This window comes from Sardina pilchardus, chromosome 14 (genome assembly GCF_963854185.1).
Source record: "Sardina pilchardus chromosome 14, fSarPil1.1, whole genome shotgun sequence".
Taxonomy (NCBI): Eukaryota; Metazoa; Chordata; class Actinopteri; order Clupeiformes; family Clupeidae; genus Sardina; species Sardina pilchardus.
Window position 1 is genome coordinate 19,072,409 of NC_085007.1, and position 56,769 is coordinate 19,129,177.

At 40.9% G+C, this 56,769-nt stretch overlaps 5 protein-coding genes across 7 annotated transcripts; 1 reads left to right on the top strand and 4 right to left on the bottom strand.

Annotated features, from left to right (window-relative positions):
• Window positions 1-18,283: 18,283 nt before the first annotated feature.
• Window positions 18,284-26,999, bottom strand: atp6v1b2 (ATPase H+ transporting V1 subunit B2). Its single transcript, XM_062554615.1, has 14 exons — window positions 26,851-26,999; window positions 25,832-25,887; window positions 24,900-24,998; window positions 24,380-24,473; window positions 24,220-24,297; window positions 23,828-23,967; window positions 23,017-23,118; window positions 22,650-22,747; window positions 22,380-22,503; window positions 22,107-22,257; window positions 21,909-21,991; window positions 21,662-21,766; window positions 20,823-20,952; window positions 18,284-19,687 (listed from the first exon to the last, which is right to left on the bottom strand). The coding sequence occupies exons 1-14, from the start codon at window positions 26,981-26,983 to the stop codon at window positions 19,551-19,553; spliced, it is 1,530 nt and encodes a 509-aa protein (XP_062410599.1). The 5' UTR covers window positions 26,984-26,999; the 3' UTR covers window positions 18,284-19,550.
• Window positions 27,000-27,195: 196 nt separating this feature from the next.
• stambpa (STAM binding protein a) lies at window positions 27,196-33,101 on the bottom strand. Its single transcript, XM_062554725.1, has 10 exons — window positions 32,967-33,101; window positions 31,580-31,788; window positions 31,285-31,360; window positions 31,087-31,182; window positions 30,460-30,826; window positions 29,828-29,952; window positions 29,411-29,548; window positions 29,007-29,119; window positions 28,818-28,917; window positions 27,196-28,510 (listed from the first exon to the last, which is right to left on the bottom strand). The coding sequence occupies exons 2-10, from the start codon at window positions 31,780-31,782 to the stop codon at window positions 28,454-28,456; spliced, it is 1,275 nt and encodes a 424-aa protein (XP_062410709.1). The 5' UTR covers window positions 31,783-31,788; window positions 32,967-33,101; the 3' UTR covers window positions 27,196-28,453.
• Window positions 33,102-33,686: 585 nt separating this feature from the next.
• On the top strand, window positions 33,687-38,325 carry dusp11 (dual specificity phosphatase 11 (RNA/RNP complex 1-interacting)). Of its 3 annotated transcripts, none has more exons than XM_062554763.1 (10): window positions 33,687-33,873; window positions 34,219-34,326; window positions 34,437-34,512; window positions 34,601-34,732; window positions 34,997-35,120; window positions 35,213-35,273; window positions 35,365-35,411; window positions 35,821-35,896; window positions 35,987-36,160; window positions 37,290-38,325. In XM_062554763.1, exons 2-10 carry the CDS (start codon window positions 34,283-34,285, stop codon window positions 37,630-37,632), a joined length of 1,077 nt encoding a protein of 358 aa, XP_062410747.1. In that variant the 5' UTR covers window positions 33,687-33,873; window positions 34,219-34,282; the 3' UTR covers window positions 37,633-38,325. The 3 variants fall into 3 exon arrangements, with proteins under 3 accessions (XP_062410747.1, XP_062410748.1, XP_062410746.1); XM_062554764.1 differs by having other exon boundaries at window positions 34,224-34,326; XM_062554762.1 differs by having other exon boundaries at window positions 34,272-34,326.
• A 2,014-nt stretch (window positions 38,326-40,339) lies between these two features.
• Window positions 40,340-42,884, bottom strand: LOC134101284 (caspase-7-like). Its single transcript, XM_062554885.1, has 4 exons — window positions 42,668-42,884; window positions 41,282-41,445; window positions 40,936-41,065; window positions 40,340-40,808 (listed from the first exon to the last, which is right to left on the bottom strand). Exons 1-4 carry the CDS (start codon window positions 42,882-42,884, stop codon window positions 40,492-40,494), a joined length of 828 nt encoding a protein of 275 aa, XP_062410869.1. The 3' UTR covers window positions 40,340-40,491.
• Window positions 42,885-47,583: 4,699 nt separating this feature from the next.
• On the bottom strand, window positions 47,584-49,977 carry LOC134101008 (caspase-7-like). Its single transcript, XM_062554543.1, has 4 exons — window positions 49,609-49,977; window positions 49,302-49,465; window positions 48,978-49,113; window positions 47,584-48,843 (listed from the first exon to the last, which is right to left on the bottom strand). The coding sequence occupies exons 1-4, from the start codon at window positions 49,823-49,825 to the stop codon at window positions 48,524-48,526; spliced, it is 837 nt and encodes a 278-aa protein (XP_062410527.1). The 5' UTR covers window positions 49,826-49,977; the 3' UTR covers window positions 47,584-48,523.
• Window positions 49,978-56,769: the final 6,792 nt, after the last annotated feature.

The following is a 56,769-nucleotide window of genomic DNA, read 5'->3' on the forward strand; positions in this document are numbered from 1 at the left end:
ATGAAGAAGATAAATCAGACAAGTTGCTTTTTTGTCACTAGTATTGTCCCCATAACAGCTGTAATACATACACACTTTGGAACCAGGTCCATTTTAATATCTGTTATTGTTACATGATATTAAAATGGGCTCATATTATGTAGTTATAACATTACTGTTATCAAGACTAAAATGAAATCGCAAGGAAGGCCTAGTCTTCTGTGTGTTGTCCTCCACTGCACCACATTACGCATCTTAAAACACAATATTCTTTAATATGTACATATCTGACATGCACATTAACATTTTCCCATATTAGATGCATTTGTTTATCAAGCATTTTGTCTCTGAATACCACAAATGAAGTGTTAATAAATATATCGTTTTTTTGACCCCACATTGGCCCCTTTTACGCCCTGAGCTACGTGACCTTATTATCAGTCCGCTAATTTACACAAATCAGGAATGCAAGTATGGATAATTTTGTTGAACTATCCCACATATTTCCACGTCCTTTGCTACAAGAACTTGAGGCAACCAGAGAGTCATTTATTTATGTCATATTATCCTGTTATTTGCAGGATTTCCATTGTCCTTTTACAGCCTTATAGCATGTAGCCTACCATGTATAAAATGGAAGTGTCAGTCTCAGCCATGTATATCTTTGCTCCTGGGAATGCCTGAGGTCTGAATAAGTGGTTGTGATAATGAAATGATTTTTTTTTTTTTCCTCATCTCTTCATGGTACTCGCGTTAATCCAGTCTCACAGCCGTGTCACTAGTCATTCCATTAGCATTAACGCTCCTGTCACTGCACAGGGACATTTATATGCATTGACAGAAGTCACTCACCTGTCATGTTACCAGCACTCCTATTGTCATGTCAAGAATTTAAGGGGTGAATGGAAACCTGCCTCGCATCTCTCCTTGGGGAAATAATAGTTTCCGACTGGCCTTATAGTAATTGGGCCTGCATAGTGCCACTGAGAGAGATACAAATAAAATGAGACAGTGTAGGTATTCCTACTCCTTACCATTTTAGACATGCATTATTATGTACTGTATATTCCAGGATGTCGGGGGTCCTAATATAGGAGTTGTCACTGCTGTACCAGAGGTCTAAGTCGTCTGCCTTTGCCTGTTTGTGAGCATGGGGCTGTGTGTGCTTATGGGGCTGCTGGAGAAGCTTACTCAGGACTGCCCTGTCAAAGGCAATCAGGTCCCTTCAGGCCCTCTTGACAGTAAGCTCCAATTCAGTGGTTTGGGCAGGGGAGCTGTAGTTCAGGGCTACCACCAGCTATAAAGCTACATCTTCATAATCAAATAAGTGATTTTGTCCTTATTCGGTGCTTTGGCGAGTTAGGGTAATAAATTTGACGGGGCTTTTTTTTTAAGGCTGCCGTTGAAGGCCTCCAGGTCTGGGGGTTTTATGATGCTTGCGTCATTAGAGGGCATTTGGGGACCTGACAGGGCAGAGGAGAACAAAAGTGGCCACGCTTCACTGCCTTCCCCCCCGCTATCTACCACTCCTGGACTCACCTCTATTCATTATTTATAATCCATAATGAATGTCATGCACTCTGAGGGCTGCGCCAATAGATACAAAATGGCAAAAACACATTTCGGCCGGACCAAACACGTCTAACAATAGGTGCGTCCTGTAAATGTTTAAAGCGGAGCAAACTATTCAAAGGGAATTGAAGTGGTCCGAGTGAGGGCATGTTTTAGACACCTGGTGCTCTCTGGAGGTTGTCTTTCCTCTAGGTAGAATAAAAACAGAAATTCAAGCAAGGATCACAAGCTGTAGCTGCATATCTCGAGATACCTTTTACTCCTCGTGGCATTTGTCTATTGCAGGTCATAGGGGATAACGATTCCTCCACTTCCCCTACAATATTAACCATTGTTGTTATGTTTCTCAGAAACCTTCCTTTTCGCAGATTAAATTGGATCTTTTCTGACTGTTTGAAGCAGCACTATGCCCGTATTAATGTGCATCCACTTGAATGCCATAGTATACAGAGGGCCATGGTCATGTGAAATGCTCTGAAAATATAATGAGTCAAAGGTTAGGGAAGAACTGATGGTTGTTTCACCGATACTCACTCATCACTATTCCACAGTTTAGATTAATATGGACATAATCTGATGTAACAATCAACAGTATGGCAATGAACTAATTGTAATGACAACAGAGCATATCTTGCATAACAAAAAGAGTGAGTAATTTGTAGGGGGAAGCAGTGGTTTCTTTCGGTCTGTTTTATCAAGCAACTACCATTATACAGCTATAGCCTTTGTGATTTTATGCCTACTAACTGAGTTTGTTTATAAATTAGATTTACCATCTCAATTGGTTTCATTCATTATGATTTTGAACATTCATGACACATGCACCAACAAATGTATCCAAGCCTTATCAATTTAATTTGGAGTCATGCAAACCCATCTAATACAGGCTGGCATATTTGGCTTATTACACGTTAGTGGTAATTTCAGCATAAAGCCACTTCTTTGCCTCTAGAGCAGAGGTTGTATTTATCAGGTCAACTCAGAAAAATGTACATACCAGGAGAGCTCTGAGAGACATTAATTTGGATGTGTAGGCCTCATAGTCACTTAAATATTGTGCCTGCATGTGGATATTTTACATTAAACAGAAGGCATCTGGGTGACAATAGTTTGTAGAACTATACACATATGATTCATGTTTCCATAGCAAACAGTGTGGGGTTGAACTTGGACCTGATATGTTTGTTGGAAATCTAAACAGAATGGGTTAGTCATGCCCTGTCACCAGGGAAGTCTAAGTGATTCCCAGAAGGCACCATCTCCACCTCCAATCTCCGCCACCTCCATGTGTCACCCCTCATATAGAATAAGGACGTTCACGTCTTCTAATGACTTAAACCGTTTTTTCTTCCTATTTCTAGCAATAAGTCTCACCAGGCACGTGAAATTCCTAGCAGTAATTTTCAGACAGATGAATATCATACTGTCATGATAACTGAGCCTTTCAAGTTCTACTTGGTGGTTATTTAATGTCCTCCATGACTACTTGGCTGCTTTGTACATGAATTGGACATTCTGCTGTCTGTAATTCCAATGAATAATTGTCCATTATAAATTCTTAGTGATTTTAATATTCACATAAAACAACACTCAATCAGTTGATTTCTTGTCCCTACTGGATTCATTTAATCTAGCACATCCACAACATAACACAGTCCTCCTATTCAGAGTGGTAAAGACCTTGATGTAATTCTGCTAACTACAGGAAACCTTTACATATATCTGATCATAGAACAACAGTACTGTATATTCATTTACTACAGCAATTTCCTGTGTATTAGCTGTGTATTAATCGCATTGTGTATAAGCCACAGGATGGTGTCTTATGCAAGTTAAAAGAAACAAAAACAATATTAATACTAACTGACCCACGTGTAACCTCATCGCTGAAGAAATTTTGTAAAATCAATGTTTAAGCTGCTGCTAATAGTTGGGAACTTAGATTCTCTGTGCATCTCCTGATAAGTCCAACTGTTCTTTTTCCTACAGTTTTGTTTCGGTGTAATCTCAGAAACCAGAGTAGCATTTTCTTTATCTACTTTGAGTTCATTATCATCACTAGAGGTTAATGATGCTACTGCTCTATACAGGCATCTTGTCTGAACACAACATGGCAAAGTTTATGCTGTAAAGTTGCAAAGTTGAAATGAAACTCTTATGCTTTGTTTTTCGGACCAGGCTGGCATTAGCATATTACAGGGGGGGGGGGGGGGGGGGGGGGGACGAGTGCAGTCAGCACGGCCTGTCCCATTGCTGTGTTCCTCATTAATGCAACACAGCCCTTTCACACCAGTGCTAGTGGGGAGGACAAGGTCAACAGCTAAACAGAGAGTGAGCTGACAGCCCATGAGGAGCACGGACGCTGTGTGAAACATTTCTAGAATATACTGTATATGTTTACATAACCTGGGCTGAAATTCACGTGTCCGCACAGTGTTTATTACAGTTTGTCCATGTGCGTTTTATAGTCAATAGATCGGATAAGAATCGAAAAGACTAAATGAAATGTAGCCTTGAAGCAAGGCCGAATTTACCGCCAGCAGAGTTTAATAGGTGCTGATTCAAAATCCCCATGTTATTTAAAAAGGGGGGGGGGACACAATATCAGATCTCCTTATAGGAGCAAAGGTCGCAGCTTTTTTGTAGGTGGATTTCAGAGGTCTATGGCGTGTTACCAGACTCAAATTCTGATAAGAATCCGAGTCTGGCTATGCCAGGCTTAGTAATATGAACCGCCTTAATAGAAGAATCTATTGAGAGTACTACTATGATATGCGTTTCAGATCTGAGTGCCCTTCAGTGTAGATGAATGAGAGAAGATGGGAGTTTTAAGAGAAGTGCCGACTTCTCTTCCACCCTCTTAACCACTCTGTGTGCAGCATCTAAATGCCCTTTCAACTGAAGACTGGCATAACAGAAGAGAAGGCATATTCCTCTTCTGAATGCAAGTATATATTTTTAGAGGCAGAATACATTTATTGCATCAAAATATTTATCATACTTGAAAATATCCATGACTTGCATTTGGTGTTAAGTTGATTCTTTGTTTATTTAATTTCCCTCCATTTTGAATGCCAACTTGCTCCGATTTTCCCATCACCTGTCACCTCAGAACACAGGGCACAGAGCAAAGTGTGGCAAGTCACCACAGAAAATTCAAATGACAGTTATGCCTACAGTAGGAGATACAAAGGAGAGAGCAACTAGAAATGAACTCAAAGTAACAATGAAAGAGAAAGCATAGCCCAGAGAGAAGTAAATAGAGTAAGTTAAATGGCACTACACTTGTTCATGAACCCTTTGCTTGTGCTAAACATTATTATTGACCTGTAAGCCTCTGTATGGCTGTGGCTGACCTTTATTGTCAGGCTTTTTTTTATATTATTGTTACAGGCTCTCTTACATTGTCATACAGCATCATGTCTATTTGCCTAGCTTGATTATTAGCTGGAATTTGTCCTGGCAAGAGAGTCTGTTTTAGATAGGCCATTAAGGAGTCTTTGCTCCAAAATGATATTGTGCTGAATATGACAGTGTCTAGCCATGGAAAAGCGCATTTTGGAATAAGATCTGACATGTTCTCCCAAACCCAAAATTGGACTTGTGCTGAGACAAGACTAGAGAGGGGCTATTCCTCATCTGTGAAACAGTTTTCCTCTATTGTCTCAGCCTAAGTCCAATTTGCATTCATTTTAAGATCTCAAAATACTCTGTATTTCCTCTCAATCTATTCGCTTCCTATATCTCCTAAAGGGGATCAGGAGAAACAGGGCAGATCTTAATAAGAGCTGAATTATTTCTTGTGAGATAAAGAAAAGGCATTTTTGAGACAAGAATTGTTCCTTTGGGTATCAAATCACTCAAGTGCACTAAGTGGAAAACAAATGACCAGAGTGATAAATTATTTCTCATTCCAAGATTGTGTTTTCTTCAAATCAAGTGTGTGAGTGTGTCTTCTGTTGAGATTATGTTCGTTGTGTATGTGACAAAAAATGTTTTAGCTTAGAAACTAACATCGAGCACCTTTAAAAACTAGAAACAATTCATAAGTACTCGGCTGAAACTTCCCTTGTTTTCCCTATCAGGGTCCTCCTTTTCCATCTCCTGTCTGTGTCTCTCTCTTCTGAATTCTCAAACAGGTTTCGCTAAGCCATTAAAGCATCTTGCATCTCAATGTGTTGTTCAGCCACCTTAATCAATCACCACCTTAGTCAGTAATTGTGGTTTAATTGCGAAGCAACTGCCCTGAGAAGGTGTTATGTTATAGTTTGTCAGTAAGCACATTTGTCGGCCTAGTTTTGAATGACTTAATTACCAGAGCATCCTTGCAAATGAATCTAGCATTGTGTCCGTGGGTGGACATTGATTGTCATTAAGGTGGTTCCAATTAACTGGAAATGTTCTAATTGCCTCTGAGATGCCTGTTGAACACAAATTGATGGCATGACACTATCACAGAGAGGGCGTGGGGTGAGGCTCGCACAGCTGTTGCCAGCAGTTGGCACTCAGCGTCCCCACATGCAGACAAAATATGAATGCTTTGCATCAAATAAAAAGGCAAATGGATTTAGCCTTTAATCAACTCAATACTGAACTCCACTGAATATGCTTGAGCTCAGCATGTAATATTTCAACTATTCAGTGTTTTGAATAGTAGAACCCTTTATGCCACATGAACCAGACTGCTGAACCTTGTCTAAGCATGTACTGTATCATTTCAAATAACTATTACAAAAATAACAAGCTTTCACTTTGATGTTTAACCCCCTGATATTGTAGGACTGTTCAAGTCTGTCTGAAATTGAAACACGTGCAAATTATATGAATGGCATTCGTTTTCTTTGATTTGGATTGTGTTCCATACACTAGTTACATTTAAACCATGCAAACAAAAACAGACATATGTCTTCCTTTTCCTTGTTCTGTCAGGACTCCGGAGATAGTCTCTATGACATACTGGACTTGGTGTAGAAAAAGTCCCTATAGTCCCCAAAGTTTTGTGAAATTGTCCTTAACGTTAATGTGAAATTCCCAATTAGGCTTCTGGTCAAGCATGTGCAACTTTAGACCCTTTCTGCTCGTCTCTCTCTCTCTCTCTCTCTCTTTCTCTCTCTCTCTCTCTCTCTCTCTCAGGCTTGGCTGCTCCAGTTATTCTCGCAGACATGCTATTGCGGATGATATACAGTGGATGCTTTTCTTCTGCTTGCAAATGTCATCCGCTCACCCATTGATCTCTCTGACAGCCCTCTAAATGACTGGGATTCCATCCCATTCTCAAGGAAAAGCTGATCATGTTCCTTGCTTTGTCATCCAAAGCTCCTCCTCTCTCCATCCCCCCTCTACTTCAAACGGAGTGCTTGGGGAAGGAGAAAACAGCTTCCACAATGGCTGAGGTTCCATTGAGATGATAATAACCTTGGAGCCATCCCCAGTTGGAATGCTCGGAGGCATTTTTTCGCACCAGCAGCATCCTATTAATCAATATTTGAAAAAAAAAAGAAAAAAAAATTTTTTTTTTTTTTTTTTTGGACGCGCTCTTGGCTTGGTTGGCGACTAGGCCAAGCTCAGCTTTGGCAGCGAGACGGGCGGCTCTCTCCTGCCGGGCTAAAACTCCCTCCATCTGCACTCGGCCTGCCCACGGGGCAGTCCACTCCGCTTCCGTCTGATGCCTCTCTGATTGGCTGCAGCCTCGGTAGCCAGAGTCCGCTTTTCAGAAGGTGGCAATTTGATAATGCACTCGGAACGTTCCCGAATGGAGGCAATGGCTATATTTCAGCACGGCTGACATTAAGGGTCACCGCCATCTCTGTTGAGCATGTCTACAAGTACATGACTACATGCACTGGCAAGCACTTGAGTACAAAGAGGGCCACATTCATAGACACATACAGTACATGGCGTGACACACACATACACATGCGTAAATGTCAATATGTGCAGCCACATAAACACATACTGTACGCATTCTATGGGTGGACGGAAACATATGCTGTCACTCACACTGACACGTTTGCATGACCTTGGCCAGTCTATTCACAACTCTGAATGTCACGATTTCATTCTCTGAAAAGCTTGGAATCTGGATAGTACTTTAGTTGGGGATGTGTGTTGATTGAAGACGTCTGTTAGTTAGATATATAATGGATTTTTGTTGTTGTTGTTGCCAAAGTACTCCTAAATGCCCCATTAGAATTAAAGGGAAGTTGCGGTTAATTTGTGACCATTTTGTAATCAATGATAAGTCCCATGTTTGTAGTTCATAATAAATCAAAAAGAAAAAATAAACAGAGCAACAACAGTGAAAGGCCCATTTTCAGTCTAGATTACTAGATTACTGTAACACAGCCTCAAATAGCCCAAATATAATGGACATGGATCTGACTTGATGATGTAGGCTAAGTACTTATTTGAATAGTTTCATGTCAATCTGTGTCCATGGCTATCCCCTGATTGGCTATACCTATAGATGTTATAGCAGTCCTTCTATATTTCTATATTTCCAGTTTCCCTGCAGTGCTGTTGCAGTTGACTGACTTAATTATTTCCCCTCAGTATTGGTCTGGCTGAAATCCCTTAAACATTGATGTGGTGGTAGATATATAATTAGATCATCTTGGCTTCATCGAGAGATTCAACTCAGTCCTCTGTGGAAACGTTCAATGTCTTGGGTGGGCTTATTTGTTCTGGCTTGTTTGTCTACGCGCTGTGCCTGTCTGTCTCTATATCATTTAGACTGGAGGTCCTGTCTCCGTGGATAATGATAGGGTCGTTGTCCTTTTTTAATACTGACACCCTGCTCATAGTTTACGATTGAGTTCTTTCTAGGGAATCTTTATGGTAGAGCTCCGACCTCAGTATAAATCAACATTTCACATCCTGAGTAGCCAGAGGCATTTCGTAAGATCATTTTACTGCCAAAGCAGACATATATTTTTTTCCTTGGGACAGATAAGTGAGTTTGATCTTTTAGAGGATTTACATAAAATCTCCTTTAGGTCACTATATCTATGTGTGAAGGATGATTAAGTGAAACATGAGTTGTTTTGTGGTTGAATAACAACAGAAGCATCACGCGAGTCTTGCAAATCAATTTGACAAAAAAAAGCATATATTGCATTTGATATGAAACAATAATGTTTTTCATAACTTTTATGGCAGTGCGACTGACAACAACATTTATTTCCCCAGTCACTGACCATAAACATTAAACTCACTAAATAGATATGACAGCGTCCCAATTGGAGTTGTTTTGGGTAGCCTCGTTAACGCACCCTCGTAATGCCAAGGGCAGGGCATTAACACGCACGAACAAGGGGTAGCAGTTTGATTTCAAAACACTTTTACCTCATTAGACGCGCTGAAGGTGTTTGTAGTGTACTGCGAACGGTGCCAAAAGTGCGCAGCATTGTGCGAGGCTCCGCTAGCCTGTGGCACACACACCAGGGAGATGAGGCGACTCAAAGCATTGTGGACATCTGATTAATGTTCCCACAAACTGGGTCAAACAATGTAGCCAGGAGAGTTCATTGTAGTCGCCAAGCTGTTGAGGCAGACCGGAGAGGATAATGAGGGTAACCCTTTATTTAGAGCTGTCTCAGCCACAAGACACAGGCACCGCCGAGGTGACCTTAATAGTGGCATTAGGACCATCCTCTCTTTTAATTAATAGCAGATCAAGCTTAGCAAATGTAGCTCATGGATTGTCATTATTGTTGGCTTCATTTGAATGTGTTTGGAAGAGTTTTAAAACAGATTTGGTAGATCTGTGAATGGAAATGTATGTCCAAGTATGTTGGGGAGCTCTTGGAAAAGCTCTTGGGAGGGAAAGACACATTCCATGAATTGATTAAGAGCAATCCAAGCACTCGATGAAATGTCTAGTCATCAGATAGTCTGGGTTCGCCACCCTGATGGCAATACTTACATTAAGCAAGGCGATTCCTTAAATGCTTTTTTACGGCCAACATAGAAAATCCGATGGCTAGACATTTTAGCAAGTGCCACAATAAAAATGACTCCGTTACGCATACAGGGACTGAACATGTAAAACCAGAGGTAAAACCAAGTCAGGCTTCAGATAGTAAAAGTCCTTCCATATTGGTTCTTACCTGTGCACTTAACACAGGGGATTTCACTAACTAGTTAATCTACCTGTCTGAGGAGCTGTGTCAATTAGAATCAGATGGTTTAGTGAATGGTTGGGGAGCAAATATTTGGTAGGACTTTGACTGAAGCCAGATTTCTTCACCTCTGTGTAACACCTATTGCCAGGGATGGAAATAAAATATAAAAACTGAATCAAAGAGATGCATTTTGGATACATTGTTTGAACATAATGGAACATTTAGGTCTTAATGAGGAAAACAAGTGTGTCCACTTTATATCCTTGATATGTGCTTTTTATTACTTGCATATCCATTGACTTGTGTGAAGGTCATATGACCTAATGTCAATGTATAGGTGAGGCCTATCTAAAGTAGGTTTGAATATGAAGCCCTGAAGAAGACCAGGTTGCTGGTTGAAACATGTTGGCTTTTTAATCAATGTAGCCATTATAATAAAGGCTTTTAAAACTAATCTTCCCTCGTCCTTATCCTCCTTGGAGTGCCTGGATTGCTCTTTATCGGATCATGGAATGAATCTTTGTAAGTGTATTTACGTGTATGTTTCTGTGTGTGTGTGTGTGTGTGTGTGTGTGTGTGTGTGTGTGTGTGTGTGTGTGTGTGTGTGTGTGTGTGTGTGTGTGTGTGTGTGTGTATGTGTGTGTGTGTCTGTGTCTGTCTGTGTGTGTAAGGGAGCGGGAGAGAAAGACAATGAGTAAAAAATTTGATGAAAAGTCGTCATGTCGGTCTATATTTGAACTAGAGTGTTTTCCCTTTGAAATGTTGGGCCTTGTAGTCAAGGCTGAGCAAACAGAATTACGGTACCTTCCCTTCTTTTTCTACATTCTGACAACTGTTTGCAGAAGCATCCCCTGTGCATTAAATGTCACTTTCATTATAACATGAGCACCACGGAACCGAAAAAACCCCGCACTTCATTCCTTTCATCAAATCCCAAAGACCCTGCGCCATTTAGATTTCATGATATGAAATCGTAACGAATCGACGCGCCACCGATGCTACAGCACCAGACTGAGCACAGATTTCACCTTGACCCCTTCAGAGAGCTCTACCCCCTCCCTCCACACCCTTCTCTTTCCCAAAAACCACCACTCATTCAGCACTGACGTGGTGTGACGGACTGAGGTGGACATGTTGTGACAGTGATCCATTACGGGGCTGGTGTGGCGGACTGGATCGCTGTCTCCCCACAGGGCGTGCTGACACATTCGTCCATTGGGTGAACTCTGCCAGAGTGGTGCCAGCGGAGGGGGGACCTCCCTTCTCCCAGAGACACACTCTCACTCTCTGTCTGTCTCTCTCTCCCTCTCTTTCTCTCTCGCTCTCTCTCTCTCTCTCTCTGTCTGTCTCTCTCTCTTTCTCTCTCTCTCCTCTCTCTCCTTCTATCTGTCTCTCTCTCTCTCCGTCCAGCTCTGTCCAGCCCTGTGGATGTGACCCTAGGGGGGAGGGTAATGGAAGGGAGCCGTCAGCAGACCACTGACACACGGCTGCCTGCTCACCGGAGCTCTAAGACTGGGTGTTGTGTAAAAAGAGAAAAGTGTTGAAAAAAAAACAGAGGATGCCATCCAAAAACAAGGGCAGATGCCAAGTCCTGTCCTGTTGCAAAGCATCTCTCCCAGTCTCTCATAGAAACACACAACACCTCCCTCTACCTCCCTCCCTCTCTCTCCCTCCCTCTCTCTCTCTCTCTCTGACTGTCTGTCTGTCTTTCTCTCTCACTCTCTCACACACACATACACGTACACACATGCACACACATACACGTACACCCACACAAATACACACACGCATGCAAATACACACACATACATACACACACACTCACACAGACACACACACACACACACACACACACACACACTCACACACACACACACACTCTTTCCCACACATCCCTGCTTTGCGCTGATAAAGGCCATGCCAAGTGCTGAGAGGTAAACATTTAGTCAGACCAAAGGAAAATGGCCTGGCGTAGATGTACTACCTCAAACAAAAAGAGGTTACATACATTAAAATTGTCATATTGGAGTCAAATATTGGTTCTTCTAAATTGTCATCATTCAGAACTGTCCCCAGGGGAACACACTTTCACCATTCAGCATACATGCAATTTCAAGCAATATTCCGAGTCTCTAGTCCTCAGATGGTTGCAATGGTTTGCTGTGGTTTTGCGTTATCGCAAAATAAATTCTATTCTTAAAAAATGTTTTGTTTGTATATCCAAGTAATTACATGGATATGTTATACTGTGCTATGGGTATGCTGTGTCTGGATGGATGATATGGATATTCTATATGGATGTGCTGTATCTAAAGGGAAAAGATTGGTATTACAATTACTACTGAACACATCATTCCCATTGAACTGCTGTTGAATTCAGAATGACTTTATCCCCCGACATGATCATTGTTTTGTGTCTAACCCATGGAACATCTCAGACAAGGTTATCACATCGTAGCCGACAAACACCTCACGCCCCTGCTGTTTGGATAACACCACAGGAATATCAGCCTTCGCGCATGAACTTGTGTAGCCAGTGCAAACACATCCACGACAGAGGAACCAACCATTCAATTACCCCGGCCTCAACAGCATTCATCAAAGTCAAAGTCAGCACATTCAAGAAACAACGAAAAACTACCAGAATGGATGAAGGTAAAGCTGAACCTGCTGTCATCACTGAGTACATCTCGGCAGCATTTCTGCTCGAATAAACACTACACACTGGCACATCTTATTTATTCATCTCACCAGCACCCCCCGCCCCCCCCCCCCCACACACACACACACACCCGAGCCTCTCTACATCATGTGATTCAGCTCGCCCTGGGATGTTTTTGACCTCCAAGGGCGTGCCCATCTCCATATACTCCACACAAGGAGTCGCAGACAGGATTTGGAGCATTCCCAAGCCCCCAGCTGAGACCAATTTTTTAGGGGGAAAGGAGCTCACAAGTTAGGAAAACAAAGCTCAGTGGGGATGAACGCAGCCTCAGGATTTGGAGGGGAGATGCTTTAGTCAGAGAGATGAACACCTCACCGTTAACAGCCACTCTGGCTGGGAATGTGTGAATGAATAGAATGGAATATTTTCATGGCTTGGTTCACCATGCAAGCGTTTTTTTTCCTCATGTAATTTCAGCCGTAACTTACACAGCTGAGTGGATACAGTGGAAATAATTTTTCCGTGTGTGTGGTAGAAATGAACCAAGAGAGGTGTGTAGTTTTTGGTTTTGCACCAAGACAAGGAGGGGTGAAACCAATCCATCAACAAGCACAATAAAACACAGCCCTTTAGAATGATGGCATAAACGGACATATAGGCAGAAAACCTAAGAGACCTTCATTGGACAACACAAGTTGTCCTTTTATTCATTTCCCCATTCATCTGTAAAAAAAAAAAAAGCAATGCCTTTATTTTTTTTTTCCTTTTGGCAGCTACAAGGGCGCCTTATCCAGTTGAGAGTGAATGCTCTTCATTATCTAACACAGAGGGAGGGAAGTCAAAGCAGACTGCTCTCTGAGCCCGCTCGGGTCTCGTGTTTATTTAACCCGTCAACTGGAACACACAACGGTCGGCAAAGATGCATTTTGTTCACTGCAGAGCCACAGAGAAAGAGGGGAAGCCATCCGAAAATGGCCACAGCGCCACTGTGTGGATACAGGTGGAACTCCTCTGACCATGAAGTAGCATGGAGAGACAACAATGAGGAGACTCAACGTCAACACGTATGAGTCATGCAGGAGGACTCTGGCTAATTAATTTATGCGTAAGTGTGATGACACATTAATGGACAATATCTGTTCTTACTTCTATAGCTTCAAGTACAGAATTTGAGTCACGCTCAGTCCATCTTGATAATACATGATTAAAATAAAGATAAACTTGCTTTATGAGATAGCTTTGAGAATGAACTTGCTTTATGAGCAAGGTTGAGGGGGCTGAGAAATGACAACCGTACAACATACATTATGCAATCTTAAAGCAGACATCCATAATGTAATAATGTAAAAGTATGTAATTGATCATGTAATGTAAAGTGCTTATAATTAACAAAGGCCTCCACAACTTTTGTTGAATATTCATAATGACAGCAATAGATATAATGACAGTAATAGACATATCTCAAGTAGCACAATCCATTCTTTTGCATGTTTTGAAAGTCATTACAGACATCATTGATGATGGCAGTGTCATGATAATAAAAGGCATGTCTACCATCATTCATTATGGTATGCTTTTCACAAACATACTTTAATCATGTCTATGTTTTTATGTACACAACTATAAATGTTAATCTAGATCAAAGAAATGACCACCGAACAGTCCTATGCATTCTTTCTGCGAAAATAAATCACGTTTGTCAATTTGTCTCCATCTCCTTTACTCTATCCCCTCCTCTTCCAACTTTTGTGTATGTATAGAGTGTATGCATGTGTGTTTTTGCTTCTGAGTATATGTGTGCTTGTGTGTGTGTGTGTGTGTGTGTGTGTGTGTATGTGTGTGTGTGTATGTGTATGTGTATGTGTATGTGCCTGAGTGCATGCCTGTGTGTGTGTGTGTGTGTGTGTGTGTGTGTGTGTGTGTGTGTGTGCGTGTGTGTGTGTGTGTGTGTGCGTGTGTGTGGGTGTATTTGTGTGTGTGTGTGTGTGTGTGTGTGTGTGTGTGTGTGTGTGTGTGTGTGTGTGTTTATGTGGGTGTGGGTGTGTGTGTGTTTGTGCATGTGGATGTTTTTATGTGGGTGTGTCTGTGTGCCCTTGCGTGCATGTGAGTGTGTGTGTGTGTGTGTGTGTGTGTGTGTGTGTGTGTGTGTGTACATTTCAATTTATTGTACGGCCCACTATGAACGAAAATCCACGAAACCGCATGCGTTCAGAGGGTGTCATAGTGATCCTACACGTCCAATTTCATACAGTTTTGACCATGTCAGCCAGAGATACCTACGATTACAGCACCACATTTGTGCTTTTTCATTTTTTAACTAGGTGGCGCTATCACAAATGAGTGGTTGTGGGATGGCCCTACAGTTCTCGAGATATTCACAGAAACTGTGTCTGATCCCCTACCCTCCTTTCGGGAGGGGGGGAGGGGGGGTCCAGTTCGGTGTGGGCAGGCGACGGATCAAAAACGATCGTAAATTGAATGAACGAAAATCGATGGTTCCGCTTCATCCTTGTGGGACTACATTCCCAAGTGCATTATCTTTCAGTATATCCGGGACATTTCACTGACATGAAACTACTGAAAAATCTGGAAGAAAAAACTCCTGACTAAACCTACAGTACATGACCACTATGCTAGCTGCGCTAGCAGTGGTCATTATGTTGCCAGATGCTTGTATTAACTGTTTTGATACCTTATAAGCATGTTCTAAATAATTAGAAACACACTTATCATGATTCATGCATTAGCCTACAGACACTTGCTTTAAAGAGTGTTACCCTTGTTCCTCAAGTCTTCCTCACTTCATTTGAATGATGCTCTACAAGGTCTCTCCTCACAGTGACACTACTTTATTACACTGACCATATTTGGAGGCACATCATTCAACTGGCAGTCCCCTCCTCCCATCCTTCTCTCTGTCGTTCTCTCTCTCTTCTACTCTCCCTGTCTCTCTCTCCCTATCGCTACGCCTCAACCTTGGGGCAACTACAAGAATGCTAATGACTTCTTTTCAAGGGGGGTAATCACAGTCCCCTCCATCATCATTAGCATCAAATTAGTCTCCATTCTGATAAGACCACTGGGGAGCCCACTGCTTGAGAGAGTGGGTGGGAACATAAAATGATTATCAGCTTTTCTAATCAATAAAGTTGCTTCTGGCATCATTCTGTTTCCTCTTACAAGAGACCAGATTTTGAAAAAGCATTCCTCATGTCCACGTGTCTGAGAGTACATACGGCATAATGGCACTGTAATGACCCATAGTGGGAGCCATTATGAGCTATTAATAAAGCTATTATTCCAGTTTAGTTGGAATTCTAATGCCCTTGAACTTCAGATTCAGGTGTGCCATACATATATGATCAGTGTGTACATGTATTTAGATAACACTTTTAGTTGCATCTCAGAAATGTTTTATGCATTGTTATTTCAATATTGTGTGTCATTGTTTTAATAAAATGAAAATATAATCAAAAAACAAAAATAACAAAGTTATATAAAGCTAAATATAAGCTTTAGATACTGCCAATAGATCTCTTTTGGATGATAATTAGTGCAGTACCAATATTCAGAAATGTGAACTCGAATAACAGTAACATTTTATGACAATCATGAGCACTGTGTTGTCCCTTGGGCCTTGTTGATTTTGATTGAGAAACATGGTTGCCAGATGTTCTGAATGTGTAACTTAACTTAGCTAATCACACCATACAACCCTGAACAAAGTCACAAATGAGCCTTGGTTGCTGCCTCATTGGTTCAGCTTATAAAAGTACATTAGTGAGATTTAAGTCTGGGAGAGAGCTGAGGAGTTTAGAGAAGCTGATTTAATTTGCATCTGTTTATACTGCATTGACTAGTTGGACCTGTGTGAAGCTGGCACTCCATATGTTGAAAATATGAATAAAAGTGTTTTGATTCGTTTGTGCATGATTGTGCAGGCAAAATGAAAATTGTGCACAAACAGTTTGAAGGATATTAAACTTTGACTTGTTTCATGACCTGGGGTCACTCAGCACCCCATCAACATCCAAATTACTCCAAAATAGTTGGAATCATTTGTACTTCATTTGTGCACGATTGTGCAGAGGAAAAAAACATTTGTGCCCTGTTGTTTTTCACGTTATTGAGCGCTATTTGCGGGCGAGTGCACAAATGATACACAAACAAATCAAAACACGTTTATTCATATTTTCAACATATGGGGTGCCAACTTCACACAGGTACATCTTAGTAGTTTACTGACGCTAATATCTAGTTATTGTTTAAAGGGGAGAATATCTACACTGAAGATTGTATACATCCCACTTAAAAAATGTATTGTTAATATGTTTTTAATAGGTTTATTTTTACAAAGGGCATTTCGGTTCAGGCCCTACCTGAACCTAAACTGCAGTGACCTATCAGGTTGTTGTCCAGCTACCGCGGTTTGTCTGGTGCCATTTGCTTTTTGTTTTCCATTACACAACAGCGATTCCAACATCAGTTATTTTTAAACCATGAGGATGCTCTCGACGTGAGAACACTTGTTGATGTTATGCTCTGTGATGTGAGTGGGCCTGTATGTTTCAGCAACACAAACACAGGCTCAAACATGCTTCGCCACATCAAGGTATCTGGTCTATAAATCTTACAGTGAGCATGCAACATTTATGCCCACTACAGTGAACTTCACGATGGAGTGTTTAAATTCAAGTTTTTCAAGTGCAGAACATAACAGGCGTCCAAGCCTTTAAAGATTCTACAAGATTCCTTTTCATGTCTCTCTTCTCCAGCCCGCTGTCCCAAAGCAGATTGCCCCCCCCCCCCCCACCTCTACCCACACCTCCACCCCCACCCCACCCCACTGTTCTGCTCAAGGTCTCTTCCTGCTGAAAGGGAGTTTTTACTAGCAGCCATCGCCTTAGTGCTTGCTCTGAGGGGCTCAGGCTTTGGGCTCTATGAGGCACCTTGAAACAATTGCAGTTGTTGTTTTGGCAGAATAAAAATACAATTTCCCATGAACCGAATTGAATTGTCTGAAGGCTAAAGTGAAGAGAATGCCATAATTAAAAATGATATAGTTTCAGCCACACACTCAGCTCATAGGCACATGACAGCTGCTTAGAATCAGTGAATGCTGAGTGTTGACAGTAATGCTTATTTGCTCAGGGGTTTTGGTAGGTGGAATATCAGGAGGATATCAGGAGAGAACGTGTGGGAAGCTGATTTTACATAGCCTTGGACAAATATCCTTGAAAGTCTTTCAACTCTGTTAGAAAGATTAACACCTACTCTGTGTCTCAATAAACAGGTTTATTCCTTGATGCTCTGGTTAAAATAGGGGGCATTAGAGGATGTGGTACTGGTGGTTGGTGTTGATAGCTTTGCTCCATTTTCCATTTTGGTAGGAGGTGTGTATGTGTGTGTGTGTGTGTGTGTGTGTGTGTGTGTGTGTGTGTGTGTGTGTGTTTGTGTATTGTTGCTACAGCTCTATCTGCAATTGCAAACCTGTTAACCCAAATGTATAGTCTTTGCATTCTATATGGTGTTTGGCGCCCCCTGGTGCTGGAGATGTTGGCTCAATTTGCTGGTAAGAGCTCATGTCAGGTCAACATTTCTGTCTGTCTTTATTCTAATATTATGAGATTCTGGATTTATTTACTTACATGAGCTATAAACTGTAATTATCAAGATTAGATTAATCAACATTTAAAAAAAGACTTAAAATATATCACTCAACGTGTAATAAATCTAGATTATATTAGTTTTGCTTTTTAAAAATACATTTCATAAAAAATAACTTTTCCACAACATTCTAATTTTTTTTAGATTGAGCTGTATATCAGAGGACATTCCCCTGAACTTGAAATGGTAGCATTTAGTTTCTTATAACGTTTGTGTAGTACATGCACATTGTACACTGATTACAGTCTCACATACAGTATAAATCACAGAACAAATGTTGAGTCATACTCACATTTAATCCACTGTACAGACACACCTTGCATCAATGTGAACAACATAATCTGCATGCAATGACAAAGAAACACAATTTACACACACACATAAAAGACACAGAAAAGAGGATGATCTTCATGTGAAGACATCTGTTTGGAATTCACTTTAAATATATCAGTACATACATTACCACACCACATTTGGAAGAAAGGTTGTTTTACCATCCCATGGCACATACAAGAAAATATGTCGGTTGTTTGGCAAATAATGCTGCATAACACCAGGAGTCCACCTTATTGGCAATCCACTGTAAACTTCAAAATTAAGAACTGCCCACATGAGATGAGAGCCAGGCTTGAAAAAGAAAATATGGCAATAATAAATTTGACAAAATAGCAAAATGACATTCATAGAGCTACAGGAAAATGCAGAGGCATTCAACATTGATGTAACATAAAAAATAAACTTTTACATTTTCAGTGTACATCGACTAGGATATATTTAATTTGATTTCTGACACAGCTTTCTCACATTTTATCTTTAATCTTAAATATCTGTAATAATATGTGCCACATTTTTGACATTGTAGTCTATGAGAGCATATCACAGAACGTAAACAAAACAAATGTGGAAAGATCAATACATTAATAGTACACTTACTGTAACAATCTGTCCCATTCACACATAGGGCGCACACTTGCTCTGGAGGCTCCTATACATACAATGAGCGATGACTCTGATGTCTTATGGCATTTACCTTCTGTTTGCCTTGTGGGTTATTCCATATGCAGTAACAGATAGAGACACAATCAGTAAAGGAATGACAGTCATTCTTAACTGGTACTCTTAACCTTGGACCCCTGAGGATCCTTCAGGAAGCTTTCAGAGCTTCAGTGCCCTATGCTACCAACATGCATACAGTAACTCTGTTAAAGTAGCCTGTTCACAGCTAGCCCCATGTGCAGTGAGCCCTACCACCACTCCTTCAATGTATGGTGAAAGTGTGTGGCACAGTTGGGGGGGGACTGCACATCGAACTCAAAAGGCAGGCGCGGCAGCACTCGTGCACGTTTCCCAGCAGACTACTGATGACGGCAACCACTGACACAAGAACAAAACTGAGCAGAGCAGCAGGTCTCAAGCAATACAGCATCAGGGGGGAGGTGGGGGAGACAGACAAGAGAAAGGACCAGTGTGCTCGTGTGTGTAGGGCACGGTAAGATGAGGCTCAGGAGCGGAAGATAGAGGAACTGGAGGGAGAGGGAGTGGGGTTAATGCTTGGAGTCACGAGGGTAGAACTCGGCCAGAGTGGTCTGAGGGATCCTCTTCAGCATCTCCTTGGGGAAGATCCTCATCAGCTGCCAGCCAATGTCCAGCGTCTCAAATACAGTGCGGTTCTCATAGGCCCCTGGAGTCAAACACACAAACACATGCAGACATAGACAGACAGACAGGCAGACACATACACACAGACACAGACACAGACACAGACACAGACACAGACACAGACACAGACACACACACACACACACACACACACACACACACACACACACACACACACACACACACACACACACACACACACACACACACACACACACACACACACACACACACACACAAAGCAGAAGAAGAGAGGAACATGCCATTATCCATTTAACCAAAACAAACAAGGAACATTCAGACAAACAGCAATTCATCCATCGCCCATCATTTGGCCCCTCAAGAGTTTAAATCAATTTGTGTCTGCATTTGGATTTTTGCTGCTAGCATAATTTGTCAGTTTTGACAGGATATGATTTCCTGAGTTATCTTTCCCTATTTTTTATTTATTTTTTTACCATTTTACCATGTGTCTTATACTTTTCTAGTCAATTCTAATGACTGATCACAAAAATGTAAATTCATTTATCATGGTCAAATGCTGCTTCCTGCCACAGATACATGTAGTTCACCTCTAATCACAACAAGTAATAATTTCATTCACATTCCATGGACTGTCAATGCTACACTGCTACATTATGTTTATCTATTCCTGTCTGAATGAGACATAAAATAATCTCTTCAAGGGATCTTAACTCTGAGTCACAAATTTCTACAATTTTCTACCACTTTTGCCACTGGCACACATCGGCTCTACCGTGGCACTGGTCCCTAGCCACCTTCTACTGGGTTGATAAGAAGTGAAAATGAGAAACAGATTGTGCACATCTGCTGTCTCTGAATGAGTAAATCCGGCTAATCCAGATAATGACTCATTTTATCTGTCTGTAATACTATTGGAAACTCAGAGCACAAGACAAAGATTTGTTAAATATGACTACATTCTATCAGTCTAATTTCCTACATTACATGCTACCACTATGCTTATCTGCTCAACTGATAAATGTGTAAATTGATTTGTCATGTTCTAGTTTCAATGTGTATCACACACTGATTTGTACCTGACCACATTTTCCAAATTAATAACTTGTAGAGAAGCTTGAAATGTGTAACACTGTCCAGTTCTCAGTGTACCACTGCCCGTCTCAGCTCCTTACCCTGGGCAATGAAGTTCTTTTCAAATTTCTGCAGAAACTCCAAGTAAAGCAAGTCATCAGCAGTCAGTGCCTCCTCTCCCACCACAGCCTTCATAGCCTGCACATCTTTGCCGATGGCATAGCAGGCATACTGCCGAAAGAGTAGAGAAGGGGTTGAGTCTGACAGCAATTAGATGTTTTAGAACCAATAATGAATGAGAGTCACTGGGTTTACTGTTTCCATGTGTTAGCAAACGTGAACGCACCACAGCTATTCCACTCCAAGTGCTACAGTAAATAGTAAAACCAAGCAGTTTCCATTACATCTGATTTTGTCATTTCATTAGTATGGACTACATTCCAACCTGCAGTACTGTGTTTTGTTTTGGAACACACATTTGGATCAACACTGTTATAAGCATGAATTAGCATCAGTGACTGGCATGAGAAAGAGTGTCTTTGTAAACACAAAACAAACTCTTCTAATCTAATCCCCATCACCGATCAGCCCCATCAGCCTTTCTGCAATTAAAGCTGTATACATTCATTAAGCCATACGCATACAATGACATGCATGTGTGTTTGCCAGCTGTAAAACTATGCATCATGGATTGTTTTGCATCTATCAAAATGAAGAACCACCAATTCACAGAGGAAATGACAATTCTAACAATTCCAACAATTCTAACCATTTGAAGTTACCAATTCTAGGAGACTATATGTAAGTATGCGTAACTATGCATGATCAGTAACACTAAACACTTCCCTTTTCCCAATTCTGTATAGTTTGCATTAAACCTGCTTTACTTTAGCAACATGTTAAGAGGGTTTAAAAATAATAGAAGAGGGTTAGCACTAACCAGCTGATTTGACACATCAGCATGATCTTTGCGTGTCATTCCTTCGCCAATGGCAGACTTCATCAGTCGAGAAAGAGAGGGAAGCACATTGATAGGAGGATAGATCTGGAATAGAAGAAAAAACACACTTTGAGTTGGATGGAGAGGACTTACTAAAGACCTAAGACTAAACATCTAAAACCTTTGTTACCGGCTACCAACTTAATTCAACTGCAAAGAGCCTTCGGGGTCCAGCTGTCTGACTGACCTGTCTGTTGTGCAGCTGCCTGTCCACATAGATCTGACCCTCTGTGATGTAGCCAGTCAAATCAGGGATGGGATGCGTGATATCTGGGAACCACAGAAATGAGAGAGATTCAGTGAGATAGGTAGAGCCTACTGGCAGAACTCCATTAAACACCTTCAATCCCTCTGCTGAGTGTACTCCAGCCATCCAGGGCCTCACCGTCGTTTGGCATGGTGAGAATAGGGATCTGGGTGATGGAGCCGTTGCGTCCCTCCACGCGTCCGGCTCGCTCGTAGATGGTGGCCAGATCTGTGTACATGTAGCCGGGGAAACCCCTCCTGCCCGGTACCTCCTCTCTGGCCGCAGACACCTGGAGAAGGGGAGAGGAGCATGGAGCACATGGGTCAACCTCTCAAGGAGGAGCTGCTGGTCCCAGGAGCAGAAGGTAGGGTCTAGAGCTTGGGTGTGAAAGGAGAGGGAACCCAAGCTTACCTCACGCAAGGCCTCGGCGTAGGAGCTCATGTCGGTCAGGATGACCAGGACGTGTTTCTCACACTGGTAGGCCAAGAACTCGGCTGAGGTCAGCGCCAAGCGGGGAGTGATGATGCGCTCGATCCTGCAGGAGGGAAACACTTACAGTTATGCACAGATGGTTTCACCAAAAAGCAACTTCCGGTCAATTTCAAGAGCGTGACCAGGTGAATCAAGCCCAAGACATAAAAACAGAACACAAATCCACAGAGATGATCTTCGAGCTCTTACGTGGGGTCATTAGCCAGATTTAAGAAGAGGCAAACATTGTCCATGGAGCCATTCTCCTCAAAGTCAGACTTGAAAAATCTGGCAGTCTCCATGTTGACCTGGGATTAAGACAACATAATGAGTCTGTGTGGTCTGACAGGCCTGCACACACTGGTTTTCTACTATCTCTTCATACACTTTGATGCTTCTGACAAATAAAATTGATACCAACATGCATAATGATCAATTCAAGCCATGAGTCCATTGAAAATAATTGAAATGTGACTTTGGCCAACATAAACGTTCAATGAACAGATGACTATATGATGCTCTTAATTGTGATTAGCTCCTAAACATGTTAAGGACTGAATGCTTTGATATCACTTACCCCCATGGCAGCAAACACAATGGCAAAGTTCTCTTCGCTGTAGTCCATCACATCTTTGGATTTCTTCACGAGCCCAGCTTGACGGCAGATCTGGGCAGCAATCTGATGATATAAACAGCCACAGAATTAATACTTAGACTAAAATAAAGGACACCAGACACACAGCACAACACAGCACAGCACAGGAAGGAAACTCATTAGAAGAGGGAAAGGCAACAAAACACTTGACAAGACAATGGTTCTAGTATAATTTACGATGAGTTGCTGTAAACCATTATCAATATGCTGCTTTGGAGGTTTGGAAACACAGCAAGAGGATTTCTGAGCCACAAGGGACCATCTACAGGGTCAATCAGATTACCATACCTGTCCTTAAACAGGACCTAGTGAAGGCTGAGGGCAGAAAAGGTCACTTCATCAGAATCAAACTTCTTGGATGAGCTTGTTCATACTGCAATGTATGTGTATGCTGACCTCCATGTAGTCAGTTATTACAGTTCATGAGAAATGTTACAGACACTACAGCAGAGTTTCTTCCTTCCTCTGTGTATGTGTACACAGCAATTCAACTAAAATGTCTAGTCATCTGGTATGACTACATTACAACTTTACAGTTTTGTTTGGGGGAAGTCAAGGAGTAGCTGAATAACTGACACCGAAGTGGACCATGTAAACAACTCAAATAACTTAAAGGCAATGTGATTATTTCAAATGTAATAAGTACAGAAATACTCAATATATCCACAAAGTATAATCAGTATATTAACAAATGTTTTTTAAAACTGTGAAATTAATGTGTTGTTGTTCAGACCTCATTGTGGGGCAGGCCAGCGGCTGAGAAGATTGGGATCTTCTGTCCACGGGCGATGCTGTTCATGCCATCAATGGCAGAGATACCTGTCTGGATCATCTCCTCAGGATAGATACGGCATTGGGGGTTGATGGGCTGGCCTTTGGGCAGAAACAAGCACCATCTAAATTGCTACAGTTTCTAATTTAGAAAGCTGTGTATCAAACTAGTGAACTGTGATAAAGGTCTTTCAATGTAGATCAGTGTGCACGACAAAATGGTGGTACAGAAAAGCGAATTTGTGTATGTTAACACCAATCTATGATGATCATAAACAATCAAATTAAACAAATTAGCACCATCAGCAACATCAACATCATGCACTTAAAACCAAGATCCTTTAAGCATCATACCCATAATATCTAAGTAATCTTCTGCCATGACTGCAGGGCCACGGTCGATGGGCTTGCCTGACCCATTAAACACCCGACCTGTAGGAAAGCTAAAAGTCAGTCAGAAGGAACACAGTCAAGAAGTCATTCAAATCACTACTAGTCCAATGCAGAAACTTACCAAGCATATCTTCTGACACTGGGGTGCGCAAGATGTCACCGGTAAACTCACAACTGGTCTTCTTGGCATCGATACCAGAGGTTCCCTCAAATACCTGCACCGGAGGAGAAAGCAAACCATTTCAGGGGAATATTGCAGTTACATTGAGATTCCATACTATGAAAGAAATGTTTGGGATGTTTGAGTAAAGGCCCGTTCACACCAAGAACAATAACTTTAACGATAACTGTAAACAAATATTGTTCTCGTTAATATGAATGATAATGTTCATACATAAACTACTGTATAACGATAACAACATGAAGAATGATATCGTTGGGGATCTCTTTTCGAGCAATTTTGCCAATCGGAACCCAAAATATTTTAGCCATCACATTTATTAACACGAGGAGAAACTTTTCTTATCTTTGGCCAGTGTGGATGCTTTTATAGTTATGGTTATAGCTATGGTTATGGTTACCTTTCTTGGTGTGAATGCTGCTTAAAGAGTTTCAGAAAGTGTGTCAGGCTACGCTCTCACCTGCACGACAGCCTTTGACCCTGTAACCTCCAGCACCTGCCCACTCCTCTTGGTCCCATCAGGGAGGGTGAGATGCACGATCTCTGCATACCTAGGGAACTACAACAGCAATGCTGGAATGAATACATCCGCAGTATGATGACACACAATAAACAATACTAGCCAAGACTGTCATTCTAAACCACTACAAATCAGTAGAGTGCTAATGGCATATTACACAGTAACAGAGCCGTCTATAAAGAGAGTTTGGCCAACTCAAATCATGGGCACCATGTTGGACACCAACGTCAGATGATTCTACAGAGTACCTCTATTGGGCTAATTTCCATCATTAACAGGCATATAATTGTCATCAACAATGCTTGTCAATATAAAAGGCCTTTACAGAAATATTGGTTTCTAACATGGCGCCCATTCGATTCCCTAACCGGCCAAACTCTCTCGATATATGGCTATGCACAGTAAGAACAGTAGGCTTTGACACACTACTGATATCATAAACAGTTAAATCTATGGAATTCCAAAATGATTCACAGTCCATTTGAAAAATGGAAGAACTTCATCACTACAACACCACGCAGCCAAAAATGTGTTTCTTTCTATATTGAACTTCTTTAATGACTCATTCTACTGGAGTCATGTGACATTCCCATGATGAAATGCACTAGGGCTGTCAGACATGTGACTACTGATCCCTTCCTCTAAAAATCTCTTCATCATAGGCTACAACTTCTTTCCACGGATGCTACATAAGTGTTTATTTAAACCAGGGCTAGATATGGTATTCAAATATATGATATATATATTCAAAGTATAGATGGAAATACATAGAAATACAGAGATCATTGCCGTTTCACAAAGCCAACTTACATTAAAGCAGAAAAGGATTAATGCCATGCTAGGATCGACTTAATTTATATTATGGAACCTACCTTAACCTGATCCAAAATCACCAGAGGGCCATTCACTCCAGACACTGTCTTGTATGCTGTAAGCATATAGAGTAAAGCATTTAGTCCAGAATATTGTTGCACAGTAACATATGAAAGGCTACAAATAAGTAACACCTGGATAAATAACGCCAGTAGAACCACACAAACTGATGAAACGCAGATCAGCAAGGAATAATGAATAATAAAAAAAAGAAGAGGAAGAAGAAAAGAAGAAGAGAATTCATCTGTCTAATCATGATCTGAGGCTTTTTTTTACCCAACGGTTAATGAAGATAGAAAACATACCAGCATGTCACATTCCACACTGCTGTGTAAAGAAAAATCCTGGTCTCAAAGGCAAATTAACCAGAACACAAACAGCCTGGGTCAACCCAGACGAACCTGTTTGCAAATCTGAATTTGGACCTGCAGAGCTAACTCAAATTTGCCAAGAGACTCGTCTGCGCTCAGCCAGTCTATAACACAATGGTTAGGCCTATGGGCTATTTTACATCACATCATGAAACGCTTGACATCATCAAAGCCCCAAATCAAACAATTGACGTTAGCCTATTGCAAGGTCAACATCCATGGGGAAGCCAGCCTATTCACGTTACCTCTATGCTAAAATAAAGGCCATTCTGGGATTTTTTTTGTGGTCAAAACTAGATTAAAGTCTAACTGGACTGCTTTACATGTTAGATAATGGCACTTGACTACCGTGAAGTAACAAAATGCTACTATAAATCAACCTGACTGATGTCAATTGGTTTTGATCTTGCAGTTAATGCTATGCTGCCTAACATTTGCTAATGCTATCTTGTTACCAATTAATTTAAGACATAGTTTTGACATCAGCATGCAAGCATGACGACCGATTTATGCCATGCTAGTTAACATATTGTCTTTCGTGGGAATTAACACATCTTTCGCAAGCTAAGGATATAGTTATATCCTGGATAGCGGTAACGGTAAGCTACATCTGACGCTATAAATGAACATGACAGTGGGGTACTTACTTAGTCGTGGCTGAGAAATGTAGTCTCGACTGACGGCAAGCGCATGTTCACGAGAAGCTGCAGTTTTTGAGCCTCCAACTGCAGTAGAAAATTCATTTATGGCACCACCAACCATTCCTTTGAGTGCCTTCATCGTCTTGTTAATGCTGCTGCTGTCAGTGTCAGCATCGACCAAGTCGTGACAACTACACTGCGCATGTCACAACACTGCGTGTTCAAAAGACCCTTGCGCATTCTCGTGGTGGGTGGTGAGCTGACCAAGGTACTGACAGAGAGGATTAAGCGGTCAGTAATTAATGTCTGTTTGGTAGGCTACACATTTTTTAGAAAAATACACTAGTAATGCTTGGACAATATATTTATTTGTCTGCAGATATAACAATTACAGCACGCAATACAAGAAATGAAGCAAAGTAACAGTACAAGAGAAGACTGATCAGGGGTGACGAGGTATAGCCTAGTGACGCCACTAAATAGATCCACAAAATTAAAAAAGCCACTCAAATGAAAGAGAGCTTTGCAGCATAAAGTTGGATTATTTCATTAATCACCTTAGAACACTTTACTTTCCCTACTTTATTAAGTGCTGTGTATTTGGATTAATACAGCATAGCCTACACACCTTCAACATCTCGTCTGCACTGCACTGGAGCTTTACTCCTAAATCATTTGCAAAACGTAATAATAAGCCCATGACTTACTTTCAAACATCATTTTAGGTTGTATATCACTGTCAGACATTCAAAACATATCAAAGGTACATCATTTGAAACAATAAATATGACTAAACAATATAATGATTTTTGTTTTATCCATGTTGACTTAAAATTGTTTTCAATTTCCTTCCTGCATAATCTTGATTTGGCACAAACCTATTCCCAGCAGAGAGCAATGCTATTGCTAAGAGTAAGGCTCTAATGTAGCACTCCATACTGGCTATCAGCACAGCACATAATCTATGTGAATGTCCCTGCAGATTGTATTATCTTTTTAGCAGAGCAGAGTATTTCCCACATATAATAATAATAATAATAATAATAATAATACATGTGAAATGTATGGACAAAAATAATTGCACAGTACAGAATATTAGACATATCATTATAATTTGTATAATTTTAATCAGGTCTGGACCCTATGTTTTACGTGCATGTTGACTAGGTGCTTTGCTTCTTAATGACAACTGATTATGGGAGAAAAGTAATCAAATATTGATCTACTGTTTGGCTTCTACAATCTCTTGGTCCCTTTGAAGTAAGCCTTGCTTCACTGACCTTTCTTCAAGAAATAGTGAACTATTTCACTCTACCATGACTCTCTACTCTACCAAGAGAGTGAAAGAATGCTCAGGTATAAATATGTAACACATATATAATAAGAGATCAAAGGTATTGTGAAAAATCATACTTTACTACTTAAAAGTCTTTCTTCTGATAAAAAAACAAACATAATGGTCAAGCTTTTCGGCCACCAAAAGCTGTGTATTCTTTTTATCATCTGTGTCCATCCATGAGCAAACAGTACATTAGGCCACTTTGTAAGTTGAGGTTCCCATAATGTAGCAGGAAGCAGGAAGGCACGCAGTATGGCTGCAAAGGAAACATCACCTCAGGTCCAGCACCGTCACACCAATATCAGTGATGTTGACGTGTCGGCTGTCCTGTAAAAGATAATGCAAAAACAACCTCGTCTGTGAGCATGACTCAATGTCATATAGGTTAGCTGCTACATAAGAGAAAAAAAAGCTACTCCTTCTCCTCCCATTACTGCTACTAGTACTACTACTATTATTACCACAACCACAACCACAATCATCCACATAAAACTACCATGCTATTATAATCTGCTAATACATTGTCCTGTCAAATTGGTAGTGGGAGTAGTGCTAGACAAAGGCACTATAAATACTATGATCCAAAAGCCTTAGCCCAGTGGACCACTATAAAAAAGGAGAAAACACTGCTCACAGTAAACAATGGAGGCTCCTTAGTGTGTGGATGGAATCCTTTTTGTTTGCATGTAGAGATTTCAGTCATGCCATGATCGGTTAATCTGAAATAGCCGGTCCTGCACACAAATTCACATCATAAGGTCTCTATCCAGACAAACAAAACCTGTGAACAGATTGACCACTGAGACGAGCACCAAGGACTCACTCATTAAACTTAGGAGAGCAGACGATGGCAATGGACTCCGGTAACATCATCTGGTAGGAGCAATGAGTATGCAGGTCCACACTAGAAAGAAACGCTGTTTGTGTGGGATGGGTCTGCAAAATAAACCACATGCATGTTTTAATTGTGAAGACATAGCTGTTATCAAACATGAAGTAGGAGCAATTCTAAGAACCACATCAATTCTAGAACCACAAAACATTTTTGTTTATTTACTGTGGTGAGATTCCAACACTGCTGCTTTCAGAACACAGAGGGTAAAGAAGGAGCCCAAATGCACTGCAGTGTAAAATACAGGGTCTAAGCTGCTGTATTTCAACAGAGGGTGCCAACTTTGGGAGCAGGGTGTTAAAGGAGGGGTGCAGGGTCTGCACATGGATTATTACATGGATCCAGCCAAGGGTGATGAGGTCGTACTGGTCCTGGATGAGGAAAAGCTCTTCCTCGTTCTCTGTGTCACAATAATCTGGTCCCCCACACTGCTTGGGCACGATCACATGGGTCACTGTGAAGGCATTCTTGGTCTGCAAAGGCAATGGATAGATTTAATGGCATGGCATGGGACCATTGTCTCTCCGCCATTATGATTTAGAAAAACATGCACGCGCACGCACACGCACACGCACACGCACACGCACACGCACACGCACACGCACACGCACACACACACACACACACAGCATTAATTGGCACATTCTTAAAATATGCTTCATTGGTGATATAATTCATAATCATTATCAACATGTCTGATCACAGTAGAATATTTTGTCATAATTCACAGAGTGCGTTCAGCTATGACTTACCAATTTGCCACAAAGAATGCCGCAAGTCTCAACTGATCGAGAGGTGTTGGCATCAGCTAACTTTAGGAACTTGTGGCACAGTTCAGAGGGCACTGCCAGTTGCCGTATGCCATCGATGGTCAGATCTGTGAAAACACAAAATTGGCTGACAGTATTAATTTGGTGGAATCAATTCAAATCAATATGTTGAGAAATACAGTCTATTAGCTTTAACACAAACTGGTGTTAAAGATGAACTGTGCAAGTTTTTTTTGCTTAATTTGCCTTAACTGATCAGCTTCGGAGTCATTGGAATGGTTATTTGACTTATTTCGGGTTGAATGATGGCCGTCTCGCTTCCCCTAGCGTCTGTGAGCTGAAAAACTACCCTTGCAAGTTTATGCCACTGGGCCTGTGGCACTGACAAACAGCCGCGCGATCATGCCCATGTAAAGGCAGACTGACCGATTGAGGAGTGTTGTAAAATACACACGCTAAAGCTGTAAGGGAAGCTCTGCAGAGAAATCTGCAAGCGTAAAACAAGCGAAAATGAAAAGCGAAAGCGAAAACAGCAAAGAAATCACCAAACCTGCATAGTTCCTCTTTAAAGGCAAGCACATGATGTTAATAAACCAGGAATAAAGGTGCCTTACTGTTCCCCGAGATGACTGGTACACTGGGTTTCAGAGAGCGGTCAAACATTGGGGCTGGGATGGGAGAGGGGGTGTAGTTGAAAGTGGGACTCTGAGGGGGTGTTGGGTTGACGAAGACGGCTTGGGGCGGTCCCTGGACATCATCCACCAGTGGAAGTGAGGGCGCGGTGGGGGCGACGGCCGGGCTGAAGTCGCGCACGATGCGCTGCCGCTGGCTCTCCAGCTCCTGGCGCCGCAGCATCTCCTCGAAGGCCAGCAGTTGCTCCTGCTCACGCTGACGCTGCTGCACCTCGGCCTGCTGCTGCCGCTCGGCCTCCAGCTGCTTCTGCCGGGCCAGCTCTCGTGCGTAGGCCTCCTCCTCGGCTTTCTGACCACACGCGTACACACGTACACACACACGTACGTACACACACACGTACACACGTACACACACACACACACACACACACACACACACACACAGATTTAGAAATACATTTCCATCAATATTAATATGCCCTCGAATTAGTCCTAATAACACACTTACAATACTGCTACCCTTATCGACTTCCAGGCCATGAATCTCTGGTATAAGGAAATATTCCCGACAGACAATTTTGTAACTACCCTCCCAGATAAATTACTTACTTTTCTCACGAGATACTCTGCATAATCTTTATCATATTGTGTTAGGAGTAGTTTCTTCAGTTCTTCAGCTTTTGGAAAAGCAATCTCTTTCAGTTTCTGCAGGACAAAAACATGTGTTTTGTGTGTGTACATTAAAGTTAAACTAGGTAAAGTTGTCCACAACATTGCAACTTAATGAACATGGTAGTACTACAGTACCCTCATAGTCTCCTTCTTCTCTGGTATATTGGCTGTTTTGTAGTCTCGATGTTTGGGGAGCTTTTCGATGAAAAGTCTAAGGCACAGTAAAAGTGTTACTGAATATTTAGTTCACACCTGTACAAAAGTTCACATCAACTCCTTATGTTGTTAACAATAATAACCATACAGATGACAACAAAAAGGTGTACATAAATATTTCAATATAAAGAGGGCACAAGATCTTAACATATAGTTCCGTCAGCTTTTAGGCTGTTCAGTCCAAGAATATTGGCTTGTACATGAAGTCACTTACGTTATATATTTATTGTAGAGAATGAATGCATGCTCCGTGTTCCCCTCATCGGCATAAACACTTGCCATGCGAATCATCTCCATGCCAGATCTGAAGTATCGTCGAGGCGGAACATCCTCGTTCACCTCGACCGAACTTCCCACTTTTGTGAGGACACGGACGCGCTCCTCAGGTTGGAGACTGATATCGTTGTGGTCAGACATGGTGCACTGATCAAATAAAAAATATTGATTAGCTATCTTTAAAATTAACCACATATCAAAATACTATAAGGCCACCAGACCCAATCCATTAATTTCCCAATTCATCTGTCACAACTACCTCGGCGCACATAACTGACATTTGTCTATCACATCTCCCAAGAATGCATGTATGATCCCTTGGGAGTTTTTTATTGAAACTTTGAACCATCACCCTCCAGTTATTTGCATTGTTTGTAAAAGCATTGGCATCCTGAATGTTACTCCTTAGCATTCTTTCACACATACTGTACGCATCACGCATTTGAATAGATTTGTCGATATTTGGGGGCGGTAACAGTAGACTATGTTGTGGGTGCAAACAAGCTGCATCGCCATTGAGATCCCATCAAGGGTTACAAGGTTACAAGTAGGCTATTCACTTCTGCGATCATTTTGGTACTGGAACGAGCTATTTGACGTCTTTAGAAAACAAAGCATGTTACCCCAGTCTAGATGTGTCTGTATGTCTATCCAAAGTAAGGAAGGTGCCCGTTTCGAAGTTAACTGATGGTCAGATCAACCGAAACTCCTATACTGTTTGCACCTTCAAGTGGTCTAAAGTCAGCTTGTGTGAAAGAATAAAAATGCCAGCTAAATGAGTGTAAATGTTAATCTTTAATGTTACAATCGACTTAGTAAATAGACCGTCGGTAGCCTAATTCCTAAACTGTTATCTGGCATTTAACCGATTGCACAATTTACAAATGTACCACTGATCATCGATTGATAACACCACAGTTTCCTGGCAAATTCAACGTTGGCCAACGTTATGAATATGAATTGCCATTTTTGGCGTTATCAAGCTAGTTAAGGGTTAGCTAATTTAGTTAATTTAGTTGACTTTATCATTCCACCACGTCATGTCATGTCATAAGGGAAGTAATTACGCACTCACGTTATAACGATAACGCTGATCATTTGTTGAATGAAATAGACTTACGTTGTTTAAGCACTATTTACTACATTCTGCCCACTTCTGAACAGCTCTCTGAACTAGCTTTACATTACAGCTAACACAGCACTGGAATACTGTCAAGAGCTAGCTTTCGCTAATAAACAGACACGCTAACTTTATCATCTTCAGATAGACAGTAACGTTACTGTGAAAATAGTAACTTAAATAACTCCAGAGTGTAAAATCTCACCTTGTTATGAGGGATATGACAAAAATGAGCTAAAGATAAGTCATGATTCCACGATATAATGGCATATTTTGATAAGTCATTTTGCACTTTACGCCACTACTTTCCATAACAGGCAGCTTCCTTCCTGGTTTAACGCATGACGTCAAATATATCGAGATCAGCTGGGTATGAGATCACTCGTCTGGTAGATAGTTTGCAAGATGACAGCTGTTAAATTTTGTGATATTATAATCCCTATTATTAAGGAGAACCTTAAACTGCAAATGATTTGAATTACTTGAAATCTTGCAGCTCTAGGCCTACTTGAAATATAGAATTATGGTGGTAGTTGGAAAGTATGTTCTTAGAAATATTGGGCCCTGTGAAAGAATCGTAATAATTCAGGCACTATGAATCCTCCTACACTCATTTGAGAAACCCAAAACACGTTGAGACGTTGCACTCAAACATAGGTTTCTCAAGATGTCTACAGAATCCAGCATAATATACATATTATGTCAAGTCAGACCACACATCAATGATCTAATGTTATATACAAATATGAAGTGTAATGAATGAAACTGGCCAGACTAAGTTAGGTAAATCTTGCACGGTCTGCTCTAGACCAAAATTAACTAAGAAGATCTCGGTCTGTTCTGATCAGACTTCAGAAGAAGATTTTAGAATGCAATAATACCTCCGATCCAGAAGGGGGCAGTAATACTTGATGTGATGAGTTAATCGTGTTGCCAAACGTGTTCCAGAGTAGACATGGTTACAGAAGCACCAGAAGCTAGCTGTGTCTAGAAGGCTATGCATGGGATTCATCCATTAATCGTCTTTAGTCGTACAGTGACTTGTAGGGATTTTGTAAAAGCATTCCAGTTTTGTTATTTTACATCTTTTCAGACGGATATTCATACCACGCGTAAGTCAGCTAATGTTCACAAATGAGTCATGCCACTCTGAAGCTAGCAGCACTAGCCAGAGATAACTAGAAGAACTCCAACGCAGCAGTTAATGTTAACGTTAAGGAAGCTGGAGTCGCACAACCTAACAATGCAATATAAAACAACAAAGTGCAATACAATTATAGCTAGAACCGATATGCAGTCAGTAAATTAAATGTTGTGATTACCAATGAAATTGTTTGCGTATCTGAGATGGGCACAGTCGTGCTGTTGAACGTTCGATCACGTTAAGTGATTCTAGGCTATGTTAACCTGATTCCTATATTATTGTGTAGCTAATATAATCACTTACATTTTTGTAGGACAGTTCTTTAGCTAATGTTGGCTTACTGAGGGCCCTGTGATCAAATTACAGATGCAAAAAGAATGTCTCACTCTCAACACAAGAAGAAGAATGGTATCCCTGATAGGTAAGTTTAAGGCTGCCTTTGTGCTGTAAGATGAATGATGAACAAGTCACATCTTTCAACCTTGACCACCCGTCATGTAATTCCATTGCATTAATTAATATATCTTTCAGATGGACCGATTACAAGTCTATGGGTAAAAGGATACCTGGAACGCGCTTCATTGCTTTTAAGGTCCCTTTGAAACGGGTAAGAAATTACGCTTTTGTCTAGCTTTCTTAGAATAATAATGTATCTTAACACGTTGATCTGGAAGTGACGCCATGTTTTCCCACAGTCCCTTCTAAGTCGCGTGAGCCCCTCTGAGGCATTTGGCCCAAATGATCTTGTACATGTGTTGGAGGAGGAGAAGCAACAGCTGGGTCTCATCATTGATCTCACTTTCACAACACGCTACTACAAGCCAGAGGTAAGAGTAACATTTGGCTTGAAAGCTTGCTGTAACTAAGTAGTAGTAACTACTAGTCTATCCACAGGGTAATGTAGAAGTTGGCACATATGCCAGGGCATTTGAGGGCAGGGGCACGCTTCCCGTTGTGTCAAGCTGATCTAAACTCTGCTTGCACTTTGACATTGATGGTAGATAAGCTTTGAACTTCACTGATTTGATGAGAAAGAGTTGTTGTCAATGCTCTCTTTACTACTGTGTGTAAACCTAATTTGTGATTCGCAGGATTTGCCTGATTCTGTGTACTACGTGAAGATCTTCACTGCTGGACATGAGGTTCCAAGTGATCCGACCATCCTCAGTTTCAAGAGGGCAGTTAGAAGATTTTTACGTGACAATGAAGAAAACGGCAAGTCATCTACCACACCCTTAGTACTAGTAGGCCCATAGATTTCTGTGATATGCCTGTGAACTGTTTTTTTCTGTTCTTTTCAATCACAGATAAGCTGATTGGCGTCCATTGTACCCATGGACTGAATCGTACAGGTTACCTTGTGTGCAGGTTGGTGTCGTCTTGATTAGGTCTTTGCAGATAGTTGACTGACTGAAGTACTGCATCAAACTCAGGCCTACATATATCTCTCCACTTGTAGGTACCTAATTGATGTAGATGGAATCGAACCAGAGAAAGCCATAGAATGTAAGTGATTTAGTTCCATACGGAATAGCATGTTTGTGCTTTCCTGCACGTGTTTTGGAGGGGATTGTCTTTATAACCAAAGTCTTTTTAATATAAGTGTCTCTGTTATAACTCCACCTCTAAGAAGCTCACTCATGTGGCAGTCGGTATTTACCTACTCTTCAGTTATTACATGGATGTTGTCTTGGTGACTGTTTGGCCTCAATCTCACCCTCAAGCCATTATAATACGAGATAGAAGTGGACTCGTGGCATGTACAGAAAGCTTCTCATGTTGCCAGTAGGTGTCACTGTTAGCCAATGTTTCTGAGCCATATATCTCTGCTTGTTTTCAGATGAGTCTTTGGCTGATAGGTAATTCTTGATGAAAATGAAGGGTATGGATGCTGATTAATTTCCTCTTCTTACAGTATTCAACACATCAAGAGGACATTCCATAGAGAGGCAAAACTACATTGATGACCTGCAGCAAGGGCCTAAGAGGAGGTTTGTCATCAGTTGGCTCTATTTTACAACCTTTAGTAATTAGCCCAAGACTCTCAGTAACCGGTGCCTTTTAATGTCTTGTTGTGGCAGTAATGATGGTATGGAGCTGGAGGAACCAGATCAAGAGCCTGTCCAAGGTTATGCCAACCAGAGACATCGCAATGCCCCCTTCGCCCAGACCCAGGTCTCTAAACACCACCCACCTTTCAGGAACCAGAGACCACGGTCAAGGGACTATGATGTGCCATATGAAGATAGTTTTAGGTAAGTTGTTTATGCTAGATATATTATTGTATTCCTTTAGTAGTATTTGTTACACCTAACACCACACATTTGTACATGCAAGCTTGTACTTCAAGCAGTGTGGAAAATGGGCTCTACCCAAATGGACATTTCTTGTCTCAAAAAATATCTTTTCTTTGTCCCACAACAAATAAATTCACTTTTATTGAGATCTGACCTGTTTCTCCTAAATCCTACATAGAAGAAGTAGGGAGTAAAAGGAAAAGGCTAGAAATGACATAGTTGGTGTAGTTGGTTCACATAGTAAATTCAATGCACCTAAACCAGTAAAGGATAAAGAGGAAATCAGCAACTGGATCAGCAAAGAGGACCTTTACGAAGATATTCTTGATTTAGCAAACAGAACTGAAGGAAAAGACCATAACATAGGCACAGTCACAAAATACAAGTACATTAATCGCCTATGCAGATGATAGTTGGTTATGTCACAATACGAGACTCATTCCTTCTTCGGCATCTATCCCGGCCTTTCGTGTTCGGGCACAACACTGAGATTGTGTCAGCTACGGCAAAATGTGGCTAAATCATTCTTAAATCGAGATGAGATTAAAGAAAATTTACAGTGGGAAAGCTTCACAGCATACCACCAGAGGCCTTGAAGATGAGCCCTGAAACAGTAACTGACACCTTTTACGATCTGTTCAAAACAATATGCTTGACAGAAAAAAATCTTGAAGAACTGGGTTTCATAGTAAAACTACGCAAGAAAGGAAATTTGTGCAACTGCAAAATGGGAGAGGAATGCAGTTAGGCTGAGTGAACCCTGCCTGACCTCCCGGTGAATTTGGATTTCGCCCGGCAGCTCAGGCTGGAAATCTGCACATCTATCTTCCCTGCTTCCTGTCCACAACCTTTGGGTCCAATCACAAACTATCGTTGTTCTGATTGGTTGAAGAACTATCCAAGCGTACAAAGTCATTTGAACAATGCCCATTGATCACGCCTCTTGTGCAGTAGAAATAAAGCGCAGACTTCCCATACTAATGTTCAGTCTTAAAAGATTGAGCTTAGTATGGTGATAGCAAGATTCTGTCTTGGAAGCACTTTGTATTTGTATAATTTGTCTTCTGTACCTTCTGCCCTTGCCCAGACATCCTCATGACTGGGGGAGGAACCAGGGGTTTAATGGTGGTCCAGGCCTCCTGCCCCCTCCTCCTGGGTTCTACCCCGGACCTGGTCTCTACCCTGACCCTCCTCCGTTCATGAGGCTGCCCCACAGGCATCATCCCTCTGACTGGGACAGGAGGGGACCCTCCTACACTCCTCCCTACCCAGTGCTACCACGCTACAGGCTTGGCGGAGCACAGGAAGGACCCCCAGGTGCCCAGCACCAGCCACAGGGACACCAACGGAAACCAAGGGATCGAGATCGGGATCGGGATCGGGATCGGAACCGGCCCCACAAGCACGCACAACGGGACCGGTGGACTTGACCGGAGCAAAAATAAACAAAGCTGTGGTGTTTCTTTGTGTACCAAAGCTGCCATTTGAACACAATTTTGTGAGAATGTTTACAAAAACAATTACAAGTAATTTATGCATTCTCTGAAGGCTATGGCTGGCTAACTTATGGAGATTGTGTTGGAATTGGAATATAGGAGAAGGAGTGGCTATTGCTGCTACGGGCTGTAATTTTCTTGTTTGAACAAGAAAGGAGAATCCTCTTTCTCTATGGATTTTGCATACTATTTATTAGCTTCATTAAACTCCAGTCTTTACATTATTTTAAGGCATAACTGGGGTTTGACTATTTGGCCTTGGTTTCTGTTATAAACAAACAGAACTCTTTTTTTTTTTAATCTGGTTTAGGCTGTGAGCCACATTGTAGACTTAACTGAGTTTGCCTTCTTAGACCATGGACAAGCAAGCAGCTTGTAGCTATATGGATACACTTTATCCTAAATACATTTTCCTGAGAGTTTCCTGAGAGCCTTTCCAGGAGCAATGTAAAGTTATCTTCGTCTCAAGTGCCTTTTATTTTTTATGTTATGTAAGTTTTAAAATTCCAGTTGGTCCAAGGATAAAATAATTCAGTTTGCATTCAGTGCTCTACAGTAGGTTCATAATGATTTGTATTGCTTTCAACCGGTGTAAACATGAATAAAAAAATAAATGCTGGCATGCCTGGATAACATTTTCTTAAAAGAGCCAGTGGTACACAACACTTTGCCTCGAGCACAGAATTCAGTCCTTAGGTCACTTTGAAAACTTAAATCCCGATTCAGAAATGATCCCAGTTTAAGTATAATGCAAGGTTCAGTGTAGCCTTTAGCTCAGTCTTTACCCTCCCGATCGCTTTCTTTACCTCCAAACTCCACACTTTTGTATATATCTCATGCCTCTATCTATACTGTGTAAGTTCAAGTGAAATGTATGTATATAGCATGTTATGCACAATGGTCATTCAAAGTGCTTTACATTTATGCATATGAAACCAGATGAATCAGTGACGACTGTATTTTGTCCACTCTATAGAGTGGACAAAATACAGTATTAACATAACATACCAAAAATATATTTAAATGAAGTTGGCATATGAAAACATTTTTTTTTTAAAAACTCCCATACCATAAGTCAACAGATGAATCAAATTATTTTTAAAACAAGCTATGAAGCATAGCTTCAGGAGCTCGTTCCATTAGTGGTCGGCACACTGTTGTATGAGACTTGAAGTTTATATTGTGCAAACGTGTATAGTATTTTTGAGGCCCAGGCTGTTGGGTCTTATAGACTAGGACTTTGAATTCAATTCTAAATGCAGTCAGGAAAAACAATTATTCACACACCTGGCAAATACTGATTACTGATACAGACCTCAATCCATAAAAAAGTGAACACAAGGCCAGAGTAATGACAAGAAATCTTTCCTGCCTCAAAATCCGGATTGCTGCTAAAAAGGTGTCTATATCATTGTGGAGACTTGGTATGAGCCATTTTTAGAACTGTGATGGTAAATAAAAATGTTTCCATTGACTATTTAAAAAGATATGAATAATTTTGTCAATTAAAAAAAAAAATTGGGGAAGCCAGTGAGGAGACCATTGTTACAGTCAATCTTGCAGGATTGCTTGGATGAGTCTCTAAATCCTGTTTACACACTCAATCACTGATCTCAGATATGTTTCTGAGGTGCCAAAATGCTGAATCAGTTATGGTTTTAATGTAATCACCGAAACTAGATCTCCATCAATTATTTCGCCAAGGTGTTCTGAATTTGGTTTGAATGGTGCACAAGGGCTCATTTGCTCAAATCAGTTCTCTGTAATTGAATTGAGGGTTTGAATGGATCCATCATTGGAGTGTTTGTATATGGGTGAATGAGGTATTAACTTCCATGCTTTATAAACACTATTTTCCTATATGGATTTAAATTGCATGCATTTTGTTTTAATCAAAGTATTGAATAGTCTGGTTATCACACTAAGATCTGTTCGCCGGAAGTTCAGCAGGGTTCACCCAGTCTAAGTATTGGAAGCAAATAGCCTACTTGAAATTCTTATTATGCCCCCTTGCACCAATGGTTTCTTTTGTATTTATTTTATTGATTCCTTATATGTCTGGCTGAATGTCTTTACAAACAGTTAAGTACATTTCCTTGATGCATGATGCATGAAAAGTAAACAAGATACTTGCACGGCACTGTCACTGTTAGTCAGTACGCTAGAATTCACTTCTGAGCAGAAATATACAAGAGAAAAAGCACGCCATGTCCTGTTCCCATTCCGACCTCAGGCACGTAACCTATGTAGGTGTGGCTGACTTGTCGCACAGATTGAGTCATGAGACAGTGTCTGAGTCAGAAATAATTATAGCATGTATTTCATTTTCAGTTGTGTTTTCATAAAACCTGTGAGGTTAACCTGTGACCCCTGATATGATGCAGGTTTATTGCAGTGAAAAAAGAACACTAACAATTATACAATGTTATATTTAATGTACATCAGCAAACCACAGACATCAGTAAAAACATCTGCATTTATGTTATACTGTAAGTAAACATAACAATAATTTACATAGAAAAGAAAAATCTGTGTACATTCATATTCATATTCAATTCACATTTAATTCACATTCAGTTCACAGTAGCCAAATCAAACAAATGTCTAGCAACCTGTTGTGAACAGGGAGTTGTACGTGTGTGCATGCAAGGATATAAACCTTCTGCAAGATGTGTCTGTGTGGAGGTCTAAAGAATTTACAATGAGAAGACCCATGGCGAGGAAATACAACTTTACACATGATGACAGAGGTATTTACAGCCACGAATCAGGTGCTCTTGTCAGCTTGTTCTTTTAGCTGATGGAGCGCTTGCGTGCCTTACTAGAGTCCTCCACCAATGTTGTGGTGGCAAGCTTTCCACTCAGCTCCTCGGCACTCCTCTGGGAGTCTCTGAAGGGGTACTCCTCTTTGGTGAGTCGCGTTGCAAAACATGGCATCTCTTTCTTGCCCGCCAGCGTCTTCCCCCTCGCCTGGAAGTGGTAAGCGACCTGGTAATTGAGTCGTGTCATGAGACGAGTTATCTCCAGGTCATGACCTCCGTCCTCTTCCAGAAGGTTGCAGAAGGTCTGGATGAAGACTGAGCCCAATGGGTGCATGAAGGCACTGTATCCTGCAGGCCAAATGAAGACAATATGTAAGGTATGGTTGCCGCCTGTTCAGACATGCTGTGGTGGTTATATACTTTCCCCAGACAGAGCATGTCTCTTTAACAGTCGCTGACCAAAAGACCAAGTTACCTGGAGCTGTTGCGTACATGACAGCTGTGTTGATAGGAATGGAGAGGTAGTCTGAGAGATTATCATCTTCATCTGATATGGAGACTGCGTCCGTTTCAACTCCACTGTCTAACTCATGGCCTCGACAAGCCTACAAAGACAGGACCAATCAGATTCAAACATAGAACATACTCAGAGAAGATTTGCTACCTCTTAGTCTACATTTATTTTATGCCTATCCAAATGTTTTTAAGATGTCATACTGTCTCACTGTCACATATTTATTGAAGCATGCTTTTATTGGAGCATGCTGTCACTGGCACAGGGAATGCTCTTGAACTGTTTGATTAGTGAAGTGACATTTTACCTGCACAAGGAAGAGCTTTGTCTTATCAACCATGATGGGGCTATCAAAAAACCCAAAGATCCGAGAGAGTCTCACGCCATTGCCATCTGCCCCAAAGACCACTCCTTCTTCTCCATGCGTTGAAATAATGCCAATGAAGCAGTTGTCAACAGTCTTTTTGCTCTCTGTAGGGAATTATAAATCATCAAAAGTTATATTGAGCATCTGCTTTTATTTTACATATGTGCTCAACATAATGTATGATTTTTTCCAGGTACCAAATTCCTCTTAAACCAAGAAAAAATATTGTGCTTTCGCCATAACACTATGTAGTGCAATACCAGGCATTCCTGGCGTGGAATGTTAGTCTCAAGTCTCCACATGTAAGTCAATGTAGCATCAAAGTTTGAAGCTGTTCTTTTAAGGTAAAATGACTACATTGTTGGACATTATTTTGTACAACAACAATACATTTGTTGTTATATCTTTAACATTATGATTTCTTTAGTCAAATTGCTGAACGTGCTGACATTTGTCTTTATTTTATCGGACAAGCTTATCAAGGTTGAAGAAGTTGATTCTCTCAGTGTTGATGTGGTGCAGGGACAGATACCAATGTGGCTTGAAGTGACTCTGACAAGCAGTTTGGTGTGGTGCAGCTGCCCTTCAGGTGCCATTAGCTTATCTCCGCAGGTCATATTCACAGTGTTGTTTTGTCTTAGCCCTTCAGGTTAAAGTCCTTTTATAGCTTGCAGCAATTATGTTTCACTTTCACATCGCCACAGTTACAGTTGTGCTCAGAAGTTTGCATACCTTGTACATACACATAAAGTTGACTAAAAAGAGGAATAATAATAGCCCCACATCATCACATACCTTTCACCATACCTATAGTTTGGCATGGATTTATTTCAGTTAATACCTTGCCTAATACCTTGTTTGATTTGCATTGAGAGATGATCTTATGTAAAGTAGACCATCGCAAGGGTAGGTTATGTGATGATGTGGGGCTTTTAATTTCAAAGGTCAAGGGAACTTTATCAGAATGCAAAGTATCCTGGAACCATGAAATAACTGGCCTTCAAAAATAAAATCTGCAACCTCACAGACCATCAAACTAACAACCAATTTTTGCTGAAAGTCCCTCACTGAAATTCAGAGCTGAAATTACAGTTACCGTTATCTCCCAACTATTAGCCGTGGTCTATACATTGATTTTGCTAAATTTCTCCAGCTATGAGGTTAATACTAGGGGAAGTTAATATGTTTTTAACATAGTTTGGTTTCTTTTAACTTGCATAAAACACTGTCTTGCGGCTTATACACAATGTGGCTAATACACAGGAAATTACTATGAGCAAATTCCAATTTGACTTAAACATAGCCCCAATTCAGTATAGAACATACCTGTGTTAAATAAAGTGTAGATCTCCTCTGCTGTCAGGTCACTGTGAATGTCCACTTTAAAGCCAAGTCGGCTGAGCACTCTATGGAGCCGCTGGGCATCACGACCAACCCCTGGCCGCCTGGTCAATTCCACTCCAGGGTCAAAGTCTTTAACAGACACAACCACAGCTCTGTTGCAGATCCCATCACTTTCCCTTGCTTTGTTCCAAAACGTCATGTTGAGCTCAAAACACTGGTTGAAGTTGAGATTTTTCTATGGAAACTGAGCACCCGAGAGCAGAGCAAGCTGTCCTAGCGTCATAGGACAAGAACAAGAACTGACGTGCAAAAGCACACACAAGACATTTAAGTTTGCCTCGGTCTTTGCCTTAAGGTGTACATAGCAGGTGTGGATCCGAAGCAAACAGTAGGCCTACCCTTCGCTGATTATCAGTTAGTCACAGTCACTCCCTTTAAGGTCTTCTTCCTGTCTGAGCATTTTACAGTAATCACCTGCCTGTTAGGTAATTCTGTCACACATCATATAGCATCATAAAACTTGTTAACCATTCAGTCCTTGCTAATATCTCATGCTTTACGGTCAGAGGTAGCCGTGCGAGTAAGCCAATCAGTCAAGCCATGGTGATGCTGTAAAGAGTTTGCATTCTCATAGGGGAGAACAGGGTAAGATGAGACATTTTTTACATACATCATTCTAAGGTGTCAAAGAGATGTTGTTTTGTAGCCTTCGCACCAAACAAAATTCAAAGTGTTCTACCAATTGTAGTGTAATGCATCGGAATGTTGTTCTAGTCATGCTTTCTCTAAATCACCCTACTCCAGACATGAGGGGAGTCCACTTGGAGAGCAAAACATATTTGTATGCCTACTTGTTTTTACCACATTCAGGCTCAGGCTGGAAACCTGTACATCTATCTCTCCTGCTTCCTGTCCACATCTACAGGGTCCAATAGAACACCTTTGGGATGAACTAGAGCAGAGACTGAGAGCCAGTCTCCTCATCCAACATCAGTGGCCGTGTTTACCTCACAAAAATTCTCATAAACACACTCCCAAACCTTGTGGAAAGCCCTCAGAAGAGCTGAAGCTGTTATTCCACAGGTTGAGTTAGTCATTAGCACTGGATTCGGTCATTTCTTCAACAATGTAGGGCTACTGGTCAAGATTTTCACTCATTTACGCAGATTGCACACACAACCAACAGGAGTAGACTCACGTGTCAGTCCCTGTTATTCATGTTTTATTTTGTGTTCAACATCATTGTTCAATATTAAGTGCCCAAGACGCCGACGCTGACTGTAATAGGTGAACCAAATAAAGCTGATACATTTTTGCCTCTACCATTAAGGGAATCTAATCTAATCTAACCACCAACGATAAACTATACTGAGACTGAGACTGAGACCATTGTTCGAGTGAGACCATCAAAGTGAATGAATCAGTACATGACAATATATATTTGATTACATCAAAGTTAACTTCTCTGGCAAAAATGCACCAAGTTAGAGAGACAGACTAATAGTGCTGACAAGAGAGATGATAGCGACATAGGAAAGTACATGCCACCTACTGGTTAATGCATAGAACAATCATAGCTATGGTTTGTGTACCCTGTAGCCTCGTTTTGGTTTACAATGGCCGCCTCGTGAATAAGGCGAATAGGCCCACACCTTCACGAGGCAGAGTAACTGATCAACAACTGGTGATCAGCAGCTGACCACCTACAGCGCCCTCCACAATTATTGGCACCCCTGGTTAAGATGTGTTCTTTAGCTTCTAATAAATTCATTTTTTTTTCAAAATGATATAGGACCACAATGAAAAAAAGCGTAAAATCCAACCTTTAATACAAGTGCATTTATTTAGAAGGAAAAAAATCCCACATTAAGAAATAATTATTCTTCATAAAATCACCTGTTCCACAATTATTGGCACCCCTAACAATTCCTAGGAAATAAATGTAATTAAAGTATTTCTGTCATTTCTGTCATTTCTACAGTAGTTTACAAAGTCAATCAGAGTATGTAGGAACATTTAATTAGTAATTCTTAACATCCTGTTAAGATCAATATGACGTGACACAGAGGCCATTTCTCTTCAACATGGGAAAGACAAAGGAACACACTGTTCAAGTAAGGCAGATGTGTGTCGACCTTCACAAGTAAGGCAATGGTTATAAGAAAATAGCCACTCGCACACCTGCCCATATCTATGGTCAGAGGAATCGTTAAGAAGTTTAAAACAACTGGAACAGTGGTAAACAAGCCTGGAAGAGGACGCAAGTTTATTTTGCCACCACGCACAGTGAGGAGGATGGTAAGAGAAATAAAAAAAATCTCCAAAACTCACTGTTACAGAATTGCATCAAATGGTTGCATCTTGGGGTCACAAAGTCTCCAAAACAACCATCAGGCACTATCTACATGCCAACAAGTTGTTTGGGAGGCATGCAGGGAAAACAACCTTTCTCACTCAAAATCATAAGCACAAACGTCTGGAGCAGTACTGGGCCTTAAACTGGGACCGTGTGCTTTGGTCAGATGAGACAAAGTTAGAGCTTTTTGGCAACAAACACTCTAAGTGGGTCTGGTGTAACAAAAAGATGAGTATGCAGAACAGCACCTCATGCCCACTGTGAAGTATGGGGGAGGATCGGTGATGCTGTGGGCCTGTTTCTCTTCCAAAGGGCCTGGGAACCTTGTAAGGGTGCATGGCATCATGAATGCTTTGAAATACCAGGACATTTTAAATCAAAATATGGTGGCCTCTGCCCGAAAGCTGAAGATGGATCGTCACTGGGTCTTTCAGCAAGATAATGACCCTAAACATATGGCCAAGTCTACACAGAAATGGTTCACCAGACACTGTATCAAGCTCCTACCATGGCCATCTCAGTTCCCAGACCTCAACCCCAATGAAAACCTGTGGGGTGAGTTGAAGAGGAGAGTGCAGAGGAGAGAACCCAGGTCGTTGGATGATTTGGAGATTTTGTGCAAAGAGGAATGGTCGAAGATCCCTCTTTCTGTTTTCTCTAATCTTGTGAAACTTTATAAGACAAGATTAGGTGCTATTTTATTAGCAAAAGGGGGTTGTACAAAGCATTTACATCAGGGGTGCCAATAATTGTGGCACACATGTTTTGATGTAAAATAATAATTTCTTGATGTGGGATTTTTTTCCTTCTAAATAAATGCACTTGTATTAAAGGTTGGATTTTACGCTTTTTTTCATTGTGGTCCTATATTATTTGGAAAAAAAATTAATTTATCAGAAGCTAAAGAACACATCTTAACCAGGGGTGCCAATAATTGTGGAGGGCGCTGTATGTTTGAAAGGATTATCAGCCCAGGAATTGTAGACCCTTACACGTGTGTATCAAGAGAGATTCCTCCACTAGTGGCGTGGTTGCCATTTTTTCAGTGTTCCACTATACCAGTGTGTTTCAGCTTCTGAAGGGGTAAACCTCTTTGGTGAGGCGAGTTGCAAAACATGGCATCTCTTTCTTTCCTTTCAGGTACCCTGTTTTTGCCTGGAAGTGGTAGGCGACTTGGTAATTCAGCCGCGTCATGAGACGAGTTATCTCCAGGTCACGACCCCCGTCGTCCTTCTCCAGAAGGTCGCAAAGAGTCAGGATGAAGACTGAGCCTGATTGTTTCCTAAATGCACTGTAACCTGCAGACCAATATGAGCATACAATGATTGGAAAGTGTCCTCTTTTTTTCCATAATCAACTGCCTGCATGTCAAATTCTCTCGTTATATCAGTAAGGGATAATGGACGACACGCCGTTCGATTATGCAAAGTTAATGTACGTTCTAGATGGTAAAACGGCCCGACGCGAAGCGGAGTGCTGTTCCATCTAGAAAAGTGTACTTTGTACTTTAACGGCACAATACAACAATGCATCAGAATAGGTGGGCTCAGATTTGATGAATTACAAGATATGAATTGCAAGTAGGCCTACTATGTTACATCATACATCATGGGCTATTTGCCTAATGGAATATTCATTCTGAATTTAATGGATACCTCATAACTTAATATTTGATGTCAGATAGACTGTATCTGAAGAAGACTTAGTAGACCTTTGTGATTTTTTTATTTTCTGGGAGCACAAAAATGGAGAGGAAAGCTCTTAGAGAATGATGATCATAATAACAATAGGCTATATACCCTATTTCCTGGGCTGCTTTTTGTTGTCAGTTCACCCCTGTCCAAAGGACCAAAGACCAAGTGACCTTGGCCGCCTGGTCAAATCTACTCCAGGGTCAAAGTCTTTAACAGACACCAGCGGCGCTCTGTTGCAGTCTCCCTCAGTTCTCCTGACTTTGTTCATATTGAGCTAAAGACACTGGTTGAAGTTTAGATTTGACTAATATGGTAAATAACACCATGAGCAAACAAAACTTACATGAAATGTAACTTCACCACCAGGACTGATGTGCAAAACCACACACAAGACACTGTTTACCTCAGTCTCTGCCTTAAGGTGATAGCAGGTAATAATTTGAATAGTTCAATACCCACAACAGGTTATTAGCTAGTCACAGTCACTCCCTTTATGATCTAGCTGTCTGCACATTTTTATATTTTTCATCACCTGCATATTAGGTATGCGGACATTGACGATAAACAAAAACTGACACTGAAACCACACTGACCTAAGAGGATCCACACTGACATTGTTTGCATTGATCTTCACATACTTGGAAACACATTCAAATACTATACATAGGCTACATGACATACATTTTCAGTAGTTATTACAGTTAATATTTTTTGCTGAATATCTGTGTGTTTTTACACACAATTATGCACAAATATAAATATACGCTTACTTTCAATGATTCCCCCCAAGAAACAAAACTTGTGCATGTTGTTTATTATTTATTTGTTTATTGACGGTTTATCAATAGACATGGAACATTTAAAACTTGTTCATGTATATTTAAAACTTAACCTAGGTTTAATCAGGATTCCATGGTATGAACAGACATAGCAGAAACCTATAAGTCACATAATTTCCACTGTTGGTGTACCATCATTAATTGATTGATATGATACCTATTGGTTTGTATGCTCAGGCTACAGATGTGAGTGGTTGCCTCAGAATCATGTCTTTAATTTATGTTGTAATTAATGGTTCATTTCTTAGGCCATGGATTGCCTGATTTGATTTAATTACCCTGGAGTGGAATCCATTGCTTAGCCAGAGATGCCACCAAAGGTGAGTACAAGGTGTCATAAGCTCTACAGACCACACAGGGTGCTTTAGTTATTCACTGGCTCTGAAGGGAAAGTCCAAGACCTCATCTTCTAACTTCCTTCCTGGTCAGAGGATGAGGCTGACAGTGAGCTGGAAACTCCTGACTCCCCACTCTTGAAAACCTTTACTCATCGAAGACGAAGCTGAGGCTACCCCCTCACACTCTGACTTTCAGCTTTTCAGTTTGGTGAGAGCCCCATTTACTCCACTAATGACTAATGGCCAACACAAATATATGTTCCAAAAGTATGTACAACTATATACAAAATTATGTAAAACAAAACATACTGTAAAAATATGATATTGTCAATTGATTTCTCCATAAAATGGAGAATTTGGTGTTGACTCCAAATATACAAAAAAACATACAGATATAAATACATAATGCATACAGAAAATGTTCTGAATATAAATCAAACAAAAGAAGTTGTGAAACATGAAGTTGCATGTGTGTGCAGCTACAGTATGTCTATACGGTACAGAGAACCTTCTCTACTGACATCGAAGCGCATAAAGGTCCCTGGAAAGAGCTGAAAAGAAGACATTGAAAATGCAACCCAAATCAATCAAAGTATTATCAGCGTGTTCCTTTAGCTGATGGAGCGCTTGCGTGGTTTGCGAGATCCCTCCACCCGTGCTGTTGTGGTTGCAAGTTTTCCACTCGGCTCCTCAGTGCTCCTCTCCGAGTCTCTGAAGGGCCACACCTCTTCGGTGAGGCGCGTGGCAAAGCATGGCATCGCCTTCTTGCCTTTCAGGCCCCCTCCACTTGCCTGGAAGTGGTAGGCGACCTGGTAGTTTAGGCGAGTCATGAGGCGAGTTATCTCCAGGTCACGACCTCCGTCCTCTTCCAGAAGGTCACAGAGAGTCTGGATGAAGACTGAGCCTGATGGTTTCTTAAAGGCGCTGTAACCTGCAGACCAATATGAACATTATCGAAAACTGGATGTATGAAATAAAACTTGAGAATATTAAATGAAAATCTGTAGTTGTTGAGCTTTTGTTTGACATACAAATCCAGTGACTGAGACAGAAAGATTTAATTACCTGGAGCTGTTGCATACATGACAGCTGTGTTGATAGGAATGGAGAGGTAGTCTGAGAGATTATCATCTTCATCTGAAACAGAGACTGAGTCTGTCTCTATTTCAACTCCACTGTCTAACATGTCGCCTCGACAAGCCTACAAAAAAATGGATAAATTAGATTCAAACATGTAAGTCTGGGAGGAGACTGGCCCTTCTTAGAGTGCGTTCATCTCATCTCTGGGTTATCCAAGCAGATGTTGATTTTGTCACGTATTTACTGGAGTGTGCTGTCACTGCAGAGGTAATATTTTTTAACTCATTCATTAGTGTAGTGGCATCTTACCTGCACAAGAAAAAGCTTTGTCTTATTAACCATGGTGGGGTTATCAAAAAACCCAAAGATCCGAGAGAGTGTCACGCGATTGCCATCTGCCCCAAAGATCACCCCTTCCTCTCCATGTGTTGAAATGATGCCAATGAAGCAGTTGCCAACAGTCTTTTTGCTCTCTGTGGAGAGAATTCACTTTGATTTTTTGCTTTACAGTGTGTAATTCAAACCTACCTTGACATCCGTTTTTTTACATAGCCAAATACTAAACACAACTAAATGCCATGAATACCCATTTAACATTCAACAGCACACAACACACCTGTTTTAAATAGTTTGTAGATCTCTTGTGCAGTCAGGTCTTCATGCTTCTCCACGGTGAAACCAAACTTGGTCAGGCATCTTTCAAGCCGCAGGTTGTCCATACTGACTCCACACCGCCTTTCCAACTCAACTCCACGATGAAAGTTTTTAACAGACACCACCACAGCCCTGTTGCAGACTTTGATGCTTCCTCTGGCTTTCTCACCAAAACTCATGATGTGCTTCAGATGATGGTAAAAAGATAGAATTTCACTGCGGAAAATCACTGCACAGTCAATCAATCAAAGCAAAAGAGCTGACAAAAGCTTTGCCTGGCTCCCAAGGATCAAGCAAGAACTGATGTGCAAAATTACACACACACAAGTCATATGTTTGAAGCAAACCTTGATGTCTCAACTCTCAAGGTGTGCAGGGTTCAGCCCTTTCCAGGTAGTTTCAGCCCTCCCCTTGTAGTCATGTTTTACTTTCAATTCTGTCATCACGTCTCTTAGGTAATACTGCAAGACATTGCGACATTTACAAGAAATATCTTTGAGCTGTCCAAGCCCAGCTGAGTACTCACAGTGACATTCCTCATTTTATTCTTCATAATCGTAGCTGGGCACCCAATAATGTATTTTCTGATCGTATAGTATTGATATTGAGAAATTGACATCGATGAAACATAAATAAAAAATAAAACATCTAATCAAATTAGGAGGTGCGACCAGGTAGGCGACCACGGATGGCAAAGTATGTGTGTCCTCGATGAACTTTGCTAGACTTTCCCACTGCCACCACTAGTCTGCCTGCTAGTTGACAGTCTGCATAAGACACATCCTGTGACACCCGCTAGTCTGGCTGGATGATGGGAGATTAAGGTGTCACTGTTTCCATCCATCCAGAGGATAAGGCTGATAGTGCACAAATTCCGATCATACCTGCTTGCCACGTGCTCAGTCCAAGCCTTTACACATTCACATGGTGAGAGATGTATGGTGTGTTACTGTTCAGAGTCGGTAAATTGATTTGCAATGTTAATATTGGAGCTTTGTTGTTGTGTGCATTCTTATGTGTTTCATTAGCTAAATTTCACTATTAAAATAGTTTTTTTTTTATTAAAAAATATGGAACCATAAATAGAATAAATAAAAGATAACGAACTTCACACATACATTTAAAAAGAATATGTGGACGTGCACATTACGCAAACAATCTTGACGTGTTTCCCAAGGCGTTCATAGGTGTGCGTCTCTGAGAACATTCTGCTCAATCCTTTTGCAAATATTGTACATTCTCATCATTCCTCTTACACAGAGGAAGTCCAATAACCTAAAATGTTGACTAGTTTTTAACTGCCTGTTAGCAGACACCTCCCTGGAAAAGAAACAATATGATAGATAGATAGATAGATAGATAGATAGATAGATATAGATACTTTATTGATCCCCAAGGGGAAATTCAAGAAATGTATGTGTGAATGTGTAATGAATATGACATACAGTAGAGGAGAATAGGGATGTGGTTGGAGGCTTTGCCACACCTGCCACCAGGTAAGTTGTGTTTATTCTCCCAGAGGTGGAGGTGGGGTCAGTAGCTGTCAGTTATGGCTCCCAATGAACTAGATTTTTCTTTCTTTATTTCTTTAAAGAAAATGTTTGCTCTTCAACTTCAAACTCTTATTTTCAAATGTGATCACAAACTATTATGTCAATGTATAATGTTGCTCCCTATGTGTAGTAGGAAATGCTGTTTTTATGTCAGTGTTAGACTATGGAAATGTGATCTGATTCTTTAGAAATCTTCACTCAAGGCCCTGGACACAATCTATCACTCTGCCCTTTGATTTCTAGCTGGTGATGGCTATAACTGACCATTGTGTCCTTTATGCTAAAATGGGTTGGTCATATATCTAAACTGGTGCAGGGAAGTTACCATGTTATATTGCTTGTTTGGATATTCAGTTCCCTATCAGACAAGATCCAATGACCTTTGATGCTCAGAGTTCCTCATTCTGAGCTGAGAAAGCTCAGGTAGTATCCCTACTTCCTAGAATAATCTTTAATGAATAAGATGAATGAACTCTCTGTTTTCCTGCGGTCAATTCAGATATGTTATCATAAACCTTCCTACATACATTTGTACCATTTTAAATTCATTGTATTTGATTTGATTTTGTTATAATTTTCTTCCTTCCCCCTCTACAAATAAAATATTAGTCTTTTATACATTGTGTTGTTATGTTGTTGTAATCTCAGCATCACTGAAAATGAGGACTGCACTCAACGAACTTCCTAGAAGCATCTGTAGAGTTATTTATTTCATAAGCAGTATATCTCTGTTTATATTACGTTTATGATTACCGTATTTTCCGGACTATAAGTCACACTTTTTTTCATAGTTTGGCTGGCCCTGCGACTTATAGTCAGGTGCGACTTATTTATGAAATTTAACATGTTTTTGAATAATTCCAAAATGAAAGAGGAGTAAACCTTACTGTCTACAGCTGTCTACAGCTACAGATGGGTGGCCATTCACACCTTCTGATCATTAACATTAAAATGTTGGCCTCTGTGTCTAGTTACAGCCTCTGTCTGTTCGTGGTCTTGGATTTTGTGAATACATTTCTGAATAAATGCGACTTATAGTCAGGTGCGACTTATATATGACATTTTCCTCTTCATGAGCCATTTTTTTATTGGTGCGACTTATACTCCGGTGCGACTTATACTCCGGAAAATACGGTATACCAGTTTTAACCATTTTAGTTTAAAACTACATTATTTCCACATTAAATAAAATCCCTTGCCATGAATGCAGATTTCTCAGCTCAATAGAGACCCACATTTTTTTACAAAATGTATGGAAAAATACTGCAAACTTGGCCAACTGGAGGAATGTAGTTCCATAACAGACCATGCGTTAAACTTAATATCCAACCGGCAACTTTCCGGTTCTCCGCCGTGTTCTCCGTACTCACTGCGTCACAAAACACACACAGGTCCCTGGGGTTTAAACAACCTTTTGTATCTGAACTGTTTTCATTTTTTTTTAAAACAGTTCGCCGATGTCCATCGACCATCTTACACAACTTATTTATTCATGGATTTGGCTGATACTTATCCAGGGAAACTTAGAGATATCCAGTCTGCCTGGAGCACCACAGAGTTAAGTGCCTTGATCAAGGACACAGTGGTGGCAGCCAGTAATCAAATCAACCCCTTAACTTTTCTATGCTACTGCTAGTCTTGCTCCTTGGGCACTCCACTGCATCTCCCTGTGCAACACGATAGAATGGTTCTATGCATGTGCATGTCGTGACTCCGACACCGAGGAGATCAAATAGTACTGTATATACTGTAGTCAGAGAGATATGTCAACCTAAGAAGGCAGCTGCCATACCAAATCCTGGTGTGTTGAGTCTGATTGGTCATGATCAATAAAGAGATGTGCTGGGAAACGCAGCCCTGGAAACGAGTTGCATCACTGGCCTGAGGGCTTCTGATGAGACAGACAGGGCGTGTAAAAACTTGATCAGCTAAAGTTGATGGGCCTGTTTCTCAGGAATAAATAAAGCCTAGTCCTAGACTAAATGAAATGACATTCAAAAAGGTTTATTGTTTAAGGCTAGTCTAGGCAAACTATGGGAAACTGGTCAAAAACGATTCTGTGCTTAAATATGAAATACAGACAAGGGCAACTATAAGACACATTTTACAATAAATATGAGTGCATTTATAATAATACTCATATAAATTATATTGCTTCAGGGGGGTTAGGAGATCTTCAATGGAAAAATCAGATCAATATAAATCATTTTAACCAATGAACAATGTGTGCTATTCCTTTTTTGCATGAAAACTACACATGACGTATTCAACTTAACCTTGTTGAATGATCATACAAAAAAGGTTGTGAGGATTTCAAACATTTTCTCGAAACATTTTGTATTGTAATGTTGTTGTTGCTGCTGTTGTAATAGGCCTAATAGACATGGACACTGATTGGGTTTGGAGTGCTCTTCTCTCTGATACCAGTGGAGGGCAACCTAATGCTGCCAGTAGACTAGGCCTATGTGTCTTGCAATGGACAGCAGATGTCAGTCTTGCCCCTGCAGTAGTATTTATGCAAACCATTTATGATTTGCACAGAGGATTTGAGTTCATGAATCACCTCAGAGTCTGGTCAATGCTTTGGTTAAGGCTGTTTAATACACTACGCTCTATTTACTGGACCAAAGTATGAAGGATCGGTTGACATCATCACTCCAAATCTCAAACAGTAGGATGTGTCACATTTGTCTGTCAAAACAATCTCTGAAACAGTGAAGAATGTCACAGCCGGTCTAGATAAAGCACAGGGGCAAAACACTTTTTTCCCTTAGATTTATGTTGTGTTGGAAAAAAGGCTACAGACATTTTCACTGTGGTATGCCAGTAATATCTGTGCGACCATTTTCAGATTTCCATTTCCAAAGTCTCAGACCTCAGAAATGTTATCTCTCTGAGTCAGCAGTTGTCAGATCCCTCCCATCTGAAAAGTAGGTGTTTTAATGTTCACTCCAACTTCATGTATATGTCCCCATTCTAAGTTCATGTGCCTAGTAGCAATACTGTATCATTTTATTCCAAAATTAGCGCTTATTCATGCATGTCCCACTGAATGCAAAAACACCCACAAGGGCTGCATAAAGCTTGGTACCTAGCAACGCATCTCACTCCAAACACAATTTTGAGCCATTCTTAGCACCTTGATTGCCGCCTGCTGAATTGTCATTTGAGCTCAAAACCCAAGGGCGTAACTTTGGGTCTACCATTGGGGGGGTTAAACTTGCGGCATATTTATCAATTTATTTATTTATTTAATAATTTTCTTGTGCAAAAGGTAACATGCTAATTTGCTGTTCCTTTATTAGAAATACATCATGATGATTTAGGCTAGGCTAAGCTGTTCACTTGACTGTTTGTGCCATAATGACACAGTAGTTAAATTCAGTGTGCTCACATGGACCGTCTTGTGTGTATAAAGTGCGCGCCTGCACTAGCCCTATGAGCCCTAAGCTGTTTTAAGGGCATTTTCAGTTAGAAGCATTTATCCTGGTCATTGTAAGTGCCATTCACACATGCTACATATTGGTTTTTTTTTTTCAGCACAGTCTAGGCTACCCAGATCTATACATGTATTAATACTTGCATTGATTTGATTTAGATTTTTAAATAATACAAATTTAAAAAGCATACTATACACATTCTTACATTTTGACATGTATCTCACCACAGCAAGCTGACAGCTCGACATGACTTGCATGGTTGTGTAGGCCTGTCTTGCAATAAGAACCATATTGGGTATAGCCTACTTTGGGGCTGAGCAATTTACAGAAATACGTGGTGTGTGCCTTCCAGAAATAAATGGCAATTTTTATTTAGTGATGAGAAATTACTTTTTGACACTTTTTGTGCTGCATATTTGCTGATCTGAACAAATTTGGATGCAATATGAGTCTTGAATTAGATACCATACAGGAGTTTGTTAGGATCTCAAAACCGTATTATGAACGTGACTTGCCATAGAGAAACTGAAACACATGATAACATTGGATTATGAACATAGGCTATTATGCCACACAAAAACATGGGGTAAGTGGAGCTAAATGAAGTTATGATTTTGCTGTCACTTCGTCTGTTTCATGGCCTAGAAGGTTCTATTTGGTATCTGTGGATAGCTCTAGCTCTCCTCTTTCATCTGACATACGTGCCATATCTTTCCGATGGCGGGTTCACGTGTAATTCAAGCGAGAGTACTGGATGCCTGGGTGAATGCAGAGCAAAGACTGCAAATATGATATACTTTGATTTAACTTCATGATTTTATTTTAGTCTCATACTTGATCGTACAGACAAGTGTCTAGTCTCGTTGGAAAGCCCCGGTTCTGCTCTTTCGTGCAATATAGGTCTCATCTCGCTGTGACTAATTATCCCGGAGCAATGTAACAGAGAAAAATGGGTGTGTTTTTGACGCACTTTGCGTCCGTCGGGCTCATAGGGCTAGCCAGCCAACTCCAGTCAACAAATCATCAGCTAATTTAACAGCTAACTTAGCAATAGAATAGGGGTATACCTCCATTTGGTCAGGATTTTTCCTATTTTTGGTTGGTGTCAACCAACAATGAAAAAATGCTGTCTGGCTGCCTTTCAACGTCTTTTTAATCTTCCCACCTGAGTTGAGGGCTTTCTCCAACCATTCATCCCAGCGACTGCGCAAAATAGTAAACAAACTTTCGTTAGAGAACGCAGGTTGGGTAATACCAAGTAGTCGGTGGGCAGGGGGGTACATTTCAGAATATTTAAAAAAAATGATACTATCTTGCTGGAAAATGAAATGAATAAAGAAAAGAAACTAAAGTTGTTCATTCAGAATATTTTATAATTTGATAATAATTTTTTATTATTATTTTTTGATTTGATATTGGGGGGGTTATATTAGCTGGATCTGATTTTTGCGGGGGTCATAACCCCCCTAACCCCCCCGCAAATTACGCCTATGTCAAAACCTGTCATTTCAGTCCACCACAGTGCCCGGAATTGATTGCCCTGGTGATCTTGAAATTATGGCTGTGTCCATTCTGCAGTTGCCTTGATGGGGCATGGCAAGACCAAAGCTTGTCTAGGTTAAAGTTGAAGAAACGCTGTGCCTGTCTCCCCCACCACAGCATCAGGCACAGAGTACTATTCTGCTGAACCTCAACGGCTAAAAGAACAGACAACAAACAGCTCGACGAAGTCATTCCAAGCCCCGGAATATTTTCACATGGCGCACTTAAATGGACACAAGATGTTCTCACCAACTTGATTGGAGGAAAGAGGGGGGAAGAAAAGACAAGAAAACTGAGGAAAAAAGAAACCTTTGCTGGAAAATGGACTAAATCAGGGGAAAGTTGTACTTGCTCAGGTTTTTTTTAACGGGGCCCAGGAGTCCCGTTGGGCTGCAGCAGCACTCGTGAGGGGGGCCTCATCGCTCAGTCCGTTTGTTGTCCTCACTTCAAATGTCTCGGCCATTAAAATTTCAGTGCCGTCACTCAGCGGGAATCAGCCAGGACAGACCGGAGAGATGGAGATGACGGGAGAACTGTAAGCGCGGCTTTTCCGCGTAAATGTGCCGCCTGCCACGTAGCAGTTCCTCC

Excerpts from the sequence above, each read along its gene's own strand:
- LOC134101284 (XM_062554885.1), bottom strand. The coding sequence starts at position 42,884 with ATGACGTTTTGGAACAAAGCAAGGGAAAGTGATGGGATCTGCAACAGA. Across the intron at positions 41,446-42,667 it reads CTACACTTTATTTAACACAG|AGAGCAAAAAGACTGTTGAC; the intron begins GTATGTTCTATA and ends AATTCCCTACAG. Across the intron at positions 40,809-40,935 it reads CATGTACGCAACAGCTCCAG|GATACAGTGCCTTCATGCAC; the intron begins GTAACTTGGTCT and ends TTTGGCCTGCAG.
- LOC134101008 (XM_062554543.1), bottom strand. The coding sequence starts at position 49,825 with ATGAGTTTTGGTGAGAAAGCCAGAGGAAGCATCAAAGTCTGCAACAGG. Across the intron at positions 49,466-49,608 it reads CTACAAACTATTTAAAACAG|AGAGCAAAAAGACTGTTGGC; the intron begins GTGTGTTGTGTG and ends TTCTCTCCACAG. Across the intron at positions 48,844-48,977 it reads CATGTATGCAACAGCTCCAG|GTTACAGCGCCTTTAAGAAA; the intron begins GTAATTAAATCT and ends ATTGGTCTGCAG.
- stambpa (XM_062554725.1), bottom strand. The coding sequence starts at position 31,782 with ATGTCTGACCACAACGATATCAGTCTCCAACCTGAGGAGCGCGTCCGT. Across the intron at positions 30,827-31,086 it reads CAGAGTATCTCGTGAGAAAA|AAAGCCGAGGAGGAGGCCTA; the intron begins GTAAGTAATTTA and ends GCGTGTGGTCAG. Across the intron at positions 29,549-29,827 it reads GCATTCTTTGTGGCAAATTG|ACCAAGAATGCCTTCACAGT; the intron begins GTAAGTCATAGC and ends TTGCCTTTGCAG.
- atp6v1b2 (XM_062554615.1), bottom strand. The coding sequence starts at position 26,983 with ATGAAGGCACTCAAAGGAATGGTTGGTGGTGCCATAAATGAATTTTCT. Across the intron at positions 24,999-25,831 it reads TGATTTTGGATCAGGTTAAG|TTCCCTAGGTATGCAGAGAT; the intron begins GTAGGTTCCATA and ends TTGCTGTTGTAG. Across the intron at positions 22,748-23,016 it reads TTGTGTTTGCTGCCATGGGG|GTCAACATGGAGACTGCCAG; the intron begins GTAAGTGATATC and ends TCTTAATCCCAG.
- dusp11 (XM_062554762.1), top strand. The coding sequence starts at position 33,759 with ATGCATGGGATTCATCCATTAATCGTCTTTAGTCGTACAGTGACTTGT. Across the intron at positions 34,513-34,600 it reads TTAAGGTCCCTTTGAAACGG|TCCCTTCTAAGTCGCGTGAG; the intron begins GTAAGAAATTAC and ends GTTTTCCCACAG. Across the intron at positions 35,274-35,364 it reads ACAGGTTACCTTGTGTGCAG|GTACCTAATTGATGTAGATG; the intron begins GTTGGTGTCGTC and ends CTCCACTTGTAG.